The following is a 72,089-nucleotide window of genomic DNA, read 5'->3' on the forward strand; positions in this document are numbered from 1 at the left end:
GCAGAGACGAAGGCTTACCACACAACACCGGCGTCAAACTTCGGTACAGCGCTTTATCTAGGCACACATTCAAAGCTTGAACACTTATCCTGTTAGCCTCTCAATGTTCAAATTCTCTTTGGGATCTTAAAAAATCTTGAAATGCCCTCTGATTAATTCTCAAGAATCATGAATAAATGAGAACAGAGAAGAAAATTTTCATTTTGTTAAGGTTCCTTACTGTAAAAACGGGTAGCTGTCTTAGCTTTAGGGAAAAAACCTGTCACCTAAAAATTTACCTGTAACTTTGACGTATTTTATCAAACAACTAAGTAGATAGGTGAATAAATATAATGAAATGTTTTCCAAAGACCTAGCCAAAGTAAGCAACGTTTAAACGCTATATCATGTAATATTTTGTTGTCTATACTTAGAACTGTGCCACGTGATCCAGCCTGCATATAGTAAATACTCTAATTTAAGCAATTTTACAGCACCTGAGTTATGAGTCTAGAGCGTTTGATCACTAAACAACACAGTTCACGGCTCTTCAACTGTGACATTGCCATGAGTAAGATTTTTGAATGCAGACCATTTAAGAACAGAACCATGAGGTATGCTACAACTTGTGTACTGGGCGGCAATGTCACTTTCGGACAGAACTTTATCCCAAAGGTTGACACCTGCCAATCGGCCGTGAAGAGTTTGCTTTGGGTCATAACCTCCAGCAACAGAGTCTTGCTCTTGTCCAAGCACCAGAGCGCCGCCAGATTTAACGATAGCGTTCCTGCTTTTGGTAATCGTTTTCTGTTCTATAACTTTGCCATCTCTATAGAGTTTTGCTACTCCTTGACTGTTTTCCCAGGTGAGACACCAGTGTTTCCAGATATCATTGTCAAGATTTGTCGCCTTAAAACTGAAAAAAAAAGTGGAAAAAAAGGAAAAAAGATAAGCACAACAGTTTCAAATATATTTAATCATTCAAGATCCGCCTTCTTTTTTGTTTGTGACTAAGTCAGTCAATGAAGAGTCATTCAGTCTGTCAGTCAGTTAGTCAGTCTATAGTAATCTGTAAAAAAACCTGTCAGTCAGTCAGACAGTCTGTCACCTAGTCAATCTGTCTGTCAGTCAGTCAGTCAGTCTGTCAGTCTGTCAGTCTGTCAGCCTGTCAGTCTGTCAGCCTGTCAGTCTGTCAGTCAGTCTTTCAGTCAGTTAGTCTGTCACCTAGTCAATCTGTCTGTCAGTCAGTCAGTCAGTCTGTCAGTCAGTCAGTCAGTCTGTCAGTCAGTCAGTCAGTCTGTCAGTCAGTCTTTCAGTTAGTCATTCAGTTAGTCAGTCAGTCAGTCAGTCTGTCAGTCAATCTGTCTGTCAGTCAGTACATACATATATACATACGTTAGTTGACCACTCCCCATGGGGGCTTTTCAGGGCCAATTGCCACCCATCCCATTCAAGAGGAGGACATCCACAACACAGTAATCTCGTGCGTGGGAAATTAACGTCTCCTACCCCTAACCCTGCAGGAGACCGGACCTACGGTTTATTCGTCCTTATCCGAGAAGACTAGAATATCTATCCATTTCTTGATTATAGAAAGGTAGCAAATTCTCCTCACTTATTTTAAGACCATGGGTATCGGTCCGGTCGGGGCTCGAACCCTCGACCTCCCGCACAACACAATCCGGCGCTCTAACCAAATGAGCTAACCGGGAGTAAGTCAGTCAGTCTTTCAGTCAGTCAGTCAGTCAGTCTGTCACCTAGTCAATCTGTCTGTCAGTCAGTCAGTCAGTCTGTCAGTCAATCAGTTATTCAGTCTGTCAGTCAGTCAGTCTTTCAGTCAGTCAGTCAGTCAGTCAGTCAATCAGTCAATCTGTCTGTCAGTCAGTAAGTCAGTCAGTCAGTCAGTCAGTCTGTCAGTCAGTAAGTCAGTCAGTCAGTCAGTCAGTCAGTCAGTCTGTCAGTCAGCCAGTCTGTCAGTCAATCTGTCTGTCAGTCAGTAAGTCAGTCAGTCTGTCTGTCAGCCAGTCTGTTCTGTCTGCTAGTCAGTCCGTCATATCCGTCAGTCAGTCTGTCACACAGTCAGTCAAGTTGTCAGTCAGTCAGTCAGGTTGTCAGCCAATCAGTATGTCTACCAGTTAGTCGGTCAGCTAGTCGTTTTTCAGTCAGACAGTTTGTCAATCAGCAAGATAGTCTGTCGCCCATTCAATCAGTCTGTCATGTAGCCAGTCAGCCAGTTAATCTGTCTGCTTGTATGTTTAAATTCCTTTCTTTTCCTTCAAGCGTTCGTGTCTAAAAAGGAGATCATGGTATGTCCTGTATTATGAGTTATCGTGGCTCCAATAAGAACTACCTCAACCCAGTTTTCAAAAATCCATGAAGCATTACCTGAATGTATTATGGTTAACTACCAAAGCCAGGGTTCGTTTCATTTCAACGGAAATGCTATTGTCTTTTTCTTTAATGGCATAGTTAATGACAAACTGACCCCCTTGGTCTGCAACAAGTTTGATAAAAAAACACACTGACAGCTGGCTGAGATTTGAAGCTATGGCTGGATTCTTCATGGCATAATTTTCTGTTGAACTCGGCTCCGGAAACACCATGAGGTACTCTACAACAGAGCAAATAAACTTCAGAAACTTCAAGACAATTGTTTGAGAAATTGCGCATTTTTTAAATATTTTTGCTTCTTTAGAAGTATCCAGTTTTGTTTAAATTTTCCTTCGTTTTTCGCATGTGCCGCACGCCTATCGGGGACGATAGTCCAACAGTGTTCAGCCGTAAGCAACATAGAATAAGACACGCATAGGATAAAGATCTCGCCTTGTTGTTAAGTTCTGAACGACCTGCGGCTTAATCTAGGGCATAGTTTGCCCCTGCTTTCTTTGCAAGATAACTGGTTCACGCTTCACCCTAATCAACTATTTAATAATAATAATAATAATAATAATAATAAGAATTTAATATTTGTATTGCGCAAATTAACATGTCGAACCCCTTGGTCTGCAACAAGTTTGATTTAAGGCCATAATCGAAATATAAGGTAAAGAATACGAAAAATCGTTGCATCGATGTCTTTGTTAGTGCGAAGGGTGACGAAGGAAATGCGCAAAGTCATCACTCACTTGTAAATAGAATCTCAAAAGGTGGACGCATGTTTTAAGGGGACTAGTACCAGTTTTCATCTTTTTTACGGTTTGTAACTTTGAAAGAATACAAGAAAAAGACTGACCAAAGCCACTTGAACACTTTTACGGGGTTGAATTATATAATCACTGGTCATTCAAAAATAAGTGTCCTTTCGTCAACAGCAGTTTCCATGGCAACGTTTCCAAAGGATTATTCAGACACATTTCTCGGCTTATGGCTCAAATAGCCCGGTGGGAAAGAAAGCCAACTGTTGCATTACAATATGAAGAAACCTTCATGTTTTCTTTGTTTTGACTGTCTTCTGCCACTTTTTGCGACTACATCGCCGACATTACCCAAAAATTACGAACTTTGTAAGATCATTCCAAGCAATTCTCTTCATGCGCGAAATAAGAAACGAGCAATGCCGAGCGGGTAAGGTGGGCCCATCTTGCCCGCTCGGGTAGAAATCAGAACACAAGATTTGCTTCATGTTGCCCACGGGCGTTGCCAGCGATATGATAACTCGTGTTACAACACCTCACAAAATGTATTAGCGATGTCTTATAAGTTAGCTATAGCAGCTTTTCTAATCGTGACATCGGTACGCAAGTCGACGTATGCAGTTAAAATATTGCACGTTTTTGTTTCTTTCCTAAATCTGGTTTTCTTATCGCATAAGTGTATTATTTTTTCCTCATATAAGTTCTGTTCGCGCTAGGCTTTTCCCGACAAGGTCTTTGCTCTCTACTTCCCAGATTACACCCATGAATCTTCTGCGTTTTCCTTTGTTTGAGAAATTTTCTCCAATTTTCGCCTAATCAAACAATAACCTGTGATTTCTAATAATGAATATCAAAAATTTCCATGATCCGAGTAAGAAGAAAATAAAAATTTCACAACGAAACCGATTAGTTCTGTCTGTTCATAGCAATCAAGTTTCGTTGCGATCTTGAGGAAGTTCAATCACCACCTGCTTGATTGCAAGTATTTCCGCTGATGTGCATTAAAAATTCAGGCTTTAAGTCTCTATTTTTATGTTTTTTCGTCTTTTTTAAAGCGTCGTGACACAGCAAGGTTAAGAAGTGAAAGAACTTTGAAGCACTGCGCTACCCTGGGACTCACCCATTATGTCTTGCGAGTTTGACTTCACGGTTTCATTTAACTTTTCTTTCAAATCAAATAAAAAAAATCTTGGCCTCTCACCAAAACATTGTTTTGAAATGCTGTTAAATGTTACATGTACTGATTTATTCGCTATGATAAACAAAAAAGGTATTGCAAATAACTGTTTTATACCCAGCCTCGTTTCCATGTTGACCAATAATTTTTCAAATAAACGAGTACGTAAAAATTTGGGAAAGCTACACTTTCACGATAGCTTTCAAATGAATTTGTAAAGTCTTTCACATAACCTTTCATCAGATAGGACTTACCTGAGTGGTACGGAGAACCTCTCTGGCCCATGGACTAGTTGCGAGTTTAGCGATTTCTACGCGCGTTGTCACGCATTTAAAAATCCGGATTTAATAAGATCGACCACCGCTGACTATCGAGTGTGTTGGCGCGAGTATCTACGATCTGATGTTTACAGACGTTTATTGCTCAGAAAATCATTCAATAGCCGTCAAAGACAGCCTCCCGGGCTCATCTTTAAGCATTTATTCACAAACTCTGGTTATATCATATGATTTTCCTGAGAGGTTTACAGTCTGTTCCTTCTTCTGGCAGATTTTTCTTTTTGTATCATTTTTTGGCTGTCGCGAGATCTCGTATCGACTAAATTTTTGGTTTAGATGCGAAGCAACCTTTATGTCGCCGAGAATCGTCTTGTTTATCTTCGTTTCTGTCTCCTGCATACGCAGTGGTTGTTGAATACATCAAATACACGCTGGTAGGTAAACTTCTTACAAAATAAGACAAAAGTAGCGTAAACCGTAAAAAGCCTCGCGCCGCCATATTTTTTATGAATTTTCGACCTGCCTCCCACGCGAGGAAACTGGTACGAGTCACTTTAAGGTGGCTCGTACCAGTTTCCTTGCGCGGGGAACAGGTCACTCTTGCGTGACGCGCGCGAGAGAAACGTGCGAGAGAAGCGCGAGATCATAAGATGAAAATTCAAAACAAAGATGGCGACGCGTGGAATTATTTCTACTTTTGTGAGAAGTTTACCTAAGGGCTTGTATTTGATCTGTTTAGCGGCTACTGTGAATGCAGGAGATAGAAACTAAGATAAAGAAGACGATTTTTGGAGAAGTAAAGGTTGCTTTACTTCACATTTAAAAGAAATATTCAACCGATATGAAATCTTGCGACGGCGAAAAAAGAAGAACTGAAGTGAAGGATAATCTACCTGAAGTGGAAGAAGACTTTGAAACTTAAAGGAAAATAATATGATATAGCCAGAAGTCGTGTGTAGGATTGTTAAGATGAGCCTGGGAGGCTATCTTTGACGGCTGTTTAATGATTTTCTTAATTAGCAGTAAACAGCAGATCGTAGGCGCGCAAGCACACGCAATTGTCAGCGGTAGCTATAAGAGATCATGAGCAAATGTCGATCTTATAGAATCCAGATTTTAAAATGCGCGAGAACGCGCGCGGAAATTGCTAAACTCACGAAAGCTATTGCATGAAAACAAGTCCGATGACCCCCTTCTTTTTATTGTTCCAATATGAAAATAACGTCGAAAGGAATCATCAGAAAAAGAAACAAGAAAATTCTGCGGAAGGAAATTTGCGATGTCTGAAAATTGCCTTTTTTCTAGATTTTCTGAAATTCCGCTCCATAGAATTTTTTAAAAATCCTTGTGCATTTTCCTTTTCAAGTGCCAAATGCAATCACTGAAAAAAATCATGGGGTCACTGGGTTAGTTTTCTAATTATTTAAGCCACAAGCTAAAAAATGCGTCTGAATAAGCCTATGAAAGCGTTCCCATGGAAACTGCTGGTGGCAAAATGACACTTATTTTTGGATAACCAATGATTATATAATTCAACACCGTAAAAGTGTTCAACTGGCCTTGGTCAGTCTTTCTGTTGTATTCTTTCAAAGTTACAAACCATCAAAAAGACGAAAACCGGTACGAGCCACCTTAACCTATCCACCTAGCCTTCTTAGAATTTGCGTACGTGTGTGTGTGTATGTTTGTGGGTGAATACTCACCTTTATTACTTAACCGCGACTCCTTCTTTGCTCTCTAATAGTTCCCTGAGCAAAACATGAGCATATCGCATAGCTTATCGAAAGCCTAACCGTGTGTATATGCGTGTGCGCGAGCTTCTGTGCGTGCATATGCTGCGTGCGTGTACGTATGCAAGTGCGTGCATGCGTACGTTTGCGTCTGTGTTTGCCTTTGTTACTACTCTTAATTTAATCGCCATAAAGAGTTTTCCTTTAAACTGCCTACGCCCCAATTTTTTCGAGCGCCCGCCCACCAGCTTCATTGGTAATAAGGAGGTTCAACGGAGTTTGCATACAAGCTAAAACAAATGGAAATACGGCAAACTGTTACCAAACACTATTCATGCTGCATGTTAAATTCTATTTCAGTAGTTCTTGTTCTCTCAGGTGCAGTCCGTCAACAAAGCGGTTAATCGTCTGCGCAAGTGCGACCGTTGTATTGCTTGAGTAGGCAGAAGATCTAAAAATCCAAAGAACTGTAACTTTTTTGATAAAGCCAAACGAAAAACTGGTGAATTAACAGGAAACCCATGATTAACCAAGTTTGTGTTCGAGAATTATCGTGTTTTCCTCTTCTCTTCTTTTGTTTCTTTTTACAGATTTCTCTAATAGCTTCAGCTTTTCCACATATTTTGTGTACCCGTGATTGTTTGCTATGCTTTCCTTCAGGCTTTTGCGTGGGAAATTGGCACGCAATTTGACATCGACGAGTCGACGTTGACAATTTGACATTGATGATTTGACATTAACTTGTGATTGCTGTGCTGGCTTTGTCGGCAGAGGCAAATTCAGTTTCATCTGAGTGGTAGGTCTATGGTTTTCTGTATCACGATTATATTCAAAGCGTTCAAAAAAACAACTTACATTTCCCTCTTCGCAGTCGAACGAATTTCACACATGTGTTCACTAAATGATTACAGTTTGAAGTAGTCGGCGTTGTATGGCAATCACTATTGATATGGGGAAATTCCGTTGAAGAGGTTTATGGTCGATCTCGTAAAATCTTCAGTGGATTTTTTCTTAGCTTCAGGATTTTGGTTTTTTGGCCATATCCTCGCACTTCAGCGAATATCAGCAAATTACAGCCAGCCGTTTCAAAATTACTCTTAATATTTCAGTTTTTAGGTGAAATTAGGTGTTGAACGGGATCTTAATCAAGTTTTATTGAATATATCACAACAATGTTTCATTTGATGAATTTTAAACGTGTTCTTAGCCATTGTACTAATATTTCAAACCAGGAGATTACTTCTATTTCGCCATGGTAGGTAAATTACAAACTTCTTATTCTATCTATTCGTTCTAAGCGCGCTCGTGGGCAATAAGAAGCGAGTCCTCTCTTCCTTAATTTGGAGCTGACCTGGGTGAAATTTTGGAACAATAACTCACCTATATTGCACCGCTGTTTTCCTTCTGGTCCTCATGAACAACTGCAGCCATTGTTAACTGATATGAAATGGATAGAGAAAAGAAATAATAATAGAAAAGATTACACTTTTAAAAACAAATTAGTGTGTAGTCAAATGACGACTAGTGATGGCTCAGCAGAAATCAGATAGGCCACAAACGTACGCTGGTATGACATTATTTTTGAAAATATTGCTCTAGAAACTAAAAGTTTTAGATTACCTCTTTCGCAGTGTCTTCCTGTATATGCTGCCGTACAGCGACACTTGTAACTGTTTGTCCGATACAGAGGTACACAGGTCCCTTTGTTCTGACAGGGCGTCATCGAGCATGGAGACTAAGATCGAGAAAATCAAGTACTCAATTCGTTGATAAAAACCAGTAGTAGTAGCAGTAGTACTTTATTTAGACACATTTCACCAGTGAACCTGGGGCTCATTTAAATGTCGACGTGTATGGTAAAATTAAAATGTAAAATTTGAACATGTTATCTATTCGATAAAAATACAAAAACTAGACTATGCAGATTTAATATGTTAACTACTCGATAGAAAAATTACAGCAACAGTTGGCCTTGGTAGTCAGGTTAACATTGTTCAGTAAATTTTTAAACTTCTAAGATCGAGAGGACGCTCTTCTTATATTGTCAGGTAGGTTGTTCCATAAACATGAAGTTATGTAACGATAAGATTTCTACAAATAGTTTGATTTAAAAGTAGGCTCATTTAGCTTACAATAACCTCTTAGGTCATAATTGCTAGAACGCAATGAGAACAATTCCTTTATGTAGTTTGGCCCCGTATTAAATCAGGATTTATAAAGAAGGATTAGGGCTTGCATCTATCTGCGATGTTGCAAGGACTTCATGTTTACTATCTTAAGTAGATCGTCAAATGGAGTTGACTTGAGCAGATTCATCAGTGTTCCGATAACAAACTGATTGGTAAATTCTAGCTTGTTAGAAAGTCCAGGTGAAAGTCCCACTAAACCAGGTTACAAACTTTGATGACGGGTTGATAAAATGACTTAAAAATGGCTTGCGACGAACACAAAAGTAAAGAAAAAGCCACAGAGAGACGTATTTTAGCGTTCAGTTAACAGTTGAATGTAACTTATTCAAACGACTTTGACTGCCGGCTTCAGTCATCATCAGGACAAAATTTTAAAATGTGATGATAAAGATAAAACGATAGAAAAAGAGTTTTACCGCAATACTGTAGTGATACCATGAATGGTTGATAATGAACTTGTCTGAATGGGTGTAACGATCCGATGGAAGCAGTTCACATAGCAGATTTTCGATGTTATCAGCCAAATCTGCCAGGTTGAAGGACAAACATGGATCCTCATAGAGACATTTAAATGCGCACTCTAAGGAGTGTTGGACCAGTTCTTTCCCAACATATGTAATGTTCAAATAGGAGCCTTTGTGAGCAAGAAAATTGGCGAAAGCAACCCCATTCTGTGGTGATTGTCCTGTGTTTGATAAAGAAATGAAGATAACCGATCAAAGTAGTTTTGCTAAGACTTATTTATGAGATAGATAACAAAAAACACGCGGGTATTACTGCGACGGAAGAGAGATTATACCTTTTGAGGTCTGCAAAGAGCTCGCTGATACAATCAGAGCAAGGAAACAGGAAGATAAATAGAAAAATTCCATCTTATTCTTCTAGCTCACAGAGAAATCATTTTCATGCTGATACACGGTTTTTAAACATCTGCTTCAGTTAACTCTCATGTTTTTCTCTGGCGTCACAAGGTTATTAATCTTTCTTTTTAGTTTCTTTGCTTTACATAAATTAGGGAGAAAATTAAAAGAATGGCAGAGAAGAGCTTAAGAGATTACAATTACAATTTCTCTCCATCCATAATTTATTTGTTTTTCCTTTTAGGTGTTTGACAACCTTTCTTTTTTTTCAGAAATGATTATTTTTGTTGAGGGAGAGAGGGCGCAACACTTTGTGGCGATAGCCAAAGATTTGTGTTTTGAAGACTTCTGTTAGAACCTAAAAAAAAGACAGATAAATTAAAATTTTACAGCGGTCTAATGCGATAAAGAAATCGTATATGTCGTTACAAAAATTTCCGTGCAGGGAATTACCGTTTTTGGCAACGAGATGTGTAACCAGGTGAGTGGTCTTTGTCAAAATCTTGGCAGACGTGAAGTTTGTCTGCCTTCATAAATGTTTTTCTCTGGCGTCACAAGGTTATTAATCTTTCATTTTAGTTTCTTTGCTTTACATTTACATGCCGGTTATAACCGGCATTAACACACATTAATGAAAATTTCTTGAAACTTTCCTTGGAAGCAGAATTCAAACGAGCTGATTTCAGGGCGACATTTCTAAAAAGTTAACATTTCTAAATGTTAATTAATGTGTGTTAATGCCGGTTATAACCGGCATGTAAATGTAAAGCAAAGAAACTAAAATGAAAGATTAATAACCTTGTGACGCCAGAGAAAAACATTAGAGTTAACTGAAGCAGATGTTTGGAAACCGTGTATCAGGACGAAAATGATTTCTCTGTGAGCTACAAGAAAAAGATGGAATTTTTCTATTTATCTTCCTGTTTCCTTGCTCTGATTGTATCAGCGAGCTCTTTGCAGACCTCAAAAGGTATAATCTCTCTTCCGTCGCAGTTATCCACTTGCGCAGACGATTAACCGCTTTGTTGACGGACTGCATCTGAGAGAACAAGAACTACTAAAATAGAATTTAACATGCAGTATGAATAGTGTTTGGTAACAGTTTGCCGTATTTCCATTTGTTTTAGCTTGTTTGCAAACTCCGTTGAACCGCCTTCTTACCAATGAAGCTGGTGAGCGGGCGCTCGAAAACATTAAGGCGTAGGCAGTTTAAAGCAAAACACGTTATGGCGATTAAATTAAGAGTAGTAAGAAAGGCAAGCACAGACACAAACGTGCGCATGTCCGCACTTGCGTACGTACACGCACACAGCATATGCACGCACAGAAGCTCGCACACACGCACATACACACGCTGTGTCGATAAGTTATGTCGATAAGCTATGCGATGTGCTCATGTTTTGCTCGGGGAACTTTTACAGAGCAAAGTAAAAGTCGCGGTTAAGTAACAAAGGTGAGTATTCACCCACAAACACACACACACACACACGCAAACACTAAGGAGGCTAGGTGGATAGGTCAAGGTGGCTAGTACCAGTTTCCTCGCGTGGGAAGCAGGTCACTCTCGCGCGTGACGCGCGAGAGAAACTTGCGAAAGAAGCGCGAGATTTAGAAGACGAGAATTCATAACAAATAAGGCGGCGCGAGGCTTTTTACGGTTTACGCTACTTTTGTCTTATTTTGTAAGAAGTTTGCCTACCAGCGTGTATTTGATGTATTCAACAGCCCTTGCGTATACAGGAGACAGAAACGAAGATAAAGAAGACGATTCTCGGCGACATAAAGGTTGCTTCGCATCTAAACCAAAAATCTAATCGATAGGAGATCTCGAGAAAGCCAAAAAATGATACAAAAAGAAAAATCTGCCTGAAGAAGGAACAGACTGTAAAACTCTAAGGAAAATAATATGATATAACCAGAGTTTGTGAATAAATGCTTAAAGATGAGCCCGGGAGGCTGTCTTTGACGGCTATTGAATGATTTTCTAAGCTGTAAACATCAGATCGTAGATACTCGCGCCAACACACTCGATAGTCACCAGTAGTCGATCTTATTAAACCCGGATTTTTAAATGCGTGACAACGCGCGTGGAGATTGCTAAACTCGCAACTAGTCCATGGGCCAGAGAGGTTCTCCGTACCACTTAGGTGAGTGCTATCTGATGAAAGGTTATGTGAAAGACTTTACAAATTCATTTCAAAGCTATCGTGAAAGTGTAGCTTTCCCAATTTTTTACGTACTTTCCCCTTTTTACGTACTCGTCTATTTGAAAAATTATTGGTCAATATGGAAACGAGGCTGGTTATAGAATGGTTATTTGCAATACCTTTTTTGTTTATCATAGCGAATAAATCAGTACATGTAACATTTAACAGCATTTCAAAACAATGTTTTGGTGGGAGGCCAAGATTTTTTTATTTGATTTGAAAGAAAACTTAAATGAAACCGTGAAGTCAAACTCGCAAGAAATCATGGGTGAGTCCCAGGGTAGCGTAGTGCTTCAAAGTTCTTTCACTCCTTAACCTTGCTGTGTCACGACGCTTTAAAAAAGACGAAAAAACGTAAAAATAGAGACTTAAAGCCTGAATTTTCTGACTCTTTGTGTACTGACTTAGTAACAACGAATGAAAAAAGAGGATCTTGAACAATCAAATATATTTCAAACTGTTTTGCTTATCCGTTTGACTTTTTACATATATATTATTTCAGTTTTAATGCGCAAAATCTTTACAATGATGCCTGGAAACACGTGTGTCTCACCTGGGAAAACATTCAAGGAGTAACGAAACTCTATAAAGATGGCAAGTTTATAGAACAGAAAACGAATACTGACACAAAGAACATTACCACTAAATCTGGCGGCTCTCTTGTGCTTGGACAAAAGCAGGACTCCGTTGGTGGACATTTTAATCTTCGTCAAACTCTCCACGGCCGATTGGCAAGTGTCAACATCTGGGATAAAGTTCTGTCCGAAAGTGAAATTGCCGCCCAGTACACAAGTTGTAGTATAATTAATGGTTCTGGTTCTTAACTGGTCTGCATTCAAAAATCTTACTCGCGGCGATGTCACAGTTGAGGAGCCGTGAACTGTGTTGTTCAATGATCAAACACTCTAGATTCATAACTCACACGATGTGAAACTCCTTAAATTAGAGTATTTACTATATGCATGTCTGGATCACGGGGCTCAGTACCAAATATAGACAACAAAATATTACTTGATATTGCATTAAACGTTGCTTACTTTGGCTTGGTCTTCGGAAAACACTTCGTTACATTTATTCACCTATCTACTCAGTTTTTTGATAAAAGATGTTAAAGTTACGGGTAAATTTTTAGGTGACAAGTTTTTGCCTTAAAGCTAAGACAGTTACCCGTTTTTACAGCAAAGAACCTAAACAAAACGAAAATTTTCTTCCCTGTTCTCCTTTATTCATGATTCTTGAGAATAAAATCAGAGAGCATTTCAAGACTTTGAAAGATCCAAAAAGAAAATTTTGAGCATTGAGAGGCTGACAGGACAAGTGTTCATGTTTTGAACATGTGCGCTTAGATAAACCGGTGTACTGAAGTTTGACGCCGGTCTTTCGTGGTAAGCCTTCGTCCCTACGAAGTGGCGTGTCTAAACGTTTACTTTCATTTTGTCCAATCAATTCTCAAATTGTTATACATATCGTTCTAACTTGTTAAGGAATTGAATAACTGGTAACTGTTTGAGTGAAATAGAGCTAATGACGAATGTAAGTCTGAAACGTTAAAATACTTACAAAATGGCTTCAACGCAAGGAAACAATTACTTTTTGACCAGTAATTTTTTTTAGGGTTTAAAAGGCAGGTAACATTTCGAGCTTATCTAAAAATTATATATAACTCCACTACACATTGAATAAAGGCTGATAGTTTCTAAAGAAACTGTTTGGTGCTGCGTCGGTCAGGGGGGTAACGAAATAATTTGAATATATCAACAAAGTTGAAATGGTAAATTGGCAACCGTTACGGTTATTCGGAGCGAATAAAGGAATTATGGGTTGTGTGTGCTTTTAAAGGCAGAAAATGGAGCTACGTGGTTGGTGGGAACATGGCAACGAGAAAAACACGAATAAATTTATTTAGTGGAATGAAAAGCGTTCGTTGATACCTGTGGGATTTAGACTGCCGGTTTGAAAGATGAGCCTTTGTTGAAGAGTTTTGGGGCTTTCCATGCTACCTAAGTGTAAGGAAAGATCGCAGATTGCCATATGTTGCTTAGAATGATTGGGTAAATTAAAATGTCTAGCAACTGGTTTCCATGTGTCCTTGTCATTCCTCTCCCCGTCGCAAAGGTGTTCTCGGAATCGGTCACCTAGTCTTCTGCCTGTTTCGCCGATGTAAATCTTTTTGCAATAAGTGCAAGTTATGCAATGGATTACATTGGCGGAGGTACACGTGAGGTGATCGGTGATCTTAATGGATCGTTTGGGTCCCGATATTTTCTCAGTGTTGTGAAGGAAAGGACACGTTTTGCATCGTGCACGAGCGCATTTAAAAGTGCCTGGTTGGTCATTAGTCTGAAAAGAACTTCTGACCAATTTACCATTTCCACAAAACATTGACTTAATTTCAAACTGCAACATACAAGGACTGCACAACCTTGAGATTAGAACTTGATGCAAGTCTTTTCAGTATAACTAATGGCTTCACGTAAAAAAAAAAAAAAAACAGAAAAACAGAGCTGTTTATAATTGTGCTAAGGGAAAACATGGGTTTTACAGGCAAAAGTAAGGACCTAATAAGAGTCTTTCGTTCAAATGGAAACGCAGAAGAGGATTGGAATTCGATTAAAGCTTAGCTAGAATTTCGCGAACGGCTGTATGTGTTTGTCGTCTCCTACGTTGCCACACCTCAACATCTGCATGACGTTTGTGAGCAGCGTTTGATTCCAAAAGGAACTTAAATAGTTTTCTGCTGGGGCTTATGCTCTAAGACCGAGCTTGATTTCACGTTGTAGTTTTGTAAAAGCCGGCTAAGAACTGTACAACTTTTGAAAACGCACTTTACAGTCGCCGTCGTAACTTCCTTAAAAACGAAAGCGCGCTATATAAGGAAGTCTTCCCTGGGAAGACCTAGGCTCATTTGTCACTCACCGTTAACGTGTGCGGGTCAAATTTAAATGCTGGTAGACGAACAAAAGGAGCTAATGAGATATCTATTGTTTACTTCCACCAGCATGGTGGCAGGAGGTAACGTGCGAACCACGGACTTCAATCTCAATTTACCGCCACAAATAAAGACAGTTTCCATTGGAGAAAGGAAAAACAAATCTCAAAAATTGTATTGTGATCTTGTATTGTGATGAAGACATAAAACGATTTTGAGGAATGCGCTCGCTGTTTACTGCTTTGGAGTAGCTGTAGCTGAAGCTGACTTGACTCTAAGAGTTCTACATCACACAACGGTTGATTGACAAATGGTCCAGTGGGACCTAAGGCTCCTTTTATAGCGCGCCTTCGTGTTTAAGGTCCCTACAAGTCATTCAAACCCAGATAATATTTTTGTGCGCTTAAGCTTGGTCTGAACAACCGCATTCAATCAAAACAGCAGTTTCTTAAGCATTTTAACAATTTCTTCAAGCTGCCAAAATGTTCAAATTCCGACTAAAATGAAGAGAGCTGGGTAAAAGTTACGTTACAAACTCACGGCTTACAAGTTATGGCAATAAACTCAATTTAATCCGTTCCACACTGGATTCGAAGTAGGAATCTTTTCTTTATTGTCAAAGGAATGGTCTCCAAGGTAACTGTATATAAACATCTTAAGTATTTGAAGTATTTTAAGAGGTTGCAAGAAGCGGTAAAGTGATACATTGTGTTACCTGAAAACTGTATTTATCTAAGTCAATCAGAATAAAGAATCTTTTCATCTATGTTTGCATATTGCAAATCCTTAGACTCAAGATAAAATAAAATAATAATAACGAAAACACACCGCATGCTGCTTGCAAGAAGTAAACCTATACAAGTACAAAAGAAGACTTAATATAACCGGCATTAACAAACATTAATTAACATTTCTTAAAACTTTCCTTTGAAGCAGAATTCAAACAAGTTGATTTTAATCTCTGAAGCTCTTCTTTGTCATTCTTTTAATTTTCTCCCTAATTTATGTAAAGCAAAGAAACTAAAAAGAAAGATAAATAACCTTGTGACGTCAGAGAAAAACATTTATAAAGGAAGACAAACTTCACCCATGCGGCAAGATTTTAACAAAGATCATTCACCTGGTCACGCATCTTGTTGCCCAAAACGGTAATTCCCTGCACGGAAAATTTTTGTAACGACATATACGCTTTTTTTTATCGCATTAGACCGCTGTAAAATTTTACTTTATCTGTCTTTTTTTTTAGGTTCTAACAGAAGTCTTCGAAACACAAATCTTTGGCTATCGCCACAAAGTGTTACGCCCTCTCTCTCAACAAAAAAAAATCATTTCTAGAAAAAAAATGTAGTCAAACACCTAAACGGAAAAACAAATTAATTATGGATGAAGAGAAATTGTAATATTAACTGAAGCAGATGTTTGCAAACCGTGTATCAGCACGGAAATGATTTCTCTGTGAGCTACAAGAATAAGATGGAACTTTTCTTGTTATCTTCCTGTTTCCTTGCTCTGATTGTATCAGCGAGCTCTTTGCAGACCTCAAAAGGTATAATCTCTCTTCCGTCGCAGTAATACTCCCTTTTTTATTGGTATCTATCTCATAAATAAGTATAAGCAAAACTATTTTGATCGGTTACCTTCATTTCTTTATCAAACACAGGACAATCACCACATAATGAGGTTGCTTTCGCCAATTTTCTTGCTCACGAAGGCTCCTATTTGAACATTACATATGTTGGGAAAGAACTGGTCCAACACTCCTTAGAGTGTGCTTTTAAATGTCTCTATGAGGATCCATGTTTGTCCTTCAACCTGGCAGATTTGGCTGATAACATCGAAAATCTGCTATGTGAACTGCTTCCATCGGATCGTTACACCCATTCAGACAAGTTCATTACCAACCATTCTTGGTATCACTACAGTATTGCGGTAAAACTCTTTTTCTATCGTTTTATCTTTATCATCACATTTTTTAAAATTTTATCTAGATGATGACCGAAACCGGCAGTCGAAGTCGTGTGAACAAGTTATATTGAACTGTTAACTGAACGTTAAAATACGTCTCTCTGTGGCTTTTTCTTTACTTTTGTGTTCGTCGCAAGCCATTTTTAAGTCATTTTATCAACCCGTCATCAAAGTTTGTAACCTGGTTTAGTGGGACTTTCACCTGGACTTTCTAACAAGCTAGAATTTACCAATCAGTTTGCTTTCAGAACACTGATGAATCTGCTCAAGTCAACTCCATTTGGCAATATACTTAAGATAGTAAACATCAAGTCCCTGGAACATCGCAGATACATGCAAGCCCTAATCCTTTTTTACAAATCTTCATTTAATACAGGGCCAAACTACATCAAGGAATTGTTCTCATTGCGTTCTAGCAATTATGACCTAAGAGGTTATTGTAAGCTAAATGAGCCTACTTTTAAATCAAAGTATTTGTAGAAATCGTATCGTCACATAACTTCATGTTTATGGAACAACCTACCTGAATTATAAGAGCGTCCTCTCTTAGAAGTTTAAAAATTTACTGATCTATGTTAACCTGACTACCGAGACCAATTGTTGCTGTAATCTTTGTATTGAGTAGTTAACATATTAAATTTGTAAAGTCTAGTTTTTAAATCTTCTAGTCTAGTTTTTGTATTTTTATCGAATAGATAACATATTCAAATTTTACAGTATAATTTTACCATACACGCTGACATTTAAATGAACCCCAGGCTCACTGGTGAAATGTGTCTTAATAAAGTACTACTACTACTACTACTGGTTTTTATCAAGGAAGTGAGTACTTGATTTTCTCCATCTTAGTCTCCATGCTCGATGACGCCCTGTCAGAACAAAGGGACCTGTGTACCTCTGTATCGGACAAACAGTTACAAGTGTCGCTGTACGGAAGCATATACAGGAAGACACTGCGAAAGAGGTAATTTAAAACTTTTAGTTTCTAGAGCAATATTTTCAAAAATAATGTTATACCAGCGTACGTTTGTGGCCTATCTGATTCCTGCTGAGCCATCACTAGTCGTCATTTGACTACACACTGACTTGTTTTTAAAAGTGTAATCTTTTCTATTATCATTTCTTTTCTCTATCCATTTCATATCAGTTAACAATGGCTGCAGGTGTTCATCAGGACCAGAAGGAAAACAGCGGTGTAATATAGGTGAGTTATTGTTCCAAAATTTCACCCAGGTCAGCTCCAAATTAAGGAACACAGGATTCGCTTCTTATTGCCCACGGGGGCGCTTAGAACGAATAGATAGAATAACAAGTTTGTAATTTACCTACCATGGCGAAATAGAAGTTATCTCCTGGTTTGAAATATTAGCACAATGGCTCAGAACACGTTTAAAATTCGTCAAATGAAACATTGCTGTGATATATTCTATAAAACTTGATTTAGACCCCGTTCAACACCTAATTTCACCTTAAAACTGAAATATTAAGAGCAATTTTGAAACGGCTGGCTGTAATTTGCTGATATTCGCTCAAGTGCGAGGATATGGCCCAAAATCCAAAATCCAGAAGCTAAGGAAAAATCCATCGAAGATTTTACGAGATCGACCCATAAACCTCTTCAACAAAATTTCCCCATATCAATAGTGATTGCCATACAACGTCCACTACTTCAAACTGTAATCATTTAGTGAACACATGTGTGAAATTCGTTCGATTGCGAAGAGGGAAGTGTAAGTTGTTTTTTTGAACGCTTTGATATAATCGTGATATAGAAAACCATAGACCTACCACTCAGATGAAACTGAATTTGCCTCTGCCGACAGAGCCAGCACAGCGATCATAAGTCAATGTCAAATTATCAATGTCAAATTGTCAACGTCGAGTCGTCAATGTCAAATTGCGTGCCAATTTCCCACGCAAAAGCCTGAAGGAAAGCCTAACAAACAATCACTGGCACACAGAATATGTGGAAAAGCTGAAGCTATTAAAGAAATCTGTAAAAAGAAACAAAAGAAGAGAAGAGGAAAACACGATAATTCTCGAACAAAAACTTGGTTAATCATGGGTTTCCTGTTAATTCACCAATTTTTTTCTTAGTTTTATCAAAAAAGTTACAATTCTTTGGATTTCTAGATCTTCTGCCTGACAAATTGGTTTTGAAATTGAAAACACGCTACTCAAGCAATACAACGGTCGCACTTGCGCTGACGGTTAACCGCTTTGTTGACGGACTGCACCTGAGAGAACAAGAACTACTAAAATAGAATTTAACATGCAGCATGAATAGTGTTTGGTAACAGCTTGCCGTATTTCCATTTGTTTTAGCTTGTTTGAAAACTCCGTTGAACCGCCTTCTTACCAATGAAGCTGGTGGGCGGGCGCTCGAAAAAATTAAGGCGTAGGCAGTTTAAAGCAAAACCCTATATGGCGATTAAATTAAGAGTAGTAACAAAGGCAAGCACAGACACAAACGTGCGCATGCACGGACTTGCATACGTTCACGCACGCAGCATATGCACGCACAGGAGCTTGCAAACACACATATATACACGCTTAGGTTGTCGATAAGCTATGCGATGTGCTCATGTTTTGCTCAGGGAACTATTAGAGAGCAAAGTAAGAGTCGCGGTTAAGTAATAAAGGTGGGTATTCACTCACAAACACACACATACACACGCACGGAAACTCTAACGAGGCTAGGTGGATAGGTTAAGGTGGCTAGTACCAGTTTCCTCGCGTGGGAGGCAGGTCGAAAATTCATAACAAATATGGCGGCACGAGGCTTTTTACGGTTTACGCTACTTTTGTCATATTTTGTAAGAAGTTTGTCTACCAGCGTGTATTTGATGTATTCAACAGCCACTGCGTATGCAGGAGACAGAAACAAAGATAAACAAGACGATTCTCGGCGACATAAAGGTTGCTTCGCATCTAAACCAAAAATCTAATCTATACGAGATCTCGAGAAAGCCAAAGAGTGATAGTAAAAGCAAAATCTGCCTGAAGAAAGAACAGACTCTAAACCTCGAAGGAAAATAATATGATTTAACCAGAGTTTGTGAATAAATGCTTAAAGATGAGCCCGGGTGGCTGTCTTTGACGGCTATTAGTTGGTTTTGTGAGCAGTAAACGTCTGTAAACATCAGATCGTAGATACTCGCGCGAACACACTCGATAGTCAGCGGCAGTCGATCTTATTAAATCCGGATTTTTAAATGCGTGACAAAGCGCGTGGAAATTGCTAAACTCGCAACTAGTCCATGGGCCAGAGAGGTTCTCCGTACCACTTAGGTGAGTGCTATCTGATGAAAGGTTATGTGAAAGACTTTACAAATTCATTTGAAAGCTATCTTGAAAGTGTAGATTTCTCAATTTTTTAGGTACTTGTTTATTTGAAAAATTATTGGTCAATATGGAAACGAGGCTAGGGATAAAACGGTTATTTGCAATACCTTTTTTGTTTATCATAGCGAATAAATCAGTACATGTAACATCTAACAGCATTTCAAAACGATGTTTTGGTGAGAGGCGAAGATTTCCTTTATTTGATTTGAAAGAAAGCTTAAATGAAACCGTGAAGTCAAACTCGCAAGACATCATGAGTGAGTCCCAGGGTAGCGTAGTGCTTCAAAGTTCTTTCACTTCTTAACCTTGCTGTGTCATGACGCTTTAAAAAAGACGGAAAAACATAAGAATAGAGACTTAGAGCCTAAATTTTTAATGCTCATCATGGAAACACTTGCAAACAAGCAGGTGGTGATCGAACTTTCTCAAGAACGCAACGAAACTTGATTGCTATGAACAGACAAAACTAATCGGTTTCGTTGTGAAGTTTGCATTTTTTTATTACTCGGATCATGGAAATTATTGATATTCATTATTAGAAATCACAGGTTATTGTTTGATTAGGCGAAAATTGGAGAAAATTTCTCAAACAAAGGAAAACGCAGAAGAGATTCATGGGTGTAATCTAGGAAGTAGAGAGCAAAGACCTTGTCGGGAAGAGCCTAGCGCGAACAGAACTTATATGAGGAAAAATACACTTATGCGATAAGAGAACCAGATTTAGGAAAGGAACAGAAAGGTGCAATATTTTAACTGCATACGTCGACTTGCATACCGATGTCACGATTAGAAAAGCTGCTATAGCTAACTTGTAAGACATCGCTAATACATTTTGTGAGGTGTTGTAACACGAGCTATCATATCGCTGGCAGCGTCCGTGGGCAACATGAAGCAAATCCTGTGTTCTGATTTCTACCCGAGCGGGTAAGATGGGCCCACCTTACCCGCTCGGGATTGCTCGTTTCTTATCCCGCGCATGAAGAGAATTGCTTAGGATGATCTTACAAAGTTCGTAATTTTTGGGTAATGACGGTGATGTTGTCGCAAAAAGTGGCAGAAGACAGTCAAAACAAAGAAAGCATAAAGGTTTTTTCATATTGTAATGCAGCAGTTGGCGTTCCCACCGTGCTATTTGAGCCATAAGCTGAAAAATGTGTCTGGATAATCCTTTGGAAACGTTGTCATGGAAACTGCTGTTGACGAACTGACACCTATTTTTGGATGACCAGTGATTATGTAATTCAACCCCGTAAAAGTGTTCAAATGGCCTTGGTCAGTCTTTTTCTTGTATTTTTTCAAAGTTACAAACCATAAAAAAGATGAAAACTGGTACTAGTCACCTTAAAACATGCGTCCATCTTCTGAGATTTTATTTACAAGTGATTGATGACTTTGCGTATTTCCTTCGTCACCCTACTCACTAACAAGGACATCGATGCAACGATTCTTCGTATTCTTTACTTTATATTTAGATTATGGCCTTAAATAGTTGATTAGGGCGAAGCGTGAACCAGTTATCTTGCAAAGAAAACAGGGGCAAACTATGCCCTAGATTAAACCGCAGGTCGTTCAGAACTTAACCAAAGGCGAGATCCTTATCCTATGCGTGTCTTATTCTATGTTGCTTAAGACTGAACACTGTTGGACTATCGTCCCCGATAGGCGTGCGGCACTTGCGAAAAACGAAGGAAGATTTAAACAAAAACTGGATACTTTTAAAGAAGCAAAAATATTTAAAAAATGCGCAATTTCTCAAACAATTGTCTTGAGGTTTCTGAAGTTTATTTCCTCTGTTGTAGAGTACCTCATGGTGTTTCCGGAGCCGCGTTCTACAGAAAATTATGCCATGAAGAATCCAGCCATAGCCTCAGATCTCAGCCAGCTGTCAGTGTGTTTTTTTATCAAACTTGTTGAAGACCAAGGGGATCAGTTTGTCATGAGCTATGCCATTCAACAAGAAAAAAATAGCATTTTGGTCGAAATTAATCCAACCCTGGATGTGACAGTTGATGGTCATATATTCTGGTAATGCTTCATGGATTTTTGAAAACTGGGTTGAGGTATTTCTTATTGGAGCCACGATAACTCATAATACAGGACATACTATGATCTTCTTTTTAGACACGAACGCTTAAAGGAGAAGAAAGGAATTTAAACATACAAGCAGACAGATTAACTGGCTGACTGGCTGCTAGACAGACTGATTGAATGGGCGACAGACTATCTTGCTGATTGACAAACTGTCTGACTGAAAAACGACTAGCTGACCGACTAACTGGCTGACAGACGTATTGGCTGACAACCTGACTGACTGGCTGACAACTTGACTGTCTTTGACAGACTGACTAAAGGATATGACGGACTGACGAGCAGACAGAACAGACTGGCTGACAGACTGACTGACTGACTGACTGACTGAGAGACAGATTGACTGGGTGACAGACTGACTGACTGACAGGCCTTTTACAAATTTCTATAGACTTACTAACTGCCTGACAGACGGAATGACTCTTTATTGACTGACTTAGTAACAAACAAAAAGGAAGGCGGATCCTGAATGATTAAATATATTTTAAACTGTTGTGCTTATCTATTTTCCTTTTTTTCCTTTTTTTTCAGGTTTGAGGCGACAAATCTCTACAATGATACCTGGAAACACTTGTGCCTCACCTGGGAAAACAGTCAAGGAGTAGCAAAACTCTATAGAGATGGCAAAGTTATAGAACAGAAAACGAATACCAACAGCAAGAACGCTATCGTTAAATCTGGCGGCGCAATGGTGCTTGGACAAGAGCAAGACTCTGTTGCTGGAGGTTATAACCCTAAGCAAACTCTTCACGGCCGATTGGCAGGTGTCAACATTTGGGATAAAGTTCTGTCCGAAAGCGACATTGCCGCCCAGTACACAAGTTGTAGCATACCTCATGGTTCTGTTCTTAAATGGTCTGCATTTAAAAATCTTACTCATGGCAATGTCACAGTTGAAGAGCCGTGAACTGTGTTGTTCAGTGATCAAACGCTCTAGACTCATAACTCACGTGCTGTAAAATTGCTTAAATTGGAGTATTTACCATATGCAAGCTGGATCACGTAGCACAGTACTAAGTATAGAGAACAAAATATTACATGATATTGCGTTTGAACGTTGCTTACTTTGGCTAGGTCTTTGGAAAACATTTCATTATATTTATCCACCTATCTACTTAGTTGTTTGATAAAATACGTCAAAGTTACAGGTAAATTTTTAGGTGACAGGTTTTTTTCCCTAAAGCTAAGACAGCTACCTGTTTTTACAGTAAGGAACCTTAACAAAATGAAAATTTTCTTCTCTGTTCTCATTTATTCATGATTCTTGAGAATTAATCAGAGGGCATTTCAAGATTTTTTAAGATGCCAAAGAGAATTTGAACATTGAGAGGCTAACAGGACGACAAGTGTTCATGCTTTGAATGTGTGCCTAGATAAAGCGCTGTACCGATGTTTGACGCCTGTGTTGTCTGGTAAACCTTCGTCTCTGCAAAGTAGCGCGCTAAAATGTTTACATTCATTTGTCCACTCAATTCTCAAATTATTATACATATCGTTTTAACTTGTTAAGGAACTGAATAACATGTAACTGTTTGAATAATATACTACCTAATGACAAATGTAACTCAGAAACGTTGAAAATACAAAATGGCTACAGCGCTACCAACCAATTGCTCTTTGACTGATAGTTTTTAAGGGTTTACACTGCGGAAAACATTTCGAACTTAATTAAAAAATCATATATAACTCTGCTACCTATTGACTTAGTTTCAAACTGCACAATCTTGAGATTAGATCTTGATGAAAGTCTTATCAGTATAGCTAATGGTTTCACGTAAAAATAAAAGAATAATAATTAAAATAAAAAAACAGAGCTTTTTATAATTGTGCGGGAGGAAAACATGGGTTTCACGTGCAAAAATAAGGGCCTAATAAATGTGTTTTGTACAAACGGCAACTCAGAAAGAGTACTTTGATTGAAAATTAGCTGGAATTTCGCGAATGGCTGTATGCGTTTATCGTCTCTTAAGGTGCCACAGCTCAACCTCCGCATGACGTCCGTGAGCAGCGTTTGATCTGGGTTTCTGTTTTAAGACCAAGCTGATTTCACGTTCTAGTTTTGCAGAGGACGGCTAAGAACTAAAAATAAAGGCAGCTAGGAAAAAGTTACGTTACAAACTCAAGGTTTACAAGTTACGGTAATAAACTCAGTTTGAGGCGTTCCACACCGGATTCGAAGTAGGGATATTTTCTTTATTGTCAAGAGGATGGTCTCTAAGGAAACTGTACATAAACACCTTAAAAGCGACTTTGTGAATTGACCGAGTGAAAATCGAAAAATGTGGCACATGTTTGGAAAATTGAAAACCTTCATATTTTGCCCAGAGACACCTTATAGTAAAGATAGAAGCGTGGTAAGGTTTTTTTTTGCCCAGACTTCCCTCTTTATCCTAGAAAACTCACGAAAACTGAAACGAGCGTTGGTAGCCGTAAAATGGCGGAAATCAGTGCCCCGAGTAGAGGCAAATGAACTTTGCTCATGAAAAGTGCAAAAGAAGGCAAACTCCTATCAATTTTATAAATTTGTATAGGTGGAATAGAGGTATGGTTTTAGTCTGAAACAGGACCATTTCATTTCATATTGACCTCACGGAACGCTTTTGAAATTTACCAATATCTTAAAACCCAAAAGTCGCATTTCTTGGCAAATTTTCAGTTATCATTTGCCCCATGCGGTATGACTCAGAATCGGTTCAGATTAAGCTCATGATAAGTGGAAATAGTATCGTTTTCGAGGATATAAAAATTAGTTGCATTTCCGCATGGTAAAACCAGGTTGAACTTTGTGAAAATCACAACATCGGTATTTTAATACGTCACGACATAATCTAATTAGGCCCCTGTGGTTAACTGCGAAATTCCACGCACATTTCAGCTGCTAGAACCGTGTTCGATTAGGAAATCGATACAATAAGCTAGCCTTGCATAGGTAACGACGACAAATTGGTTTTCATTCCTGCTTTGGTTTCAAATTCTCATCGATTTCCTTATGGTGAAATTGTTTACAACACCACATTCCGCAAGCTAGCGGAAGGCGTCTGTTTGTCTTGGCATATTCGAACACATTAAAGTATTAAGAAGTTCTAAGGTAAATTTTAGCTTCATTGTGGACTCGAAAGGGGACAATTCAATCATTTATACTGGTAGGTCAAATGTTCACTGCCGGAGACGAGTGTTAAAGATGGGAAGCAATCTGATACCAGTGTAGATGAAACATACTTATTATTTGTCACGCAATGCTGAAATTATTTCAATCTTGTTCCCATCTTGTAATTTTACGGCCAAGAATATCTGGAATTAAGGTTTTTAACAAAATTTTCAATGTGATAATTTTTTTTATCAGTGAGTCACCGCTGTGAGACTTTTAAACTTCGCAGCGGGGATCTTATGCAGAGTTGAATGTAATTGAGTGATATCAGATACTTAGAAGAGCCAATAAGTAGAACACAAAACAACAAATAGCAGTAGCAGGGCAAAGGAAAGAGAGTAAAAAATTATGATTAAAAAAAAGGTTAGGTAAAGGATCAAAAGACATTGTAAAGATGAAACAGAGGCAATGTACAAAATGATTGAAATAGGAGAAGAATACCAGGGTGAACCAGACCTGAGGATAAAACAAACGTTGTTGTTTTGTGTTCTGCTTATTGGCTCTTCTGAGTACGTAAATCAACAGGATATTCGCACTTGACTAAGCTTTAAGCTCGAGTCTCTAGTTTGCATTTCCCTACTTTTATTTTTTTTTACAGATTACTATGAATGTCTCAATCTTTTTTCGCATATTTTATAAAACAGCGGTTGTTTCGTGTGTTTTTAGAAATTTTGGCGTTAAAAATTGATCCCCTCACGCATGCCTTATTTGGCCGCCGTGTTCCACCACGTGACCACAGTAAAATAAACGCTGTAACGTAGTCTGACGTATCGAGTCGTAAAACTTCGTCTTAGCAAAGTTGCGCATTTTAACGCTTACATACAGCTTATAAACTGAGATTTACACGTTATATTTCTTGTTTTCGCGTGTCAAGGAACTGTATAGCTGGTACATGTAGTTTGACTTAAAAAATGGCTGACGTTATCAACCAACTGCTTTTTGTCTAGTTCATTTTTAAGGTTTGCTTTGGAGGAAACATCCAAATTACTATTGAGCCATCATTGTGTACTTTACAAATAAAAACCATGCTGCCGTGAATCTATAACCTAGTATATCAGAACAAGAAAGTGGCACACGATGCGCAACTGGGTGTTTCACTGATGTTCTTACTAAATTTTGACGTGTTCTTGATCAGTTACTGAACAGATTCACGGCAACATAGAATCCATTTGCTTTCTATAGTGAAGACGTAAAAATTTTATTAACGGTGACGTCATTTATCATCTATCCTCTAACAGGCCACGAGTAAGAACCAATCAAATTTCGTGTAGAGTTCAGATTATATAGATCTCTTCGTCCGCATATATATGACGTGCGCAATTGCATTTTGTGGCAGTCTTATTACACTTCAGCCGCGCGTTTATCTCGCTAAATTTTCCTACAGCCAATTGAAAAAAGAAGCGAAGAAATTGTTACCAGCACACCCGTGTCTTCTTCTTCTGCCAATATTTCTGTGAGTCAAAATAACAGTGGTGGTCGTTCAAGAGAAAACAACGATCTTCTTGGCATACTTAAGCAAATGGGCCGTGAACAGTTATATTTGTATCAACTTAAATAATCAAAACCCTTCTATGTGTCTTTGATTTCTATCAAGTTAAGACTTCCATGAGAGCTTGACTATTTTAACCTTGTTTTTATTTTCGTTTTTGTAAACTAATAGCCCATTTCCGAAATATCCTTGGCCTCATTTTCAAAACGAGTCCTGGTGCTCATCCTTTCATATGATTATAAGTTTTGAAACATATGTGTGAACTGCGGTTATGAGACGTATATGAGCACGATCCTTCGCAGTAAAGCACTATTTGAGCAATAGTGAAAATCAGACCTGAAAAAAATTTCAGGCCTGTACGGGATTCGAACCACTGACCTCTGCGATACTAGTGCAGCGCTCTACCAATTGAGCTAACAAGCCAACTGGGAGCAGGCCATCAAATTAATTCGACATAAACCCGTAGATGATAAATCAAACAACAACAAACATATGAAACATATGTGTGAACTGCGGTTATGAGACGTATATGAGCACGATCCTTCGCAGTAAAGCACTATTTGAGCAATAGTGAAAATCAGACCTGAAAAAAAAAAAAAAAATTTCAGGCCTGTACGGGATTCGAACCACTGACCTCTGCGATACTAGTGCAGCGCTCTACCAATTGAGCTAACAAGCCTGAGCTAACAGGCCTGAAATTTTTTTCAGGTCTGATTTTCACTATTGCTCAAATAGTGCTTTACTGCGAAGGATCGTGCTCATATACGTCTCATAACCGCAGTTCACACATATGTTTCATATGTTTGTTGTTGTTTGATTTATCATCTACGGGTTTATGTCGAATTAATTTGATGGCCTGCTCCCAGTTGGCTTGTTAGCTCAATTGGCAGAGCGCTGCACTAGTATCGCAGAGGTCAGTGGTTCGAATCCCGTACAGGCCTGAAATTTTTTTCAGGTCTGATTTTCACTATTGCTCAAATAGTGCTTTACTGCGAAGGATCGTACTCATATACGTATTATAAGTTTTCATTCACATGCAAATTAAACTCATTTTCACAAGAATGGTTGAGCACCATGCCTCGTTTTGAAAATGAGGCCAAGGGTAATTCGGAAATGGGCTATTCAAAGCCCTCATCTCTAGGAGATGCAATAATGCTAACTCTAGTTTCGGTCAAAACTGTTACTTTATCCCGCTTGTAGATTTTCTTCACAAATTCTAGGAACAATCCCACAGGCAGGTGGGCAGATTTTTGCGATATAAATTCTACAATGTTCTTGTAACTTTCCTCTTTGAAGTATTTGTAGACCTGCTTCAAGTTGAGCTCATGATATAACTTTTTCCCCTTCTCGGATGAGGCAGAATCTTTTATACCGTAGTTTTCCTGGGAAAAGTTAGCAGAATAAAAGAGTTAAATTCCTGTCTCTTATCACAAGTGTCTGCCGTGAAGAATGAAAATCTCTAAGAGAGTAAGCCGGGAATATGGGCGCACTTCCCGTTCTGATTGCAATAAATTTTAGCTCATCCACATAAAAATGAACAAAATTAGAACACCTTTCGCCTGAAGTGACAATTAGTGACTTGGGGAACCAAGTAGCCAATTGATAAAAATACTTAAAAGGATCTATAATATTGCAGGTCAAAAAATGAGGAAACTGTAGGTTGGAAGCAGAAACTATACGAAACACGTTTAGCTGCTACCTCGCTTTGTAAGGTAAGTTCTCGGAGTATCCACGGGCTTCCACTGGAAACTGGCTGCCCCCAGATAGAATACTGCCTCCCCCCCCCCCCCTCCCATGGCTTACAATCACCTACAACCCAGCCACGGGTTCCCATTCCAGTAGACCGTCGTCAATGTTTAGATCAGTGGGAAAAAAAAAAAAAAGGAGGGGAGGGGTGGGGGAAAGGAGAGGACTGGTGACCAATAACACTTACTTATTAAACTCCTACTGAACTCCACAATATACATTTATATGTATTTCAATATATATTTATATATTTATATTCTGTATACGAGGGAAATTCTGACCCTGTACACCCCAAATAATCATACTTAAATAGAATATATGTTGGAAAAGAAAATTTGCCCTGAGCGGGATTTGAACCCACGTCCCCCTGTTACTAGTCAGGTGTGGTGACCACTTCACTATCAGGACAACCATGCTGGCAACACGGTAATCGAAGATGTGATTTATGTGATCGGAGACGTGGTCTCCCGGGAAACTTAATATTTAAGGTGACCGGGTAGGGGAAGCCTATAACCCTATATGAAACCCAACTAAGGATCTATTAAAGATACACGACCGAAGTCAACTTAGCGGATGCCAAGGAGGATCCAATTACGGATACAAGCTAATTTCAATTAATGCCACCATGGTTGTCCTGATAGTGTAGTGGTCATCACACCTGACTAGTAAAAGGGGGACGTGGGTTCAAATCCCGCTCAGGGCAAATTTTCTTTTCCAACATTTATTCTCTTTAAGTATGATTACTTGGGGGTCTTTAGGGTTAGGGTTTCCCTCGTATACAGAATTTGTTTAATTGAAATTAGCCCGATCCCAAATTGGGCGGGCATCAAAGGTCCTAGTCTCAGCGTTGATTGGGAATTTTAGTATAATTCTCGCCTTTCAAGTCAACGCTGGTTCCTTAACATTTTCAGTGGATTCGACAATTTTTCCATTTCTTTTTATTGCGATAATTTTTCGCGTAGTAATTACTGTGTTTGTTTATATGTGTCATCACGCCCTATATAAATCTATTTAAGGAATTTGTAAGTCATTGTATTACAAATGATGAAGGTCTCGGACCGAAACGTATTTTATTAAACTTTCTTAGACCTTTTATTTGAGTACATGTCTTTCTTAGCTCGAAGTTGTCCGTCCTCATTTACTACAATATATATATATATATTGTGGGAGGAAAAAGACAAGTAAACTACAAGTTCATCCCTAAAAGCCTGTTTCGTGGTCGCCCACTCATCAGGGGATTTTCCTCCTCCATCAGGGGATTTTCCTCCCACAATATATACTTCGCTCTACTTCTATGTATTGAGCACTGTTCTACGAAAATCAAGTCACACTTTATATATATATATGTAACCAAAATAGCGTAATGAGATCATCATCTACTAAAAAGTGCTCAATAGCAGGGCTAGAGCTATGGATAATTAGTATATACTAAAACGGTGGATAGCGTTGAAGGCGCGCTCTGATTGGCTAGTCAAACTCCGAATATCCTTTGCTATTTACCTTCGAGCAACTCGAGAAAAAGTGGCGTGCCGGTTTGCATCCGTGACAAGCGAAGAAATCACTCAAATAACAACGAAGCAGTCCCTGAAAACACAGAGAAAGCGACTAAATTTAGTTTGGCTGTGTTTAAAGGTAATGGTAACCGGGATTTTATCGATAAAAACCAATGAAAACGGTTTTGTTTACAAATGCAAATTAATCTTACGTAACCTCACTTGTTTACTTCAAAATCAAAGTGGAATGGTATTTTTTACAGAATGGTTTCAAATACAGAAAGAGTTTGCAACACCATTTGAAGAAATGTCGCCACCAGAGATAAACAAAATGTCTTCAGAAATTTTATCTGTCAGCGAAAAAACGAGACGGCAGTTTTCACAACAAAAAATCACTAACCGCGATCCGAGCCGCGTTGGATCGTTACGCGCGGGAAAATGTTGAAATGTTGGAATCGTATGAATTAAAATCAATTTTTGGTGGTGTATATTATCTCACTGTTTAGGTATATACTAAAACAACTATTCACCTCAGTGTCGGTGGTTAGCGGTGGATATTTATCACTAACCACCTCCACTTCGCTGAATAGTTGTTAATTATACTTCAGGATGTAGGTTCCTTGAACTTTTACTGCAACTCTGAGTTTCATGCCTCTTGTATATATAGGAGAAGTAGTGTGGCACACGAGGAGGGACAACTTCGAGCGAAAGAAGACATATACTCAATAAAAAGTCTAAAAAGTTTAAATTTAAACTTTTTAGACTTTTTATTGAGTATATGTCTTCCTTCGCTCGAAGTTGTCCGTCCTCGTGTGCCACACTACTTCTCTTACCATTTATCGAGGTTTGGACTGTCAATCCTTTTGGATCCTTCTGGCGCGGCGTCACTGTTGGCTCGAGGCCTTTTAAGTTATTATATATAATATATATAATTTATATAATATATATAAGTTATTATATATATATATATATATAGACTAACTGCAGACAGTACTGTTTCGGCCTTCTGGGCCTCATCAGTGCAGTGCTAATGCTAGGATGGGGGAGAACCGAGACGGTCACCCCAAACGACCCAACCTTTGTGGTATCGTCTAAGCCATGCCAGAGTGCTCAAACTAGAATAAACCAGCGTTTATTAGTTGCGCTATTAGTTGCGCTACTAGTTGCGCACTGCTATTGAGCTTTGTGGTATCGTCTAAGCCATGCCAGAGTGCTCAAACTAGAATAAACCAGCGTTTATTAGTTGCGCTATTAGTTGCGCTACTAGTTGCGCCCTGCTATTGAGCACTTTTTAGTAGATGATGATCTCATTACGCTATTTTGGTTACATATATATATATAAAGTGTGACTTGATTTTCGTAGAACAGTGCTCAACTAGTTGCGCTACTAGTTTATTAGTGCGCTATTAGTTGGTGATGAAGCCAACAAGCACATAAAATCTTTTCTTTACCAAGCAATACCCGCGCATTTGTGCATTGACAGGTAGAGTTTTTGAAAAACAAAGTATCCTATTAACGTTAATTGTCCAAATTTTCAGTGACAATGCTTGACTTTTGCGATCGATAATTTCAAATACTTTTGAATACCAAAAAAATAATAGTTTGGCGTTACTTCTCCGCCAAGTGACTCCTTGGATACCTTTGGGAATGTCAAGAAAATTCGTTCATCATCATGCTGAGAGCGAAAAATTATGTAAAAAAACAGTTGTTTGCGGCTAAAGATCCTTTATCCTGTTGAGCTGCAATTTCGAATTTGTTAGACTGCTGCGATTTCGAATTTGTTAAACTATTGATATCATATAATCCACACTCTTTCAAGCGAAACTTGGGAATAATACTTACATGCTTTTCTACAAACGTACTTTTTCACCGATAGCTATCAGCCGTACAGCTTTTTTTAATATCTTCGAAATAAAAGTCGAAATATAAAATTGAATTATAAAAATGAATTTTCAACTTTGTTGATATATCCAAATAGAAATATAAAATTGCTTACTTGATTTAACGTGAACGTGAGCAGAACAGGAATTAAATAAAGAGACCAGTTTTTATGAGAAATAATGTTAAATTGTTTATTAAATTACTTATTTTTTAGTGAGATATAGGTAAAGCTCCCACGCGCTTTCATGACCATCTATTTGGCTGCGCACCTGGCGTCTTAACGAAGAAAGGAGAGTGACAGGAGCGAGGGGCGAGGTCTCGAGCGGGTTCTCAGTGTTTGCCTTCGTGGCCTTCGTTCGAAACTGAAGCGGTGTAATTGCCGTTCTGTTTCATTCAGCATTTCTAGAGTAGTATTTAAATTCAAGGCTGCCACTTTCATATAACATTAAGCTCAACGCTGTCACTCTATGCCAGCTATAAACCTCCTCTGCAAACATCAAATTTTCATGCCAAATTCGAAGAACAGCCACTGACTTCAAGGTACCTCTAAATAATGATGTTTTCTGCTTTTCAAGTAACTGTAATTGTCGTTTTTGTTCTTGTTACTATATTTTCTTCTAATAGTTTTAATTTTATTGGCAAATTAAACAAAATTGCTCTGATGATTGAAAGTTAAGTATTCATTACAGAACAATTTTGGCGTGTACATGTACTGTTCCAGAGCGAGCTCGAGGAACCTAAGTAACTAGCACTTGACAGTAAAAAAAATAATAAGGATTTTTTTTTTCTAATGAACAATGCTTTACTAAAAGAGTTGTTGAAAACGGAATAATTTTGAGATCTTCTCTTATGTTTTTGGACAAAGTACTTATTCCTCCTGCCTAATAATATTGAAATACTAATATTAATATTAATATTAATATTAATATTGAAATATTGTTTTTCATATCCTGAACGCCAACAAGTCACTGTTCGATTGGGAGTAGATCTTATTGCACAACTCTTCGATCATAGTGTCGTTTCAACACCCTCAAATTCCCTTCAAGTTGGACCCAGTCAGTCTCTCCGTAACCAAAACACTGTGCAGAGCTTCGACGCGCTCTAATCTCGTTTTTATTCACAAAAAGTGAGACAACCTTAAAGATCATTTAGAATATAACCAATTATTACGCTGGAATGTTCCTTATCGACTAGCAAAGGGCTCAATAGTTGGACTAGAGCAGTAGATAATATTATCAGCAAAGAGTTGGGTTATTTGGTCCAAGACATTTAATTGCTACTCATAGTTTCATGCTCCATCAGAAGCAATCACCAGGCAACTGCCTGAAAAACGGTTATATTCAAAGTTATTTGAAAAAAAACCGTTACATTCAAAGTTATTTAAAAAAACGTGTGCTGCGTAGCGCAGCGCGCGCTAATAAGGTGATGACATTTTTAGCAGAAATTTCCTAGAGTGTCTACAGGTCGATGCTAATTCACTTCGGTTGTTTAAGGTTGAGATTTCGGGCTTACACAAAATAAAATACTTCTCCCACAAACACAAATTACAATTCTTGGTGACGTTTGATTACGATCTTGCCCGTTTTTTTTTTTTGCGCCATTTAATGTTGCACTAAATGTTTCGGTCTTTCAGGTTCCAAATATGCTTACTAAGCTCAGTTGCGTTTCTATAACGTTCATTACGGAATGAGTAAATGTGATTTCGATATCTTAATTTGAATGGAGATGAACTCTCATTCATATGTTTCGACGTATGCGAGTTCTACCCCTCGATAACGGAGAAACTACTGTCAAAGGCGCTGGATTTCGCCTCAGCGTACCGACAGATCACCAACCAAGAGCGTGAAATAATCTTTCACGCAAAGCGAACAGTACTATTCAGCGATGACTGTCCATGGGAGAAGAAATCTGCAAACAACCAATTTGATGTAACAATGGGATCCTTTGATGGGGCAGAAACGTGCGAGCTAGTCGGATGCTACCTTTTGTCCATCCTCAGGAAAAAATACGCAGCAACATAGGCTTATACCACGATCACGGATTAGCAGCCCCAAATGAGAATCCCCAAGAAATTGAGAAGATCAAGAAGGAGCTGTGCAAAATCTTCCGTACGAACGATTTAAAGATCACAGTCAAGGCTAACACGACTATGGTTAACTTTCTAGATGTCACGGTTGACCTCCATTTGCGAAAGAAGGGAACATCCCACTCTATGTGCACAGAGACTCCAACCATCCACCGTCAATCCTGAGAAACATCCCGGAATCCTTAAACAAGAGGCTGTCAGAAATTTCGTCCGAGAAAGAATGCTTCGATGATGCCAAGAGCGTGTACCAATAAGCCCTCAATAAAAGCGGCTACCGTTACAAACTAACGTATAACGTGACAACCAGCCAGACATCAAGCCCGCGGAGGAACAGACGAAGGAACACTCTATGGTACAACCCGCCGTATAGCAGAAACGTTGAAACAAATGTTGGTAAATGCTTTCTTTCTCTAATCGACCAGCACTTCCCCAAATCTAATCCACTACATAAAATTTTCAATCGCAACACTGTTAAATTAAGCTACAGCTGCATGAATAACATTAAATCAATTATCTCCAGCCACAACAAAGCCGAAATAAGAAAATCCAGAGCCGCTGAAGGAAATAGCAAAAACTGTAACTGCCATAAACCGGACACGTGCCCCATGGATGGTAACTGCAGCGTGGAGAACATAATATACCAAGCCGAAGTAACCACGCAAACAGCAAGGGAAACATATATCGGACTTTGTGACACTCCATTCAAATTAAAATATCGAAATCACATTTGCTCATTCCGTAATGAACGTCATAGAGACGCAACTGAGCTTAGTAAGCATATTTGGAACCTGAAAGTAGTAGTAGTAGTAGTAGTAGTAGTAGTAGTAGTAGTAGTGAACTTTATTTATGTGTCGTGAAAACCTAGCCCATAGCACTAATTGGGGACACAGGGTAAAACCTTTAAAAATAAGAAATCTGGAACCTATTTACAGAATTATTTACCTAACCTATTAACAGTTAAAATTATTTACCAATGTCCTAGAGTTAAAAATCAACTATTACAGAGCGCACATTTCTTGCATCCATCATCAATCATGACAGTCATGTCCGTTCTCCTGATTTTGCTCTTAAATCCGTGCAGGTCTCTTCACTGCGTAACTCTTTTGTAAGTTTCGACCAGAGGAGAGGGCCATAGTATCCTACAGAGTGTTTACCATATTTTACTGTATTAAAGCGAGGGATTCTAAAATCTGCATTTCTTAGAGAATATCTTTTATCGCAGTTTACTTCTGACATTAATAGTTCCTGTATTTGACAAGGAAGTAAGTTCTTTTTTGCCTTGAACATAAGGATTGTTATGTCCTGGAGCCTTTTGTTCACCAGTGATGGAATTTCAACCAGCTTCAGTAGGCCGTAATAAGAGAGTGATTTATCGTTGAAAACTACTCTCAAGGCCCTTTCCTGTAGTCTTTCAGCTTTACGTTTGTCTGAGGCTCTGCAGAAATGCCAGATGATACTGCAGTAGGTCAAGTGAGGTGAAATGGCGGCTTTATAAAGTTGTAGTGTAGCGTAAGTGGGTATTAGTTTTCTTTGACGACTTAAAACTCCTTTATGTTGACTTGCCTTTTTACAGACTAAGATAATATGCTCACTAAAATTTAGTTCAGAGTCCAGGAGTACCCGCAACAGAAAGACCGAAACATTTAGTACAACATTAAATGGCGCAAAATAAAACGGGTAAGATCTTACTCAAACGTCGCCAAGAATTGTAATTTGTGTTTGTGGGAGAAGTATTTTATTTTGTGTAAGCCCGAAATCTCAACCTTAAACAACCTAAGTGAATTAGCATCGTCCTGTAGACACTCTAGGAAATTTCTGCTAAAAATGTTCCCTTTAATATATATTTAGTGTAAAAATGCCTCGACTAGATAGGTAGATAGATAGCCTTTATTTTAAAACGATGAGTGTTAAAGCTACATGAGCTTGTGAGGTCGTTTGCAGTTAACTAATCACTAAATGTACTAAAAACTAAAACCTAGGGGTACGTAGAGAACGTCTAAACTTAAACCAGTGGTGCTTACGAATGTGGAATTGTCAACATAAATTTAAATATATACAAAGTCATCTTTTTTAAAATTACAAGTGGATGCAATACCCGAGTTTGTAAAAATTCCTCCATCACTAATAAAATTTCTTTGACATTTTCATGAGATGTTGTGTCCTTTCTACCAGCCTAAAAATACAGAAAGTTAATCAATGAAATTGGGAAAGAGCAACGATATCAGAAATCGCTCAACAATCATAATAATAATAATAATAATTAATAATAATTTATTGATTTATAGTGCGCTTTCTAACATACCTGGTGATCAAAAGCGCATAATCATTGGATCCTCACCATATACATTGCCAAAGTAACTGGCAAGTAAAAGGAATATTATGCTGTCTTGTATTTCACGATGGCCTTGTATCTGAAACAAAAATGAGCTACTTAGTAACCTAGCCTGTTTTAGGCATTCAATTGTTAACTGGGGCATGTTGTGAATAGGGAAAAGGGGAAGGGGTTATGGCTATGTGGAGCCAAAATAAGGGAGGTGTGGGATGGGTCCCTCCTTTCTCCCCATTAGAGTAATATGAGCTTCCTACCAATCCATTCACCAATCCAATCCAATCCATGTGTGGGCAAAACCACAGTTGTTTTCAATTCAAAGTATTAAAATCCACTCACAAAGGAAGTAGCGAACATCAATGAAACATCTTGTGAAACTAAACTGGCAACTGAAGATGGTATTTTAGGCAAAAAATACAAATTAAGTCAACTAATGGAACTTGAAGGATGCCATGACAAAAAATGGCCTAATTTAAGCATGCAAAATAATTGACTAAATCACAACGAACAAATTGATTTTGCAGCGTGGACACTTAAGTAAAAGAGTGTGCATTGTTAGGAAGCCTTCAACATCAACTGCAACACTGCTGTTTTCATCTTTGATTTTACAACATTTCTTTGCATGTAACCAGCACTAATTAATAATGTTCATTCTCAATCAACCATCTGCCTAGAAAACACGGAATTATATTCTTCGTTCATTTGTCCTTTGGCTGTATTTTTGAAAATGACAAATTGTTGACAATAACTCTTGTAACTAATCTTGTTTTCGTCATCTTTGTGTCAACGTAGGATTTTGTTTAATCTCTGAAAGTTTCCAGTGTTAGCATTGTTTGCAATTTTGGCATTCAGTCCTTAATTTGGTCAAACAGTGGCTAGAGCATTATACTTTTCTAAGGTAAAATTCTCAAAATTTTCGCCCGGCTTGGTGATGAGGTCTAATGCTCGTCCAGTTGCAGTTTGATATGACGACTTCCTGGAGAACAGATCACACAACAGTGTCAGCCAATGGTTCAAAAGTGTCACATTGATGGAGATGAACTGTCATTTTTACACTTGAAGACTTTTTCCCTATTTATTTCAAAAACACTGATTCATTGATTCATTGATTACAGAATGTCCATTTCTAGCTAACAGTTAAAACCATTGTTAATTTTTATTTCCTCTATAAAAACCAAAAGCATAGGCCGGGTTTCTGGCAAATAGTCGAAAGAGTCACATCTACATACTCACTCGAGCGAGAGAACGGGAGAATGATCAGGGCCACGCAATTTCGCATGATTTTCGCGGTGTTATAAATAAATGGTTCCCATCTTACTTAGTAGGTCGAACTCAAACGACACAAATTCCTTCCTCTATATCTAAACGAAAATATACCACTTGCGGTGTGCCGCAAGGTTCTGTCCTAGGCCCAATACTCTTTTTAATCTATATCAACGATATCCAAAAATCTTCTCGAAAACTTAAATTATTTTTATTTACTGATGACACGAACGCTGAATATGCTGACAAAAATCTCAAGTTTCTTGAGTCGACTGTAAATCAGGAACTCTGTAAGTTGTTCGATTGGTTAACTGCCAATAAACTAACCTTAAATATTAAAAAACAAATTTCGTAATTTTTAGACTAACTCAGAGAAAACTTACCTATCACCCCAAAATAATGGTATCTGACAACGATCAAAATAAGAATGTGACTCTAGAATGTAAAGAATTCGTGAGATATCTAGGTATAATAATTGACAATAACCTTTCCTGGAAACATCATATTGACCACGAAGCTTTTAAAATGAGTCGAACTGTAGGATTGATCTGTAAACTACGGCATTTTCCGCCAAGACATACTCTTCTAACTATTTATTGATCCCTTTTTACTCCTTATTTAACCTATGGTTTGACGGCCTGGGGTCAAGGATATAAATCGTATCCTGAAAAGCTTATCAAGCTTCAAAAGCGAGCTCTTCCCTTTATCTATTTCTCAGAGCGAAATCAGCATAGAATTCCTTTATTTATCGACGCCGGTGTCTTACCGTTAAAATTTTTGTATTATGAGCATTTAGCTAACCTTATGTTTGAAATAAGATACAGTAATGCTTCTGGAAACATTCAAAATCTTTTTCGAGATGTCTCTGATATTAATTCCTTTAATACTCGATCCTCTGCCTCTAATAACTTTTACGTACAAAGTTCCAGACTCTTAATTCAAGTGAATTCATTTTCTAGAATCGGAAGAAAAATATGGAATAAAATGCCCGTATCTTTTAGAAAACTTTCAAAAAATGTCTTAAAGAGAAAAATAAAACAAACACTTTCAGATCCTAGCTTCAAAAGATTGTTACATTGATCTTCCAGAAATCGTTCAGAAAGTTAAGTTAAGTTTATCTTCCTCTTGATTGATCAGTTGATATGTATTCAATTATATCGTTTAATGCATCAGAGATCTCCCGTCAAGACTGTTGTCATTTATTATTAGTAATATCATTAGTTTATCAGTAGTCTCTAATCATTGTTGTCAATTCTAGCTTTTTAGTTCTCTTGTTACTTTTAGCTGTATTTAGTTGCATCTATTTCCTGTAAACATGACCCGCCTAGATTAGGTTAGCTACCCGCGTGCATGTTACTGTCCTTTTATCGCAAAACGCAATAAAAAAATATGTATTTAAAAAAAAAAAAAAATGTATGTATGTATTTTAACACCTGAAATTTTTCTAAGTTCAAGATGGGTACCAGGTTAGAAACATCCTCGCTCGGTTGTGCTTTGCCTCTGACGACTCACAACCATTAGGAGCCTTGGTGACGATGCATCCTTCTCTCCTCACGCGGCCGGATGAATTCCATTTCTCTCCATCTTTTAACAACTTTAATAAACACTTCATATCTTCTTTCACCACTCCTCAACCCAACTCCTTTTAGTAAAAGAATATAAATAATATATAAATGAGTTCTATTATAATTAATATTTGTATCTCTTTCCTCTTTACAGACCCTTCTTATAACACAAAGTTCCATCTAATTTACATATATTCTTTTTATTCCCACTCTAAAAATTGATATAAACCCAGACCCCCACCCTTCACTCAAAAACATTTTTTAAAAATAACTCCTCACAGGAAAAGTATTAAGACTACCATTATATTTGTATATAGCATCTATAATCAAAACGCCTAACACAGTGTCTCATCACATCTCCCAAAAACCCATACAACCAACTATCAAAAGGGTAATGGTAATAAAGATGACTCCTTCTCTACATATATCCTTCCCTTTTCTGCAGCCACATACCCCGAGAAATACCCTCTTCCTATCCTATCAATAATCCTCTCCCCTTCGCTATCCTATCAATAACCCTATCCCTCCCTGCAACCTTAAAACAGAGACCCCATACTACAATCCCTACGCATACCTATTACTAACCTATTACTAACCCTAACCCTAACCCAGACCCCAACCCAGATCCTAACCCAACCCTAATCTAACCCCAACCCTAACCCAGACCTCAACCCAGATCCTAACCCAACTCTAATCTAACCCTAAACCCTAATCTTAGCCTAACCCCAATCTAATATAACCCCAACTGAAACTAACCCCAACTAAAACTAACCCCAACCCTAGTCTATCACTAACCATAACTTTAATCAAAACTATTACATATCATTTTAACCCCAAACCCTTAGTAGTCCCCCCTACGTGTACTAATAGTTACTTTGATACAATATTTTAACTTCATTTTATTTTATTTTGATTTTATTTGTTGTTTTCGTAACATATATATTTTTTACAACTTTGAATTGAATTTAGAAGCGTGCTGTTGTTACAGAAGTCGCTCCCTCAATTTTAACACCTAACTTTTATGTTCATTTTACACACTCATCCCCACACTTGCATACACTTTTTTCCTTTTTTACCCACTGATCACGAGATTGCTCATCAGTGGAGTGGGAAGCCTTTTTCATGGGATCCCATACATCAATACCAAAGGAAGCCACAAAGGTTGCAAGTGAAACTACTGATTAATATATTTAATACAATACAAACAAACTCAAGACAGATAGTTGGAATTGAGAGACATTCAGCAAATTCAAGAGGAGTAATCATGATAGCGAAAAAGGTGACAAACCACAAGGCTTCTTAATGATGGTCTTCCTCCATCATTTATATTTACAGTTTAACACGAGAAGAATAAGGAAATTGCTCTTGAACAATGCTGTTTGTTTCCGTGTAATCATCTGCCCCATGATATCCTTTAATATCACAAAGATTGATTCAAAATCCGTAATTGGTATCCCTGCCTAAATCGGCATTCATATAATTTTGACATAGAGTTTGCGTATGAGTGGCACATCTTACGCTTTTTTGTGTCAATATTACCTCCCTTATTAGGACATAACAAATTGATGAACTGCGAAAATGGAAAACATATAACTTTTCATGGAGTCTAACTTTTGGTAGAGCCATCGAGGGTCGAGGGTCTTATGTCGAGGTCGAGGGTATTTAGTCGAGGATCCCTGTTTTTCTTTTTCTTTTTCGCAGCCCATGTTCCTAATCAGGGTCCCTTCCTTCTTTTTCTTCGCGATAAAAAATACGAGTCATCGTATTGCGTGAGACCAGGCTAGGTTACTAATCAGCTCATTTTTGTTTCAGATATAAGACCATCGTGAAATACAAGACAGCATATTATTCCTTTTACTTTCCAGTTGCTTTGGCAATGTATATGGTGAGGATCCAATGATTATACGCTTTTGATCACCCGGTATGTTAGAAAGCGCACTATAAATCAATAAATTATTATTAAATATTATTATTATTATTATGATTGTTGTGCGATTTCTGATATCGTTGCTCTTTCCAAATTTCATTGATTAACTTTCTGTATTTTTTGGCTGGTATAAAGGACACAACATCTCATGAAAATGCCAAAGAAACTTTATTAGTGATGGGGGAGTTTAATCATATTCAGGTGTTGCATCCACTTGTAACTTTAAAAAAAGACAACTTTGTATATATTTAAATTTATGTTTACAATTCCACATTCGTAAGCACAACTGGTTTAGGTTTAGACGTTCTCTACGTACCCTTAAGTTTTAGTTTTTAGTATATTTAGTGATTAGTTAATTGCAAACGACCCCACAAGCTCATGTAGCTTGAACACTCGTCGTCTTAAAATAAAGGCTATCTATCTATCTATCTATCTATTTATCTATCTATCTATCTATCTATGTAGGCGAGGCATTTAACACACTAAATATCTATTAAAGGGAACAGTGGTTCCAGCTCATCCCCCTGCCCCTCCGTCCCAGTTTCCAATATTTTCTACATTCGTGAATGGTTTTATTACCACAAGGGGAGATAAACTGGCCCAATGATTGGAGCACTGAGCTCTTTGGGATCTTAAAAAAATCCTGAAATGCCCTCTGATTAATTCTCAAGAATCATGAATAAATGAGAACAGAGAAGAAAGTTTTCATTTTGTTAAGGCTCCTTACTGTAAAAACGGGTAGCTGTCTTAGCTTTAGGGAAAAAACCTGTCACCTAAAAATTTACCTTTAACTTTGACGTATTTTTTATTATTATTGTTTTATTTTTACGTGAAACCATTAGCTATACTGATAAGACTTTCATCAAGGTCTAATCTCAAGAATGTGCCGTCCTTGTCTTCCGATGCAGATTTAAACTAAGTCAATATGTAGCAGAGTTATATATGATTTTTTAGTTAAGTTCGAAATGTTTTCTGCAGTGTAAACCCTTAAAAACTATCAGTCAAAGAGCAATTGGTTGGTAGCGCTGTAGCCATGCATTTTGTATTTTCAACGTGTCTGAGTTACATTTGTCATTAGGTAGTATATTATTCAAACAGTTACATGTTATTCAGTTCCTTAACAAGTTAAAACGATATATATAATAATTTGAGAATTGAGTGGACGAATGAATGTAAACATTTTAGAGCGCTACTTTGCAGAGTCGAAGGTTTACCACACAACACCGGCGTCAAACATCGGTACAGCGCTTTATCTAGGCACACATTCAAAGCATGAACGCTTGTCATGTTGGCCTCTCAATGTTCAAATTCTCTTTGGGATCTTAAAAAATCTTGAAATGCCCTCTGATTAATTCTCAAGAATCATGAATAAATGAGAACAGAGAAGAAAATTTTCATTTTTTTAAGGTTCCTTACTGTAAAAACAGGTAGCTGTCTTAGCTTTAGGGAAAAAACATGTCACCTAAAAATTTACCTGTAACTTTGACGTATTTTATCCAACAACTAAGTAGATAGGTGAATAAATATAATGAAAAGTTTTCCAAAGACCTAGCCAAAGTAAGCAACGTTTAAACGCAATATCATGTAATATTTTGTTGTCTATACTTAGTACTGTGCCACGTGATCCCGCCTGCATATAGTAAATACTCTAACTTAAGCAATTTTACAGCACCTGAGTTATGAGTCTAGAGCGTTTGATCACTGAACAACACAGTTCACGGCTCTTCAACTGTGAAATTGACATCAGTAAGATTTTTGAATGCAGAGCATTTAACAACAGAACCATGAGGTATACTACAACTTGTGTACTGGGCGGCAATGTCGCTTTCGGACAGAACTTTATCCCAAATGTTGAGACCTGCCGATCGGCCGTGATGAGTTTGCTTAGGGTTATAACCTCCGGCAACAGAGTCTTGCTCTTGTCCAAGCACCAGAGCGCCGCCAGATTTAACGATAGCGTTCTTGCTGTTGGTATTCGTTTTCTGTTCTATAACTTTGCCATCTCTATAGAGTTTTGCTACTCCTTGACTGTTTTCCCAGGTGAGACACAAGTGTTTCCAGGTATCATAGTGAAGATTTGTCGCCTCAAACCTGAAAAAAAAGGAAAAAAAGGAAAACAGATAAGCACAACAGTTTAAAATATATGTAATCATTCAAGATCCGCCCTCTTTTGTGTTTGTTACTAAGTCAGTCAATGAAGAGTCATTCAGTCTGTCAGTCAGTTAGTCAGTCTATAGTAATCTGTAGAAGGGCTGTCAGTCAGTCAGTCTGTCACATAGTCAATCTGTCTGTCTGTCTGTCAGTCAGTCAGTCAGTTTGTCACCTAGTCAATCTGTCTGTCAGTCAGTCAGTCAGTCAGTCAGTCAGTCTGTCAGCCAGTCTGTTCTGTCTGCTCGTCAGTCGTCCATATCCTTCAGTCAGTCTGTCACAGACAGTCAAGTTGTCAGCCAGTCAGTCAGGTTGTCAGCCGATAAGTCTGTCAGCTAGTCGTTTTTCAGTTTGACAGTTTGTCAATCAGCAAGATAGTCTGTCACCATTCAATCAGTCTGTCATGCAGCCAGTCAGCCAGTTAATCTGTCTGCTTGTATGTTTAAATTCCTTTCTTCTCCTTCAAGCGTCCGTGTCTAAAAAGAAGATCGTAGTATATCCTGTATTATGAGTTATCGTGGCTCCAATAAGAAATACCTCAACCCAGTTTTCAAAAATCCATGAAGCATTACCTGAATGTATCACCATCAACTACCAGAGCCAGGCTATGGCGACGGCAATGCTATTGTCTTCTTGCTGAATGGCATAGCTAATAACAAACTGACCCCCTTGGTCTGCAACAAGTTTGATAAAAAAACACACTGACAGCTGGCTGAGATCTGAGGCTATGGCTGGATTCTTCATGGCATAATTTTCTGTAGAACGCGGCTCCGGAAACACCATGAGGTACTCTACAACAGAGGAAATAAACTTCAGAAACTTCAAGACAACTGTTTGAGAAATTGCGCATTTTTTTAAATTTTTGCTTCTTTAGAAGTATTCAGTTTTTGTTTAAATCTTCCTTCGTTTTTCGCAAGTGCCGCACGCCTATCGGGGACGATAGTCCAACAGTGTTCAGTCGTAAGCAACATAGAATAAGACACGCATAGGATAAGGATCTCGCCTTGTTGTCGACCTGCGGCTTAATCTAGGGCATAGTTTGCCCCTGCTTTCTTTGCAAGATAACTGGTTCACGCTTCGCCCCAATCAACTATACAAGGCCATAATCTAAATATAAAGTAAAGAACACGAAGAATCGTCACATCGATGTCTTTGTTAGTGCGTAGGGTGACGAAGGAAATACGCAAAGTCATCACTCACTTGTAAATAGAATCTCAAAAGATAGACGCATGTTTTGAGGTGACTAGTACCAGCTTTCATCTTTTTTATGGTTTGTAGCTTTGAAAGAATACAAGAAAAAGACTGACCAAGGCCATTTGAACACTTTTACGGTGTTGAATTATATAATCACTGGTCATCCAAAAATAGGTGTCATTTCGTCAACAGCAGTTTCCATGGCAACGTTTCCAAAGGATTATTCAGACACATTTTTCAGTTTATGGCTCAAATAGCACGGTGGGAAAGAAAGCCAACTGTTGCATTACAAAATGAAGAAACCTTTATTTTTTCTTTGTTTTGACTGTCGTCTGCCACTTTTTGCGACAACATCGCCGACATTACCCAAAAATTACGAACTTTGTAGATCATTCCAAGCAATTCTCTTCATGCGCGGGATAAGAAACGAGCAATCCCGAGCGGGTAAGGTGGGCCCATCTTGCCCGCTCGGGTAGAAATCAGATCACAGGATTTGCTTCATGTTGCCCACGGGCGCTGCCAGCGATATGATAACGCATGTTACAACAGCTCACAAAATGTATTAGCGATGTCTTATAAGTTAGCTATAGCAGCTTTTCTAGTCGTGACATCGGTACGTGAGTCGACGTATGCAGTTAAAATATTGCACGTTTTTGTTCCTTTCCTAAATCTGGTTCTCTTATCGCATAAGTGTATTTTTCCTCATATAAGTTCTGTTCGCGCTAGGCTCTTCCCGACAAGGTCTTTGCTCTCTACTTCCCAGATTACACCCATGAATCTCTTCTGCGTTTTCCTTTGTTTGAGAAATTTTCTCCAATTTTCGCCTAATCAAACAATAACCAGTGATTTCTAATAATCAATATTAATAATTTCCATGATCCGAGTAATAAAAAAATACAAATTTCACAACGAAACCGATTAGTTTTGTCTGTTCATAGCAATCAAGTTTCGTTGTGATCTCGTGAAAGTTCGATCACCACCTGCTTGTTTGCAAGTGTTTCCGCTGATGAGCATTGAAACTTCAGGCTTTAAGTCTGTATTTTTATGTTTTTCCATCTTTTTTTAAGCGTCGTGACACAGCAAGTTTAAGAAGTGAAAGAACTTTGAAGCACTACGCTACCCTGGGACTCACCCATGATGTCTTCCGAGTTTGACTTCACGGTTTCATTTAAGTTTTCTTTCAAATCAAATAGAAAAAACTTGTCTTCTCACCAAAACATTGTTTTGAAATGCTGTTAAATTTTACATGTACTGATTTATTCGCTATGATAAACAAAAAAGGCATTGGAAATAAATGTTTTATTATTAGCCTCGTTTCCATGTTGACCAATAATTTTTCAAATAAACGAGTACGTAAAAAGTTGGGAAAGCCACACTTTCACGATAGCTTACAAATGAATTTGTAAAGTCTTTCACATAACCTTTCATCAGATAGCATTCACTTGAGTGGTACCGAGAACCTGTCTGGCCCATGGACTAGTAACGAGTTTAGCAATTTCCACGCGCGTTGTCGCGCATTGAAAAATCCGGATTTAATAAGATCGACTACCGCTGACTATCGAGTGTGTTCGCGGGAGTATCTACGATCTGATGTTTACAGACGTTTACAGCTCAGAAAATCATTCAATAGCCGTCAAAGACAGCCTCCCGGGCTCATCTTTAAGCATTTATTCACAAACTCTGGTTATCTCATATTATTTTCCTTAGAGGTTTACAGTCTGTTCCTTCTTTAGGCAGATTTTTCTTTTACTATCATTTTCTGGGTATCGCGATATCTCGTATCGATTACATTTTTGGTTTAGATGCGAAGCAACCTTTACGTCGCCGAGAATCGTCTTCTTTATCTTCGTTTCTGTCTCCTGCATACGCAGTGGCTGTTGAATACATCAAATACACGCTGGTTGGCAAACTTCTCACAAAATAAGACAAAATTAGCGTAAACCGTAAAAAGCCTCGCGCCGCCATATTTGTTATGAATTTTCGTCTTTTAAATCTCGCGCTTCTTTCGTAAGTTTCTCTCGCGCGTGACGCACGAGAGTGACCTGCCTCCCTCGCGAGGAAACTGGTACTAGCCACCTTAACCGATCCACGTAGCCTCTTTAGTTTTTGCGTGCGTGTGTGTGTGTGTGTGTGTGTTTGTGGGTGAATAATCAACTTTGTTACTTATCCGCGACTCTTACTTTGTTCTAAAAAAGTTCCCTGTGCAAACCATGAGCACATCTCATAGCTTATCGACAGCCTAAGCGTTTGTATATGCGTGTGTGCGAGCTTCTGTGCGTGCATATGCTGCGTGCGTGTACGTACGCAAGTGCGTGCATGCGCACGTTTGTGTCTGTGCTTGCCTTTGTTTCTACAGTTGGGCCCTGATAATTCGAAGTCTCAAGGGAAAAGCAAAATAGTTCGAATTAAGGGGGTCAAAAATAAATACACAATTTTTACCCCTGCATAACTTTATTTACCCTATTTTCACTATATTAGTGAACAGCCGAAACTGAGTTCGATTTTCTAGAGCCGTTTGATCACCGCACAAGCTCCAGCACAGAAATACATGCCAATTAGCACCTCGCTAAAAAGCCTAAATTAAAAAACAATACCGACAAAGTGATCCACTTCCGCTAATAGTGTGATTTAGCGTGTATTACGTATAATGCACGATTCTCGCAGTAGAGAGCGCTATTTATGCAATAGCGAAAATCAGACCTGAAAAAAATCAGGCCTGTACGGGATTCGAACCACTGATCTCTGTGATACTAGTGTAGCGCTCTACCAATTGAGCTAACAAGCCAACTGGGAGCAGGTCGTTAAGTTGATTCGTAATAAACCCGTGATGATAAATCAGATACAATGAATATATGAAGTTCATATATTTTTGAACTGCGGTTATAGATACATATAATGCACGATCCTCGCAGTAGAGAGCGCTATTTATTTTGAGGGACAGAAGAAATACGTCAGTATTTTTGAAAGAGAGTTCACAAAGCTGAAAGACTAAAATTGGACTTTTCGTCAACTCTTTAGGCACATGGATTTTCATCACATCGACATGTTAATAACTTTTATAAAGCACCACACCTATTGTACAGTAAACGGATTAATACACAGAGAACTGTTTTACACAATTATAAAGGGATTAACGAGTTGTGAAATGTTCGAAACTGTTATTACATTAATATATATTCTAATTTCCAACAGCGTCTGTTCTTTTTCATTCAGCTGGTAACTTAACTTCGAATTATCAGGGTAAAATCCAACCTGAGGGAACAGAAATTATTTTGAATTAGCGGGGACTTCGAATTATCCGAGTTCGAATTATCCGAGGTAAAATGACTGAGAAAAGTGGAGTAAAACAAAGGGAAATGAATTTTACTTCGAATTAGCGGGGACTTCGAATTATCCGAGTTCGAATTATCGGGGTCCAACTGTACTCTTAATTTAATCGCCATAAAGGGTCTTGCTTCAAACTGCCTACGCCTTAATGTTTTCGAGCCCCCGCCTAACAGCTTCATTGGTAAGGCGGTTCAACGGAGTTTGAAAACAAGCTAAAACAAATGGAAATACGGCAAACTGTTACCAAACACTACTCATACTGCATGTCAAATTCTATTTTAGTAGTTCTTGTCCTCTCAGATGCAGTCTGTCAACAAACCGGTTAATCGTCTGCGCAAGTGCGACTGTTGTATTGCTTGGGTAGCGTGTTTTCAATTTCAGAACCAATTTGTCATGCAGAAGATCTAGAAATCCAAAGAATTGTAACTTTTTTAATAAACCTAAAAAAATATGGGGAATTAACAGGGACCCCTTGATTAACCAAGTTTGTGTTGGAGAATTATTGTGTTTTCATCTTCTCTTCTTTTGTTTCTTTTTACAGATTTCTTTAATAGCTTCAATTTTTCCACATATTTTGTGTGCCAGCGTTTGTTTTCTATGCTTTTCTTCAGGCTTTTGCGTGGGAAATTGGCAGGCAATTTGACATTGACGAGTCGACGTTGACAATTTGACATTCACTTGTGATCGTTTTGCTGGCTCTGTCGGCAGAGACAAATTCAGTTTCATCTGAGTGGTAGGTGTATGGTTTTCTATATCACCATTATATTCAAAGCGTTCATAAAAACAACTTACACTTCCCTCTTCGCAGTCGAACGAATTTCACACATGTGTTCACTAAATGATTACAGTTTGAAGTAGTGGGCGTTGTAAAGCTATCACTATTGATATGGGGAAATTCCGTTGAAGAGCTTTATGTTCGATCTCGTAAAATATTTAATGGATTTTTTTCTTAACTTCAGGATTTTGGATTTTGGGCCATATCCTCGCACGTGAGCGAATATCAGCAAATTGCAGTCAGCCGTTTCAAAATTACTCTTAATATTTCAGATTTTAGGTGAAATTAGGTGTAGAACGGGATCTAAATCAAGTTCTATTAAATATATCCCAACAATGTTTCATTTGACGAATTTTAAACGTGTTCTGAGCCATTGTGTTAATATTTCAAACCAGGAGATAGCTTCTATTTCGCCATGGTAGGTAAATTACAAACCTCTTATTCTATTTATTCGTTCTAAGCGCGCTCGTGGGAAATAAGAAGCGAATCCTGTGTTCCTTAATTTGGAGCTGACCTGGGTGAAATTTTGGAACAATAACTCACCTATATTACACCGCTGTTTTCCTTCTGGTCCAGATGAACACCTGCAGTCATTGTTAACTGATATGAAATGGATAGAGAAAAGAAATAATAATAGAAAAAATTACACTTTTAAAAACAAGTCAGTGTGTAGTCAAATGACGACTAGTGATGGCTCAGCAGGAATCAGATAGGCCACAAACGTAAGCTGGTATAACATTACTTTTGAAAATATTGCTCTAGAAACTAAAAGTTTTAAATTACCTCTTTCGCAGTGGCTACCTGTATATACTTCCGTACAGCGACACTTGTAACTGTTTTTCCGATACAGAGGTACACAGGTCCCTTTGTTCTTACACGGCGACATCGAGCATGGAGACTAAGATCGAGAAAATCAACTACTTACTTCCTTGATAAAAACCAGTAGTAGTAGAAGTACTACTTTATTTAGACACATTTCACCCGTGAGACTGGGGCTCATTTAAATGTAAACGTGTATGGTAAAATGTAAAATTTGAATATGTTATCTATTCGATAAAAATACAAAACCTAGACTAGAAGATTCAAAAACTAGACTTTACAAATTTAATATGTTAACTACTCGATACAAAGATTACAGCAACAAGAGAGGACGCACTTGTATGTCAGGTAGGTTGTTTCTTAAACATGAAGTTATGTAACGATAAGATTTCTACAAATACTTTGATTTAAAAGTAGGCTGATTTAGCTTACAATAACCTCTTAAGTCATAATTGCTAGAACGCAATGAGAACAATTCCTTGATTTATTTTGGCCCCGTATTAAATGAAGATTTATAAAGAAGGATTAGGGCTTGCATGTATCCGCGATGTTCCAGGGACTTGATGTTTACGATCTTAAGTAGATCGCCAAATGGAGTTGACTTGAGCAGATTCATCAGTGTTCTGATAGCAAACTGATTGGTAAATTCTAGCTTGTTAGAAAGTCCAGGTGAAAGTCTCATTAAACCAGGTTACAAACTTTGATGACGGGTTGATAAAATGACTTAAAAATGGCTTGCGACGAACACAAAAGTAAAGAAAAAGCCACAGAGAGACGTATTTTAGCGTTCAGTTAACAGTTCAATATAACTTGTTCAAACGACCTCGACTGCCGGTTTCGGTCATCATCAAGATAAAACTTTAAAAAATGTGATGATAAAGATAAAACGATAGAAAAAGAGTTTTACCGTAATACTGTAGTGATACCAAGAATGGTTGGTAATGAACTTGTCTGAATGGGTGTAACGATCCGATGGAAGCAGTTCACATAGCAGATTTTCGATGTTGTCAGCCAAATCTGCCAGGTTGAAGGACAAACATGGATCCTTACAGAGACATTTAAATGCGCACTCTGAGGAGTGTTGGACCAGTTCTTTCCAAACATATGTAATTTTCAAATAGGAGCCTTTGTGAGCAAGAAAATTGGCGAAAGCAACCCCATTATGTGGTGATTGTCCTGTGTTTGATAAAGAAATGAAGGTAACCGATCAAAATGATTTTGCTTATACTTATTTATAAGATAGATAGCAAAAAAAACGCGGGTATTACCGTGACCGAAGAGAGATGACACCTTTTGAGGTCTGCAAAGAGCTCGCTGATACAATCAGAGAAAGGAAACAGAAAGATAACAAGATAAATTCCATCTTATTCTTCTAGCTCACAGAGAAATAATTTTCGTGCTGATACACGATTTGCAAACATCTGCTCCAATTAATATTACAATTTCTCTTCATCCATAATTTATTTGTTTTCCCTTTTAGGTGTTTGACTACATTTTTTTTTTCAGAAATGATTATTTTTGTTGAGAGATAAGGCGTAACACTTTGTGGCGATAGCCAAATATTTGTGTTTCGAAGACTTCTGTTAGAACCTAAAAAAAGGACACATAAAGTAAAATTTTACAGCGGTCTAATGCGATTAAAAAAATCGTATACGTCGTTACAAAAATCTTCCGTGAAGGGAATTACCGTTTTGGGCAACAAGATGAGTAACTAGGTGAGTGGTCTTTGTTAAAATCTTGCCACAGGGGTGAAGTTTGTCTTCCTTTATAATGTTTTTCTCTGGCGTCACAAGGTTATTTATCTTTCTTTTTAGTTTCTTTGCTTTACATAAATTAGGGAGAAAATTAAAAAAATGACAGAGAAGAGCTTCAGAGATTAAAATCAACTCGTTTGAATTATGCTTCCAAGGGAAGTTTTAAGAAATGTTAATTAATGTGGTGTGTTAATGCCGGATATATTAAGTGTTGTGGGGTTTTACCAACGTGAAATCAAGCTCGGTCTTAGAGCATAAACCCCAACGGAAAACTATTTAAGTTCCCTCTGGAATCAAACGCTGCTTGCTCACAAACGTCATGCAGAAGTTGAGGTGTGGCACCGTAGGAGACGACAAACACATAGAGCCGTTCGCGAAATTCTAGCTAAGTTTGAATCGAATTCCAATCCTCTTCTGCGTTGCCATTTGAACGAAAGACTCTTATTAGGTCCTTACTTTTGCATGTAAAACCCGTGTTTTCCCCTAGCACAATTATAAACAGCTCTGTTTTTCTATTTTTTTTTTTTTCATTTTTACGTGAAGCTATTAGTTATACTGAAAAGACTTGCATCACGTTCTAATCTCAAGGTTGTGCAGTCCTTGTATGTTGCAGTTTAAAATTAAGTCAATGTGTTGTGGAAATGGTAAATTGGTCAGAAGTTCGTTTCAGACTAATGACCAATCAGGCACTTTTAAATGCGCTCGTGCACGATGCAAAACGTTGCCTAGAAAATATCGGGACCCAAACGACCCATTAAGATCACCGATCACTTCACGTGCACCTCCGTCAATGTAATTTATTACATAACTTGCAGTTATTGCAAAAAGATTTACATCGGCGAAACAGGCAGAAGACTAAGTGACCGATTCCGAGAACACCTTCGCGACGTAGAGAGGAATGACAAGGACACATCGAAACCAGTCGCTAGACATTTTAATTTACCCAATCATTCTAAGCAACATATGGCAATCTGAGGTCTTTCCTTACACTTAGGTAGCATGGAAAGCCGCAAAACTCTGCAACAGAGGCTCATCTTTCAGACCGGCAGTCTAAATCCCACAGGTATCAACGAACGCTTTTCATTCCACTAATTTATTCGTGTTTTTCTCGTTGCCATGTTCCCACCAATCACGTAGCTCCATTTTGTGCCTTTTAAAGCACACACAACCCATAATTCCTCTATTCGCTCGGACAAAGGGCTAACGCTTGAAACGTCAACTTTTGTAACCGTAACGGTGGCCAATTTACCGTTTCAACTTTGTTGATATATTAAAATTATTTCGTTACCCCCATCGACGCAGGGCCAAACAGTTTCTTTAGAAACTATAAGCCTTTATTTAACGTGTAGTGGAGTTATATATGATTTCAAGATAAGCTCGAAATGTTTCCGGCCTTTTAAACCCTAAAAAAATTACTGGTCAAAAAGTAATTGTTTGCTTGCGTTGAAGCCATTTTGTAAGTATTTTAACGTTTCAGACTTACATTTGTCATTAGGTACTATTTCACCTAAAAGGAAAAACAAATTAATTATGGATGAAGAGAAATTGTAATATTAACTGAAGCAGATGTTTGCAAACCGTGTATCAGCACGAAAATGATTTCTCTGTGAGCTACAAGAATAAGATGGAACTTTTCTTGTTATCTTCCTGTTTCCTTGCTCTGATTGTATCAGCGAGCTCTTTGGAGACCTCAAAAGGTATAATCTCTCTTCCGTCGCAGTAACACCCGCGTGTTTTTTGCTATCTATCTCATAAATAAGTACAAGCAAAACTATTTTGATCGGTTACCTTCATTTCTTTATCAAACACAGGACAATCACCAAATAATGAGGTTGCTTTCGCCAATTTTCTTGCTCACGAAGGCTCCTATTTGAAAATTACATATGTTGGGAAAGAACTGGTCCAACACTCCTCAGAGTGCGCATTTAAATGTCTCTATGAGGATCCATGTTTGTCCTTCAACCTGGCAGATTTGGCTGATAACATCGAAAATCTGCTATGTGAACTGCTTCCATCGGATCGTTACACCCATTCAGACAAGTTCATTACCAACCATTCTTGGTATCACTACAGTATTACGGTAAAACTCTTTTTCTATCGTTTTATCTTTATCATCACATTTTTTAAAATTTTATCTTGATGATGACCGAAACCGGCAGTCGAAGTCGTTTGAACAAGCTATATTGAACTGTTGACTGAACGTTAAAATACGTCTCTCTGTGGCTTTTTCTCAGTTTACTTTTGTGTTCGTCGCAAGCCATTTTTAAGTCATTTTATCAACCCGTCATCAAAGTTTGTAACATGGTTTAGTGGGACTTTCACCTGGACTTTCTAACAAGCTAGAATTTACCAATCAGCTTGCTATCAGAACACTGATGAATCTGCTCAAGTCAACTCCATTTGGCGATCTACTTAAGATCGTAAACATCAAGTCCCTGGAACATCGCAGATACATGCAAGCCCTAATCTTTCTTCATAAATCTTCATTTAATACAGGGCCAAACTACATCAAGGAATTGTTCCCATTGCGTTCTAGCAATTATGACTTAAGAGGTTATTGTAAGCTAAATCAGCCTACTTTTAAATCAAAGTATTTAAAGAAATCTTATCGTTACATAACTTCATGTTTATGGAACAACCTACCTGAATTATAAGAGCGTCCTCTCTTAGAAGTTTAAAAATTTACTGATCAATGTTAACCTGATTACCAAGACCAATTGTTGCTGTAATCTTTGTATCGAGTAGTTAACATATTAAATTTGTAAAGTCTAGTTTTTAAATCTTCTAGTCTAGTTTTTGTATTTTTATCGAATAGATGACATATTCAAATTTTACAGTATAATTTTACCATACACGTTGACATTTAAATGAACCCCAGGCTCACTGGTGAAATGTGTCTAAATAAAGTACTACTACTACTACTGGTTTTTTTCAAGGAAGTGAGTACTTGATTTTCTCGATCTTAGTCTCCATGCTCGATGACGCCCTGTCAGAACAAAGGGACCTGTTTACCTCTGTATCGGACAAACAGTTACAAGTGTCGCTGTACGGAAGCATATACAGGAAGACACTGCGAAAGAGGTAATTTAAAACTTTTAGTTTCTAGAGCAATATTTTCAAAAATAATGTTATACCAGCGTACGTTTGTGGCCTATCTGATTCCTGCTGAGCCATCCCTACTCGTCGTTATTTCACTGCACACGGACTTGTTTTTAAAAGTGTAATTTTTTCTATTATTATTTCTTTTCTCTATCCATTTCATATCAGTTAACAATGACTGCAGGTGTTCATCTGGACCAGAAGGAAAACAGCGGTGTAATATAGGTGAGTTATTGTTCCAAAATTTCACCCAGGTCAGCTCCAAATTATGGAGCACAGGATTCGCTTCTTATTTCCCACGAGCGCGCTTAGAATGAATAGGTAGAATAAGAAGTTTGTAATTTACCTACCATGGCGAAATAGAAGTTATCTCCTGGTTTGAAATATTAGCACAATGGCTCAGAAGACGTTTAAAATTCGTCAAATGAAACATTGTTGTGATATATTCAATAAAACTTGATTTAGACCCCGTTCAACACCTAATTTCACCTAAAAACTGAAATATTAAGAGTAATTTTGAAACGGCTGGCTGTAATTTGCTGATATTCGCTCACGTGCGAGGATATGGCCCAAAAACAAAAATCCAGAAGCTAAGAAAAAATCCATTAAAGATTTTACGAGATCGACCCATAAACCTCTTCAACAAAATTTCCCCATATCAATAGTGATTGCCATACAACGTCCACTACTTCAAACTGTAATCATTTAGTGAACACATGACTTTGTGTGAAATTCGTTCGATTGCGAAGAGGGAAGTGTAAGTTGTTTTTTTGAACACTTTGAATATAATCGTGATATAGAAAACCATAGACCTACCACTCAGATGAAACTGAATTTGCCTCTGCCGACAGAGCCAGCACAGCGATCATAAGTCAATGTCAAATTATCAATGTCAAATTGTCAACGTCGACTCGTCGATGTCAAATTGCGTGCCAATTTCCCACGCAAAAGCCTGAAGAAAAGCATAGCAAACAATCACTAACACACAGAATATGTGGAAAAGCTGAAGCTATTAAGGAAATCTGTAAAAAGAAACAAAAGAAGAGAAGAGGAAAACACGATAATTCTCGAACAAAAACTTGGTTAATCATGGGTTTCCTGTTAATTCACCAATTTTTTTTTTTAGTTTCATCAAAAAAGTTACAATTCTTTGGATTTCTAGATCTTCTGCCTGGCAAATTGGTTTTGAAATTGAAAACACGCTACTCAAGCAATACAACGGTCGCACTTGCGCTGACGATTAACCGCTTTGTTTACGGACTGCACCTGAGAGAACAAGAACTTCTAAAATAGAATTTAACATGCAGCATGAATAGTGTTTGGTAACAGTTTGCCGTATTTCCATTTGTTTTAGCTTGTTTGCAAACTCCGTTGAACCGCCTTATTACCAATGAAGCTGGTGGGCGGACGCTCGAAAACATTAAGGCGTAGGCAGTTTAAAGCAAAATCCTTTATGGCGATTAAATTAAGAATAGTAACAAAGGCAAGCACAGACACAAATGTGCGCATGCGTGGACTTGCATACGTTCACGCACGCAGCATATGCACGCACGGAAGCTTGCAAACACACATATATACACGCTTAGGCTGTCGATAAGCTATGCGATGTGCTCATGTTTTGCTCAGGGAACTATTAGAGAGCAAAGTAAGAGTCGCGGTTAAGTAATAAAGGTGAGTATTCACTCACAAACACACACATACACACGCACGTAAACTCTAACGAGGCTAGGTGGATAGGTTAAGGTGGCTAGTACCAGTTTCCTCGCGTGGGAGGCAGGTCGAAAATTCATAACAAATATGGCGGCGCGAGGCTTTTTACGGTTTACGCTACTTTTGTCTTATTTTGTAAGAAGTTTGCCTACCAGCGTGTATTCGATGTATTCAACAGCCACTGCGTATGCAGGAGACAGAAACAAAGATAAACAAGACGATTCTCGGCGACATAAAGGTTGCTTCGCATCTAAACCAAAAATCTAATCTATACGAGATCTCGAGAAAGCCAAAGAGTGATAGTAAAAAGCAAAATTTGCCTGAAGAAGGAACAGACTCCAAACCTCTAAGGAAAATAATATGATCTAACCAGAGTTTGTGAATAAATGCTTAAAGATGAGCCCGGGAGGCTGTCTTTGACGGCTAATGGATGGTTTTGTGAGCAGTAAACGTCTGTAAACATCAGATCGTAGATACTCGCGCGAACACACTCGATAGTCAGCGGTAGTCGATCTTATTAAATCCGGATTTTTAAATGCGTGACAAAGCGCGTGGAAATTGCTAAACTCGCAACTAGTCCATGGGCCAGAGAGGTTCTCCGTACCACTCAGGTGAATGCTATCTGATGAAAGGTTATGTGAAAGACTTTACAAATTCATTTGAAAGCTATCGTGAAAGTGTAGATTTCCCAATTTTTTATTTGAAAAATTGTTGGTCAACATGGAAACGAGGCTAGGGATAAAACGGTTATTTGCAATACCTTTTTTGTTTATCATAGCGAATAAATCAGTACATGTAACATTTAACAGCATTTCAAAACACTGTTTTGGTGGGAGGCGAAGATTTATTTTATTTGATTTGAAAGAAAGCTTAAATGAAACCGTGAAGTCAAACTCACAAGACATCATGAGCGAGTCCCAGGGTAGCGTAGTGCTTCAAAGTTCTTTCACTTCTTAACCTTGCTGTGTCACGACGCTTTAAAAAAGACGGAAAAACATAAAAATAGAGACTTAGAGCCTAAATTTTTAATGCTCATCAGCGGAAACACTTGCAAACAAGCAGGTGGTGATCGAACTTTCTCAAGAACGCAACGAAACTTGATTACTATGAACAGACAAAACTAATCGGTTTCGTTGTGAAGTTTGCATTTTTTTATTACTCGGATCATGGAAATTTTTGATATTCATTATTAGAAATCACAGGTTATTGTTTGATTAGGCGAAAATTGGAGAAAATTTCTCAAACAAAGGAAAACGCAGAAGAGATTCATGGGTGTAATCTGGGAAGTAGAGAGCAAAGACCTTGTCGGGAAGAGCCTAGCGCGAACAGAACTTATATGAGGAAAAATACACTTATGCGATAAGAGAACCAGATTTAGGAAAGGAACAGAACGGTGCAATATTTTAACTGCATACGTCGACTTGCGTACCAATGTCACGATTAGAAAAGCTGCTATAGCTAACTTATAAGACATCGCTAATACATTTTGTGAGGTGTTCTAACACGAGTAATCATATCGCTGGCAGCGCCCGTGGGCAACATGAAGCAAATCCTGTGTTCTGATTTCTACCCGAGCGGGTAAGATGGGCCCACCTTACCCGCTCGGGATTGCTCGTTTCTTATCCCGCGCATGAAGAGAATTGCTTGAAATGATCTTACAAAGTTCGTAATTTTTGGGTAATGTCGGCGATGTAGTCGCAAAAAGTGGCAGACGAAAGTCAAAACAAAGAAAAAACATAAAGGTTTCTTCATATTGTAATGCAGCAGTTGGCGTTCCCACCGTGCTATTTGAGCCATAAGCTGATAAATGTGTCTGGATAATCCTTTGGAAACGTTGCCATGGAAACTGCTGTTGACGAAATGAAACCTATTTTTGGATGACCTCTGATTATATAATTCAACCCCGTAAAAGTGTTCAAATGACCTTGGTCAGTCTTTTTCTTGTATTCTTTCAAAGTTACAAACCATAAAAAAGATGAAAACTGGTACTAGTCACCTTAAAACATGCGTCCATCTTTTGAGATTCTATTTACAAGTGAGTGATGACTTTGCGTATTTCCTTCGTCACCCTACGCACTAACAAAGACATCGATGCAACGATTCTTCGTATTCTTTACTTTATATTTAGAGTATGGCCTTAAATAGTTGATTAGGGCGAAGCGTGAACCAGTTATCTTGCAAAGAAAGCAGGGGCAAACTATGCCCTAGATTAAACCGCAGGTCGTTCAGAACTTAACCAAAGGCGAGATCCTTATCCTATGCGTGTCTTATTCTATGTTGCTTAAGAGTGAACACTGTTGGACTATCGTCCCCGATAGGCGTGCGGCACATGCGAAAAACGAAGGAAGATTTAAACAAAAACTGAATACTTCTAAAGAAGCAAAAATATTTAAAAAATGCGCAATTTCTCCAACAATTGTCTTGAAGTTTCTGAAGGTTATTTCCTCTGTTGTAGAGTACCTCATGGTGTTTCCGGAGCCGCGTTCTACAGAAAATTATGCCATGAAGAATCCAGCCATAGCCTCAGATCTCAGCCAGCTGTCAGTGTGTTTTTTTATCGAACTTGTTGCAGACCAAGGGGGTCAGTTTGTCATTAGCTATGCCATTCAACAAGAAAAAAATAGCATTTTGGTCGAAATTAATCCAACCCTGGCTCTGGCAGTTGATGGTCATATATTCTGGTAATGCTTCATTGATTTTTGAAAACTAGGTTGAGGTATTTCTTATTGGAGCCACGATAACTCATAATACAGGACATACTATGATCTTCTTTTTAGACACGAACGCTTGAAGGAGAAGAAAGGAATTTAAACATACAAGCAGACAGATTAACTGGCTGACTGGCTGATGGAATGGGCGACAGACTATCTTGCTGATTGACAAACTGTCTGACTGAAAAACGACTAGCTGACTGACTAACTGGCTGACAGACGTATTGGCTGACAACCTGACTGACTGGCTGACAACTTGACTTACTGTGTGACAGACTGACTAAAGGATATGACGGACTGACGAGCAGACAGAACAGACTGGCTGACAGACTGACTGACTGACTGACTGACTGAGAGATTGACTAGGTGACAGACTGACTGACTGACAGGCCTTTTAGAAATTGCTATAGACTTACTAACTGCCTGACAGACTGAATAACTCTTTATTGACTGACTTAGTAACAAACAAAAAAAGAAGGCGGATCCTGAATGATTAAATATATTTTAAACTGTTGTGCTTATCTGTTTTCCTTTTTTTTCCTTTTTTTTCAGGTTTGAGGCAAGAAATCTCTACAATGATACCTGGACACACTTGTGTCTCACCTGGGAAAACAGTCAAGGAGTAGCAAAACTCTATAGAGATGGCAAAGTTATAGAACAGAAAACGAATACCAACAGCAAGAACGCTATCGTTAAATCTGGCGGCGCTCTGGTGCTTGGACAAGAGCAAGACTCTGTTGCTGGAGGTTATAACCCTAAGCAAACTCTTCACGGCCGATTGGCAGGTGTCAACATTTGGGATAAAGTTCTGTCCGAAAGCGACATTGCCGCTCAGTACACAAGTTGTAGCATACCTCATGGCTCTGTTCTTAAATGGTCTGCATTTAAATATCTTACTCATGGCAATGTCACAGTTGAAGAGCCGTGAACTGTGTTGTTCAGTGATCAAACGCTCTAGACTCATAACTCAGGTGCTGTAAAATTGTTTAAATTGGAGTATTTACTATATGCAGGCTGGATCACGTGGCACAGTACTAAGTATAGACAACAAAATATTACATGATATTGGGTTTAAACGTTGCTTACTTTGCCTAGGTCTTTAGAAAACATTTCATTATATTTATCCACCTATCTACTTAGTTATTTGATAAAATATGTCAAAGTTACAGGTAAATTTTTAGGTGACAGGTTTTTTTCCCTAAAGCTAAGACAGCTACCCGTTTTTACAGTAAGGAACCTTAACAAAATGAAAATTTTCTTCTATGTTCTCATTTATTCATGATTCTTGAGAATTAATCAGAGGGCATTTCAAGATTTTTTAAGATCCCAAAGAGAATTCGAACATTGAGAGGCTAACAGGACGACAAGTGTTCATGCTTTGAATGTGTGCCTAGATAAAGCGCTGTACCGATGTTTGACGCCTGTGTTGTGTGGTAAACCTTCGTCTCTGCAAAGTAGCGCTCTAAAATGTTTACATTCATTTGTCCACTCAATTCTCAAATTGTTATACATATCGTTTTAATTTGTTAAGGAACTGAATAACATGTAGTTGAATAATATACTACCTAATGACAAATATAACTCAGAAACGTTGAAAATACAAAATGGCTACAGCGCTACCAACCAATTGTTCTTTGACTGGTAGTTTTTAAGGGTTTACACTGCAGAAAACATTTCGAACTTAATTAAAAAATCATATATAACTCTGCTACATATTGACTTAGTTTCAAACTGCATCGGAAGACAAGGACGGCACAATCTTAAGATTAGATCTTGATGAAAGTCTTATCAGTATAGCTAATGGTTTCACGTAAAAATAAAAGAATAATAATAAAAATAAAAAACAGAGCTTTTTATAATTGCGCGGGAGGAAAACATGGGTTTCACGTGCAAAGATAAGGGCCTAATAAATGTGTTTTGTACAAACGGCAACTCATAAAGAGGACTTCGATTGAAAATTAGCTAGAATTTCGCGAATGGCTGTATGTGTTTATCGTCTCTTACGGTGCCATAGCTCAACCTCCGCATGACATCTGTGAGCACCGTTTGATCGGGGTTTCTGTTTTAAGGCCAAGCTGATTTCACGTTGTAGTTTTGCAGAGGACGGCTAAGAACTAAAGATTAAGGCAGCTAGGAAAAAGTTACGTTACAAACTCAAGGTTTACAAGTTACGGTAATAAACTCAATTTAATCCGTTCCACGCTGGATTCGAAGTAGGGATATTTTCTTTATTGTCAAGAGGATGGTCTCCAAGGAAACTGTACATAAACACCTTAAAAGCGACTTTTAAGGTGTTTATGTACAGTTTATTGACCGAGTGAAAATCGAAAAATGTGGCACATGTTTGGAAAATTGAAAACCTTCATATTTTGCCGAGAAACACCTTACAGTAAAGATAGAAGCGTGGTAAGGTTTCTTTTTCCCAGACTTCCCTCTTTATCCTAGAAAATTCACGAAAACTGAAACGAGCGTTGGCAGCCGTAAAATGGCGGAAATCAGTGCCCCAAGTAGAGGCAAATGAACTTTGCTCATGAAAAGTGCAAAAGAAGCCAAACTCCTATCAATTTTATAAATTTGTAGAGGCGGAATAGAGGTATGGTTTTAGTCTAAAACAGGACCATTTCATCTCATATTGACCTCACGGAACGCTTTTGAAATTTACCAATATCTTAAAACCCAAATGTCGCATTTCTTGGCAAATTTTCAATTATCATTTGCCCCATGCGGTATAACTCAGAAGCGGTTCAGATTAAGCTCATGATAAGTGGAAATAGTATCGTTTTCGAGGATATAAAAATTAGTTGCATTTCCGCATGGAAAAACCAGGTTGACCTTTGTGAAAATTACAACATCGGTATTTTAATACGTCACGACATAATCTAATTAGGCCCACTGTGGTTAACTTCGGAATTCCACGCACATTTCAGTTGCTAGAACCATGCTTGATTAGGAAATCGATACAATAAGCTAGCCTTGCATAGGTAACGACGACAAATTGGTTTTCATTCCTGCTTTCGTTTCAAATTCTCATCGATTTCCTTATAGTGAAATTGTTTACAATACCACATTCTGTAAGCTAGCGGAAGGCGTCTGTTTGTCTCATCATAGTCGAACACATTAAAGTATTAAGAAGTTCTAAGGTAAATTTTAGCTTTATTGTGGACTCGTAAGGGGACAACTCAATCATTTATACTGGTAGGTCAAATGTTCAATGCCGGAGACGCGTGTTAAAGATGGGAAGCAATCTGATACCAGTGTAGATCAAACATACTTATTATTTGTCACGCAATGCTGAAATTATTTCAATCTTGTTCCCATCTTGTAATGTTACGGCCACTTATATCCGGAATTAAAGTTTTTAACAAACTTTTCAATGTGATGATTTTTTTTTATCAGTGAGTCATCGCTGTGAGACTTTTAAACTTCGCAGCGGAGATCTTATGCAGAGTTGAATGTAACTGAGTGATATCAGATACTTAGAAGAGCCAATAAGTAGAACACAAAACAACAAATAGTTGTAGCTGGGCAAAGGAAAGAGAGTAAAAAACTATGATAAAAAAAAAAGGTCAAGGAAAGGATCAAAAGACATTGTAAAGATGAAACAGAGGCAATTTACAAAATGATTAAAGTAGGAGAAGAATACCAGGGTGAACCAGAACTGAGGATAAAACAAACGTTGTTGTGTCAGTGCTCTGCTTATTGGCTCTTCAAAGTACGTAAATCAACAGGATATTCGGACTTGACTAAGCTTTGAGCTCGAGTCTCGAGTTTTCCTTTCCCTACTTTTATTTTCTTTTACAGATTACTATGAATGTCTCAATCTTTTTTCGCATATTTTATAAAACGGCGGTTGTTTCGTGTGTTTTTAGAAATTTTGGCGTTAAAAATTGATCCCCTCATGCATGCCTTATTTGGCCGCCGTGTTCCACCACGTGTCCACAGTAAAAAATACGCCATAGCATAGTTTGACGTATCGAGTCGTAAACCTTCGTCTTAGCAAAGTGGCGCATTTTAACGGTTATATTCAGCTTGTAAACTGAGATTTACACGTTATATTTCTTGTTTTCGCGTGTCAAGGAACTGTATAGCTGGTACATGTAGTTTGACTTAAAAAATGGCTGACGCTATCAACCACCTGCTTTTTGTCTAGTTCATTTTTAAGGTTTGCTTTGGAGGAAACATCCAAATTACTTTTCAGCCATCATTGTGTACTTAACAAATGAAACCACGTTGCCGTGAATCTAGAACCTAGTATATCAGAACAAGAAAGTTGCACACGATGCTCAACTGGGTGTTTCACTGATGTTCTTACCACATTTTGACGTGTTCTTGATCAGTTGCTGAACAGACTCACGGCAACATAGAATCCATTTGCTTTCTATAGTGAAGACGTAAAAAATTTTATTAACGGTGACGTCATTTATCATCTATCCTCTAATAGGCCACGGGTAAGAACTAATCAAATTTCGTGTATAGTTCACATGATATAAATCTCTTCGTCCGCATATATATGACGTGCGCAATTGCATTTTGTGGCAGTCTTATTACACTTCAGCCGCGCGGATATTTCTCTGAGTCAAAATAACAGTGGTGGTCGTTCAAGAGAAAACAACGATCTTCCTGGAATACTTAAGCAAATGGGCCGTGAACAGTTATACTTGCATCAGCTTAAATAATCAAAACCCTTCTTTGTGTCTTTGATTTCTATCAAGTTAAGACTTCCATAAGAACTTGAGTATTTCAACTGTTTTTATTTTCGTTTTCGTAAACTAATAGCCCATTTCTGAATTATCCTTGGCCTCATTTTCAAAACGAGTCCTGGTGCTCGTACTTTCATGATTATAAGTTTTCATTCACATGCAAATGAAACTCATTTTCACAAGAATGGTTGAGCACCAGACCTCGTTTTGAAAATGAGGCCCAGGGTAATTTGGAAATGGGCTATTCAAAGTCCTCATCTCTAGGAGATGCAATAATGCTAACTCTAGTTTGGGTCAAAACTGCTCCTTTATCCCGCTTGTAGATTTTCTTCACAAATTCTAGAAACTATCCTTCAGGCAGTTTGGCAGATTTCTGCGATATAAGTTCTACAATGTTCTTGTAACTTTCCTCTCCGAAGTCTTTGTAGACCTGCTTCAAGTTGAACTCGATCATGATATAACTTTTTTACCTTCTCGGATGAGGCAGAATCTTTTATACCGTAGTTCTCCTGGGAAAAGTTAGCAGAATAAAAGAGTTAAATTCCTATTTCTTATCACAAGTGTCTGCTGTGAAGAATGAAAATCTCTAAGAGGGTAAGCGGCGAATAGGGGTAATCTTTCTGTTCTGATTGCAGTAAATTTTAGCTCATCCACATAAAAATGAACAAAATTAGAGCACCTTCCGCCTGAAGTGACAATTAGTGACTTGGGGAACCAAGTTGCCAATTGATAAAAGTACTTAAAAGGATACCATAATATTGCAGGTCAAAAAATGGGTAAACTGTAGGTTGGACGCAGAAACCATACAAAACACGTTTAGCTGCTACCTCGCTTTGTAAGGTAAGTTCTCGGAGTATCCACGGGCTTCCACTGGAAACTGGCTGCCCCCAGATAGAATACTGCCTTCCCCCCCCCCCCTCCCATGGCTTAGAATCACCTACAACCCAGCCACGGGTTCCCATTCCAGTAGACCGTCGTCAATGTGTAGATCTGTGGGAGGTAAAAAAAGAGGAGGAGGGGAGGGGTGGGGGAAAGGAGAGGACTAGTGACCAATAACACCTACTTATTAAACTCCTACTGAACTCCAAAATATACATTTATATGTGACAGCGTGACAGCATGACACTTGGACGTGTGCTTTTTAGCTCGTCTAACATTTTTATAGTTTTAGCGTTTTATCATCTCTGGAGTTCAGATGGAACTTTGATACAGCATTACTATGATGATTCTAGCTTCTATACAGCTATTTCGACAGCCACCGGAAAAGATTCTTTAAATAACGTGTTCGATTGCCCTTGGTCTTGTGGCCGCCATCTTGTTTCCTCTCCACATGCAAAAGGCCTCTTCTCGTCAAGGCTGCAATACTATGCGAATTCTACCAGCTGCTTCCAACAGATTCGACTATTTATTTCTGGCGACATCTCATTAAATCCTGGCCCGCTTACCAGGTCTCAGTCCGCAAAGTCTAAAGTTATCTCAGATCGACTCTACCCAATTCTACATGGAGAACTGTCGTCTTTCAACGGCCTTAAAATAGGCCACTTGAATGTAAATGGTCTTCTGAGCAAGATTCATGATGTCAAGGTACTATTACTCGCCTTAAAACTGGACGTTTTGGCCATCTCCGAAACTCATCTTCGATGCAAAACTAAGGATGAAGATATTTATATTCCTGGCTATAAAATCGCTAGACGTGACAGGTCGGATGGTCGGAAAGGCGGAGGATCTTTGATTTATTTTTCTGAAGTCCTAAATGCTTATGATTCAAGTGATTTGTCCTCTAATTCGTGCTTGGAAGCTACTTGGATCGATTTATCTTTTCATTCTCAGCGACTGTTGATCGGTTCAATCTACAGACCTCCTGACTGTTCGTCTTTCTTCAATGAGTTTCCCGTGGTAATGGCAAATTTATGGCGGAAACGTTCCAACATCATCCTATTAGGCGACTTCAATGTTAATTTATCGTCCTCGTGTGATGCTTCCTTGAAAAGAAAATTTACAAACCTTCTTTGTAAATTCAACTTAAAGAATGTTATTGATGTTCCCACCAGAATCACCGGCGATTCATCTTCTCTGATTGACTTGATAATTACCTCTGTTCCCTCCAACATTTCTGGTCATGGTGCTTGCAATCCAGGAATATCTGATCACCACCTGGTTTATGCTTCTGTTAACTTGAGAAGGATTTCTATGAAACCTAAATTAAAGCTAGTCCGGGATTTTAAAAGAGTTGACATCAAAGCCCTACAGCATGAATTTGCTTCTGCCCCATGGTTTATCTGTGATATCTTTGATGATATCGACGATTGTGTTTGGGCATGGGAAGCCCTTTACAAGTTCATCATTAACGAACATATTCCTCTTAGAAAGGCTAAAGTTAGATCTAATAGTCTGCCCTGGATGTCTTCGCCTCTGAGAAAAGAGCTAAACAAGAGATACAATCTTCTTCTTAAAGCCCAAAAAACACCAAGAGGATCTCTTGAATGGTTTGCTTACAAGAAACAAAGAAATTATTGCACTAAATTGTTAAGGTCAGCTGAAATTTCTTACTGGAACAACAAACTTACCAATGCTAAATCCAGTGGAGAATTCTGGAGGTTAGTCAGATCCTTTCAAGGTGTCAACAAGTGCTCTACCATTGGCCCAGTGAAATCCCAATCTGGTTTACTTCTAACTGATAATTTTTCAAAAGCAAATGAATTCAACTCCTATTTTACCAATATATTACTCTGCCAAATACTAACAGTTTGTCACCTCGAGACATTTCCAGTCAACCAGCCAATCGCATCTACAGAATTACCCCTACCTTACAGTCATTTACCGCTAATAGAGAACTCCTGTCTTATTGTTTCAAGCATCACATTAAAGTGGGTAAAGCCTGTGGCCCTGACAAAATCTCTGGCAAAGAACTACAAATGCTGGGTGATGCCTTCATTGATAACTTTCTTAACATTGCAAAGAAGAGTTTTGATGATTGCAATTTCCCATCGCAATGGAAGACAGCACAAGTCCACTGTATCCACAAAAAAGGTAATACTCAGGATTGTGGAAATTATCGTCCAATTTCACTTCTAAATATACCAAGTTATTGGAAAGTATTGCCTGCTTTCAACTCGACTCTTTTCTGAACCAACATAAACTAGTTACTACCTTCCAATGGGGCTTCAGGAAGGGTAGGTCCTCTGAGTTGCTGCTTCTTAGCATGACAGAAAAATGGAGGCTTGCCTTAGATGAAGGAAAATCAGTTGGTGTAATCTTTATCGACTTCCAAAAGGCATTTGACTGTGTGTCTCATCAAATTTTACCTGATAAACTTCAAGCCTCTGGTCTATGTGGGGACTCACTTGACTGGATTGTTAATTACTTGAATAACCGCCACCAGTTTGTGACTATTAATGGTACAAATTCTGAGAAAATGAGAGTAACTTCTGGCATACCCCAAGGCTCCTTATTGGGCCCAAGACTTTTCAGCATCTTTACAAATGACCTACCTTTGTCTGTTGACTCAAAGATAGAAATGTTTGCCGATGACTCCACTGCCTACATCATTGGAAACTCTATTGACTATATTTCAACCCAAATTCAAATTCTCTTGCATCAACTATTTACCTGGTCTAAATTAAACTCCATGTTCATCCATCCAGCCAAGTCTGAAGTCATGTTTATCTCAAAAATACCATTCATCGGCCCAATTAGACAAATCACTATAGACGATAAACCAATCAAGTGTGTTTTCAGCTCATCTTGCTTAGGAGTCAAACTTGACAACAAGCTTATATAATTGGTCTCCTCATATTAAAATGGTGAACTCAAACTTCAATGCAAAGATTTCTACGCTTAAACAGATGAGGACCTTCAACCGATCCACTCTGGATTCTATTTACTTCAAAGGTATTCTGCCAAGCGTAACTTATTGTATATCTTTGTGGGGATCTTCCAACTTGTTGGCCGACCTCGAGGATTCGCACATCCGTGCTTCCAGACTGATTCACAAGATCAGCACAAATATCCCAAAACATGAAGTTCTTAGCATAGCAAAATGGACATCTATACATTACATGTATAAGAGAAGACTTGCATGTATTGCATACCAGGCCTTTCACAACCTAGCTCCTGATAACATAAACAGTTTATTTACAAAGCACCAGACCTCATACAATTTAAGAGATAACTTAAAATTTGCTCTTAAATGTCCTAAATCCAAAGCCCTGCACAATTCTTTCACTCATCGCGCTAGTATTGTCTGGAATTGCCTACCTAGTCAGTTAAAGTCTCAGCCTAGTTACTCCTCTTTTAAGGCTAGTATTAAGAAATTCTATAAATGCATTGACCAAATTAATTTCGGCTCAAACTCCACTGCTACCAACAATATCAGTGACGAATTTAAGTACTACTGATATCTAGTTTGCCATCTTGTTATCTTATTATTATTATTACAATAATTATTTATCTAAAATTTTTTAATGTAAATTTTATCTTTGTATCTATTTTCCTTTAAATGCATTGTTTGAGTTAATTTGACTGATACTAATATATATATATATATATATATATTTACTTACTTATCCTACCCGTATATATAATGTATTATTGATACGTATAATTATTCATACTAGGAGACGTATATATTTTTAGCTGTTTATTAGTAGATAGCAGGTTCACATCAGCATTAGCTGCCATTTCCTCAACCTGCTTTACCAAATAAAGGATGTATGTATGTATGTATGTATTTAAATATATATATATATATATATATGTGTATATGATATATATATATATATATATATATATATATATAGAGGAAGTCTGCAAGTCGATTTTCGCGTGGAACAGTGCTCAATGCGTTGAAGCAGAGCAGAATAAATATTATGAGAGGAAAAAAGGACGTAACTACATTTCCCGACAAGCCTGTTTCGTGAATCGCTTCACTCTTCAGGGGTTTAACCCTGAAGAGTGAAGCGATTCACGAAACAGGCTTGTCGGGAAATGTAGTTACGTCCTTTTTTCCTCTCATAATATTTATATATATATATATATATATATATTTATATTCTTTATACGAGGGAAAGTCTAACCCTGTACAACCCAATTAATCATATTTAAATAGAATAAATGTTGGAAAAGAAAATTTGCCCTGAGCGGGATTTGAACCCACGTCCCCCTGTTACTAGTCAGGTGGCCATTTTCCCCATCATGCAAAGATCTTGCAGCAATTTAAGAGACTCCATCGTATTACCTCTTTTCATATGCATTATTAACCAAGCGTAGGGTCAAGATTTAACAATTATCCCACGAGCGTGCGTTGGATATGAGATGATAGATAGCTAACGAGGCGCGTAGCGCCGAGTTGGTTATAATCATCTCATATCCAACAAGCGCGAGTGGAATAATTGTTTTATTTAAAAAAAAAAAATGCCCTTAAGATATTCTACAAATCTTCTCGACTTTATTTTGTAAGAAGAAGCCGGATATTACAATGTACAAATATTAGACTATGGTATATTGGCTCATATACCATAATGGTTAAGCCAATAAAAAGTCTTGAATATCATTATCCAATGATCTAGTTTTTCATAAAGTAGATTATTATTATTATTATTATATAGCCGACAGAGACCGTGGGAAATATAAAGCGAAACCTCTGTCCCGATTGTCTACCAAAGCGGGCAAGATGGACCCATCGAACCCACTCAAGATTGCCTGCTTTGGCCCAGGCAAGAAAATATAATTTGTTGAGCACAATTTTAAATTTGGTACCTTATAAGGTTGGCCGTAGAAGACAGTCGCAACAAAGAAAACACAAATGATTCTCTTGGATTTAATGTGCTACAAAGACAGTTGGCTTTCTTTCCTGGCTCTCAAAAACATGTAGCAATAGGGTAAAGGCTGTAGCTTGTATCAGTTTCTGTACCCTTCGGCACTTCTGGGCGGAGAGAAGCTATGGTATGTGACAGTCAAATTCCTGCTCAAGAACACACAAAAAAAATATGCCACCGTGGCTCTGTTACATGGATCTTTTGACTCTTTCGCTCCCATCAGTGACCATGCAAGATATACTTTAACATTACAATACACCGGATGCAAAGATGGCGTCCGATTTGAAATACAAAAGGATTATTACATGTGTGAGAGGCTAGTGAGTCCAGAACAGTGGCAACCCAAATTTGACGCCATATTTGCATTCGGTGTAAAATGATACAATATCAATCAGAAAAGTAATGACAATCAAGAAAAATATCAATTGGAGTAAATAGTTGATCCAATACCAAATTCTTCAAACTAACTTTATAAGAATTGTATAACAGACAGTAAGGAGAATATTTATAAAATCTTGAGAGTGAAGGGGTTAAAACAGAGCTCAGTGCTCCAATCATTGGGCCAGTTTATCTCCCCTTGTGGTAATAAAACCATCCACAAATGTAGAAAATATTGAAAACTGGGACGGAGGGGGGAGGGGGGAGGGGGGAGTGGGATGAGCTGGAACCACTGTTCCCTTTAATATATATTTAGTGTAAAAAATGCCTCGACTAGATAGATAGATAGATAGCCTTTATTTTAAAACGATAAGTGTTAAAGCTACATCAGCTTGTGAGGTCGTTTGCAGTTAGCTAATCACTAAATGTACTAAAAGCTAAAACCTAGGGGTACGTAGAGAACGTCTAAACTTAAACTAGTGGTGCTTACGAATGTGGAATTGTAAACATAAATTTAAATATATACAAAGTCATCTTTTTTAAAATTACAAGTGGATGCAATACCTGAGTTTGAAAAAGTTCCTCCATCCCTAATAAAATTTCTTTGACATTTTCATGAGATGTTGTGTCCTTTATACCAGCCTAAAAATACAGAAAGTTAATCAATGAAATTGGGAAAGAGCAACGATATCAGAAATCGCACAAAAATCATAATAATAATAATTTATTCATTTATAGTGCGCTTTCTAACATACCGGGTGATCAAAAGCGCATAATCATTGGATCCTCACCATATACATTGCCAAAGTAACTGGCAAGTAAAAGGAATAGTATGCTGTCTTGTATTTCACGATGGCCTTATATCTGAAGCAAAAATGAGCTGCTTAGTAACCTAGCCTGCTCCAGGCATTGAATTGTTAACTGGGGCATGTTGTGAATAGGGAAAAGGGGAAGGGGTTATGGCTATGTGGAGCCAAAATAAGGGAGGTGTGGGATGGGTCCCTCCTTTCTCCCCATTAGAGTAATATGAGCTTCCTACCAATCCATTCACCAATCCAATCCAATCCATGTGTGGGCAAAACTACAGTTTTTTTCAATTCAAAGTATTAAACTCCAAAGTATTAAACTCCACTCACAAAGGAAGTAGCGAACATCAATGAAACATCTTGTGAAACTAAACTGGCAACTGAAGATGGTATTTTAGGCAAAAAATACAAATTAAGTCAACAAATGGAACTTGAAGGATGCCATGACAAAAAAATGGCCTAATTTAAACACGCAAAATAATTGACTAAATTACAACGAACAAATTGATTTTGCAGTGTGGACACTTAAGTAAAAGAGTGTGCATTGTTAGGAAGCCTTCAACATAAACTGCAACACTGCTGTTTTCATCTTTGATTTTAAAACATTTCGTTGCATGTAACCAGCACTAATTATAAAATGTTCATTCTCAAGCAACCATCTGCGTAGTAAACACTGAATTATATTCTTCGTTCATTTGTCCTTTGGCTGTATTTTTGCAAATGACAAATTGGTGACAATAACTCTTGTAACTAATCTTGTTTTCGTCATCTTTGTGTCAACGTAGGATTTAGTTAAGTCTCTGAAAGTTTCCAGTGTTAGCACTGTTTGCAATTTTGCCATTGAGTCCTTAATTTGGTCAAATAGTGGCTACAGCATTATACCTTTCTACGGTAAAATTCTCAAAATCTTCGCCCGGCTTGGTGATGAGGTCTAATGCTTGTCCAGTTGCAGTTTGATATGTCCTGGGAAATAGATCACACAACAGTGTCAGCCAATGGTTCAAAAGTGTCACATTGATGGAGATGAACTGTCATTCTTACACTTGAAGACTTTTTCCCTATTTATTACAAAAACACTGATTCATTGATTCATTGATCATAGAATCTCCATTTCTAGCTAACAGTTAAAACCATTGTTAATTTTTATTTCCTCTACAAAAACCAACAGCATAGGTCGGGTTTCTGGCAAATAGTCAAAAGAGTCACATCTACATACTCACTCGAGCGAGAGAACGGGAGAATGATCGGGGCGACGCAATTTCGCATGATTTTCGCGGCGTTATAAATAAATGGTTCTCATCTTACTTAGAAGGTCGAACTCAAACGACACAAATTCCTTCCTCTATATCTTAACGAAAAAATACCACTTGCGGTGTGCCGCAAGGTTCTTTCCTAGGCCCAATACTTTTTTTAATCTATATCAACGATATCCAAGAATCTTCTGAAAAACTTAAACTATTTTTATTTGCTGATGACACGAACGCTTTATATGCTGACAAAAACTTCAAGTTCCTTGAGTGGACTGTAAATCAGGAACTCTGTAAGTTGTTCGATTGGTTAACTGCCAATAAATTAACCTTAAATATTAAAAAAACAACTTTCTTAATTTTTAGACTAACTCAGAGAAAACTTACCTATCACCCCCAAAAAATGGTATCCGACAACGATCAAAATAAGAATGTGGCTCTAGATTGTAAAAACTCGTGAGATCTCTAGGTATAATAATTGACAATAACCTCTCCTGGAAACATCATATTGACCACGAGGCTATTAAAATGAGTCGAACTGTAGGATTGATCTGTAAACTACGGCATTTTCTGCCAAGACATACTCTTCTAACTATTTATCGATCCCTTGTTGCTCCTTATTTAACCTATGGTTCGACGGCCTGGGGTGAAGCATATAAATCGTGCCCTGAAAAGCTTATCAAGCTTCAAAAGCGAGCTCTTCCCTTTATCTACTTCTCAGAGCGAAATCAGCATGCAATTCCTTTATTTATCGACGCCGGTGTCTTACCGTTAAAATTTTTGTATTACGAGCATTT

General features: G+C 38.0%; 5 protein-coding genes across 5 annotated transcripts in view; 2 read left to right on the top strand and 3 right to left on the bottom strand.

The window, feature by feature from the left end:
• LOC148736274 (C-reactive protein-like) overlaps positions 1–2,600 on the bottom strand; it is a 2,997-nt gene extending 397 nt beyond the window's left edge. The window contains exons 1-2 of the mRNA XM_088752004.1: positions 2,365–2,600; positions 1–895 (exon numbers count right to left, since the gene is read on the bottom strand). The exon at positions 1–895 is cut by the window's left edge and continues 397 nt beyond it. Coding sequence (XP_088608130.1) covers positions 520–895; positions 2,365–2,582 — 594 coding nt within the window. The 5' untranslated portion in view covers positions 2,583–2,600 and the 3' untranslated portion in view covers positions 1–519. The remainder of the gene's footprint in view (positions 896–2,364) is intronic.
• A 13,323-nt stretch (positions 2,601–15,923) lies between these two features.
• LOC148736275 (C-reactive protein-like) lies at positions 15,924–23,491 on the top strand. The gene is made up of 6 exons (XM_088754487.1): positions 15,924–16,029; positions 16,144–16,412; positions 17,298–17,412; positions 17,596–17,652; positions 21,593–21,818; positions 22,413–23,491. Exons 1-6 carry the CDS (start codon positions 15,957–15,959, stop codon positions 22,786–22,788), a joined length of 1,116 nt encoding a protein of 371 aa, XP_088610613.1. The 5' UTR covers positions 15,924–15,956; the 3' UTR covers positions 22,789–23,491.
• Positions 23,492–40,995: 17,504 nt separating this feature from the next.
• LOC148736276 (uncharacterized) lies at positions 40,996–50,103 on the bottom strand. Its single transcript, XM_088752002.1, has 5 exons — positions 49,979–50,103; positions 49,036–49,150; positions 48,796–48,852; positions 43,529–43,747; positions 40,996–42,899 (listed from the first exon to the last, which is right to left on the bottom strand). The coding sequence occupies exons 2-4, from the start codon at positions 49,136–49,138 to the stop codon at positions 43,548–43,550; spliced, it is 360 nt and encodes a 119-aa protein (XP_088608128.1). The 5' UTR covers positions 49,139–49,150; positions 49,979–50,103; the 3' UTR covers positions 40,996–42,899; positions 43,529–43,547.
• On the bottom strand, positions 42,524–43,525 carry LOC148736277 (C-reactive protein 1.4-like). Its single transcript, XM_088753055.1, has 2 exons — positions 43,494–43,525; positions 42,524–42,899 (listed from the first exon to the last, which is right to left on the bottom strand). Exons 1-2 carry the CDS (start codon positions 43,523–43,525, stop codon positions 42,524–42,526), a joined length of 408 nt encoding a protein of 135 aa, XP_088609181.1.
• A 2,306-nt stretch (positions 50,104–52,409) lies between the features above and the next one.
• LOC148736278 (C-reactive protein-like) lies at positions 52,410–60,608 on the top strand. Its single transcript, XM_088751734.1, has 6 exons — positions 52,410–52,522; positions 52,637–52,905; positions 53,792–53,906; positions 54,093–54,149; positions 58,090–58,315; positions 58,898–60,608. The coding sequence occupies exons 1-6, from the start codon at positions 52,450–52,452 to the stop codon at positions 59,271–59,273; spliced, it is 1,116 nt and encodes a 371-aa protein (XP_088607860.1). The 5' UTR covers positions 52,410–52,449; the 3' UTR covers positions 59,274–60,608.
• Positions 60,609–72,089: the final 11,481 nt, after the last annotated feature.

Source organism: Stylophora pistillata, chromosome 3 (genome assembly GCF_964205215.1).
Source record: "Stylophora pistillata chromosome 3, jaStyPist1.2, whole genome shotgun sequence".
NCBI lineage: Eukaryota > Metazoa > Cnidaria > Anthozoa > Scleractinia > Pocilloporidae > Stylophora > Stylophora pistillata.

Excerpts from the sequence above, each read along its gene's own strand:
- LOC148736276 (XM_088752002.1), bottom strand. The coding sequence starts at position 49,138 with ATGTCGCCGTGTAAGAACAAAGGGACCTGTGTACCTCTGTATCGGAAA. Across the intron at positions 48,853-49,035 it reads AGGTAGCCACTGCGAAAGAG|TTAACAATGACTGCAGGTGT; the intron begins GTAATTTAAAAC and ends ATTTCATATCAG. Across the intron at positions 43,748-48,795 it reads AAAACAGCGGTGTAATATAG|AGTACCTCATGGTGTTTCCG; the intron begins GTGAGTTATTGT and ends CCTCTGTTGTAG.
- LOC148736278 (XM_088751734.1), top strand. The coding sequence starts at position 52,450 with ATGGAACTTTTCTTGTTATCTTCCTGTTTCCTTGCTCTGATTGTATCA. Across the intron at positions 52,906-53,791 it reads GGTATCACTACAGTATTACG|TCTCCATGCTCGATGACGCC; the intron begins GTAAAACTCTTT and ends TCTCGATCTTAG. Across the intron at positions 53,907-54,092 it reads AGGAAGACACTGCGAAAGAG|TTAACAATGACTGCAGGTGT; the intron begins GTAATTTAAAAC and ends ATTTCATATCAG.
- LOC148736277 (XM_088753055.1), bottom strand. The coding sequence starts at position 43,525 with ATGCTTCATGGATTTTTGAAAACTGGGTTGAG. Across the intron at positions 42,900-43,493 it reads TTTTTGAAAACTGGGTTGAG|GTTTGAGGCGACAAATCTTC; the intron begins GTATTTCTTATT and ends CTTTTTTTTCAG.
- LOC148736275 (XM_088754487.1), top strand. The coding sequence starts at position 15,957 with ATGGAACTTTTCTTGTTATCTTCCTGTTTCCTTGCTCTGATTGTATCA. Across the intron at positions 16,030-16,143 it reads CTCTTTGCAGACCTCAAAAG|GACAATCACCACATAATGAG; the intron begins GTATAATCTCTC and ends TATCAAACACAG. Across the intron at positions 17,413-17,595 it reads AGGAAGACACTGCGAAAGAG|TTAACAATGGCTGCAGGTGT; the intron begins GTAATTTAAAAC and ends ATTTCATATCAG.